We start from the raw sequence: 60,948 nt of genomic DNA, 5'->3' as shown, positions 1-60,948 counted from the left end.
CACGAAGGTTATGGCTGAACTCACACAGAAGTGAGAGCAGCCTTTTCCATTCAAATGAAAATGTGATTCCTTATGGGAAATTGTGTGTTCTTCCCACTTTTCATTTTCATTTTTTGACTCAAAAGAAACATTTATTTCGAGGCAGGCTCTTGCAAGGTTGCCAGTGCTGCCTCCAACTAGTCGTCCTCCTGCTGCTGACTCCCAGAGGTTGGCTACAGGAAGGCCATTCATAACCGTTGTATTCACCTTCAAAAGCTAATTCACAACAGGGACTGAGATTCAAACAAATTCTAGAGCAGGGCCGCCAACTCCAACCTCCCAAGACCTTCTGCCGCCGCTGTCCGTACCTCCCGCCTTCCTTCCAGAGGGTCGGCCCTCCTTCCCGCTTCCCAAAGGACCTAGCGCAGCCCCTCTGCCCATGCCTCCCTCCCAGAGGGCCTCGCGCGGGGAGACTGCGTCGGGAACCCAAGCTTCACGGGCGAGTCACGGAACCAGAGGCGTGATGCTCCTTTCCCCGCACCCAAAGGGTCACGTTTGCTGCGGACTTCCGGGGCGGGCCCTGTTGGGGCGGAAGTGCCGTGTGGCGCAAGCGATCCGGCGGCGGGCGCTGTCTGGGAGTTGTCGGAGGTGTGGGCTTTGCAGTGCGGCGGCGGCTGCGGGCACTCGGCCGGCCGTGCAGCCATGAACCTGGAGCGGCTGCGGAAGCGTGTCCGGCAGTACTTGGACCAGGTGCAGGGCGGCCGGGGCGCGCGAGGCCCGCGGGGCTGCGGGAGGGCGTGGCGCCTGAGGGAGCCGAGGCGCGTTAAGAGGCAGCGGCCTTGGATTAGGCTGGCCGAGGCGTGTTTCCGAGAGGTCTAGCTGTAACTCTTCGCGGCCGAATTCATGCGAATGAAGACAAAAACGAGCTTGTTTGCAGCCAGACTTACAAAGCTCTCACAAACAGCGTCTGATGCCCTGCACTACCCTTGCACAGCAAGTACTCGAGGAAAGGCGTGTCTCTGGAGTCAGCCTCGGAGAGAGGTCGCTTAGTTGTGCTGAAGTGCCTGTTCTCCCAGTAAAATGGAAGCGGGGAAAGCCACGTTGGGTGCAGTGTTGGGGACTGAATGCGAAGTGATGTAGCCAAATTTTTTGCAGCACGCGAGGGGGCAATGTTTTCCAGAAGTCAGTTTAGTAAAATGTTTTGTGATCTTTTTTGGCACTGGGACAATGAGAATAACGGGCCTGGTTTTCAGAATTTGTGTGAGACACTTTCTGAGCAGACTGCTGGTCCATAAGCATTCTTTCTGCTCACCTGTCTGGCAGCCCTGCTTTGGTTTGCATCCAGGGGAACTGAGGCCAAAAGAAATTTTTTTTTTTTTAATTGTAGAAAGACCCATGTGTGAGAACCAGGGACTAAAGGTAACTTTGGCAAATTTGTGAGTGGCTTTCCGTCCTCAGCTTCTTTTTTGTTATGGTTGACTAGAGAAGGTGACCTTCCCTGTGGTCATTGATAGTTCATATATGTAAATGTGTTTTAGAATGCTGTGAAAATTACAAATGAGGTATTTGAGTAGTGTTTTATGTACTACATTCCACTTTGGGACTCATTAACCACTTATTGTAAGTGTCATATCAGCACAGGAAATGCTGATGACTAGATATTGGAAAATACTGCAGAATAATCATGTCAATTGTTTTAGATACTTGCAAATACTCTTTTTTGCTGTGTATGAATTTTTAAAAACCAAATTACTTTCCTGAATTGTACATACAAAGATTTGAGAATAGTAGCATTGAACTAAAACTCAAGCTTGTTGAGCTATAAGATGAAGATATGATTGGTAGACCTTTGCTATGTGTAAAAACTTGTATTGCTGCATTGACTTAATATATGGCATGCTAATAATAGTAGACATCTGTTCAGAGCTGTGGGAATGACAGGCAGTCACCCTTGTTTGTTTTTGTTTGCAGCAACAGTATCAAAGTGCCCTGTTTTGGGCAGACAAAGTCGCTTCGCTCTCTCATGGTAAGTGACAAATGCTAATTTATTTTCTAACTAGTCTTTAAAAATCTTTCTATTTCACCTTGCACCGCTGACCATTTATTTAATTTCCTCTCCAGAGGAGCCCCAGGATGTTTATTGGTTGGCTCAGTGTCTTTATCTGACAGCCCAGTATCATAGAGCAGCCCATGCACTTCGGTCACGAAAACTGGACAAAGTAAGTACATTAATAATGTAAACTTAAGAGCTTTTGAAGCTGTACAATAATTATTAGATAGGTATTTTAGGTGTATGTTTTGTCTCATATATTTAAATAAATTGTTTTTCTTGAACAAAGAGAAAACTTCTTCCTAATTAGTCACTTTGTTCCTGCCTTCCTCATCCCATCTAGTCACTTAAGTTCTGAAAATTCTGTTTTTGTTCTTGTTTGCTTGTTTTGAGATGGATTCTCTTTATGTTGCCCAAGCTAGTTTCAAACTCCTGGGTTCAAGCAGTCTTCCTGCCTCAGACATGTGAGTGTTTGGGATCACAGGCATATACCATCACACATGGCTTGAAAATTCTATTTTAGACGTAGCTCTGAAACTGTGCATTTATTTAGGTTTCTTTACCACTCACATAAGTTAGGCCTTTAATCGTCAGTTTGGGTCCTTCTTCTTGTGTTTTCTGCAGTAACATTTTCTTCCTTTCCGCCTTCTCTGTGTCCAGTCCTTCTTACAAACTATCACAAGGGAGAATTTCCTAAAATACTGTTCGGATTATGTCACCCAAAAAATCATTCAGTGATTTCCTTCTGGCTACAGGATGAACTCAACCACATTAATAGACAGCAGAGGTCCACCACTGCTATTTCAATGCATATAGCACATGCTCCAGTCAGGTTGGGCTTCTTTCAGTTCCTTGAACATGCAGCGGGTATTTATGCTACACTCCGCTGCCCAGCCAGCTCCTGGCTTCCTCTGCAGGTATTTTCGTCTTCAACTGTACAGTGCTATCATAGTATTCTGTGTTGTGTTCATTCCTCCCCAACTGTGATCTTTTCACTTCTTTTTGAATTCTTGGTGCCTAATGAATAGTGGGTTTGTGGTGAGTTTGGGCTAAGGAGACCAGAAATTTTTGCTGCAGGAGTGAAAGGAGAAATTATAAGACTAGCTATGTTGTGCTTACAGTTTTCTTTTAAAGTGAAGATACATATTTTGACAGTTTTTAAAATAATTTCTTTCCTAGTTGTATGAAGCATGTCGTTACCTTGCAGCTAGATGCCATGTAAGTATGTTCATTTTCCTTTTTATTTGATATAAGTCTGATTATATATATGTTGTGTTGTCTTTACGTGTATGTGAGAATTTGGGTGATGGAGTTTGGCAGGTTGTTGTAGTATTTTGTGAGGAAATGTTCCTTCCTTTAGTATTATTTGCTATAAAATACCAATCTATTTACTAAAAGCTGATGTGTTTGAAAAAAATTGTAGTTTAGACAACTGAAAAGTGGGTATAATATTTATTATCTAAAATCTAGAAGTCATGGTTGATGAATGGTGTTTCTGTTTCCTCCATAGTATGCTGCAAAAGAGCACCAGCAAGCTCTTGATATTCTTGATATGGAGGAACCAATCAACAAAAGATTATTTGAAAAATATCTGAAGGATGAAAGTGGCTTGAAAGACCCCTCCAGTGACTGGGAAATGTCACAGTCCTCGGTGAGTAATATTGTTAGCATGCCTCAGAAATAACAGTAGGAAATGCCCACATTACATGGCAAACTCTTTTACTTGAGTATTATGTATTAAAGTAATTATGGTTTCCAGCTTATTTGTCTGCCAAAAACCAAAGATTTTTGAGACATTTCTGAGCAAGCCATCAGTTGGAAACTAATGATATCCTCTGAGGCTGCATCTGAGAGGCTGACCTTAGATTAGTTTCTCAGATGAGATGGCATGAACTGCACCCTCAGGTGAAATAATCTTGCTTTCTTTCTGTGTTCTAACAGTGTTTTGGACCTACCTACTCAAAGAACCTTAATTAGCTTAACTTGTTTCCAGGAAATGTTATGTTATTTGATATGTGCTTCTTACCACTATGAAATTCCAAGAGGTTTATCTTGTACTTAGGTAATGACTCTCAGTCAGGCCACTAACCTGGATTGTTATTCCTTTATTTTTAATAGTTTGAAATTTACATACCATATAGTTCACTCATTTAAAGTGTATAGTTTGATGACTTTTAGTATGTTCACATCTGTGCAAACCTCAGTTTTAAAACATTAGTGGTCACCCTCAGATCCACCTGTCTCCATAATTGTAAGATTTATGAGGGAACTTGGTTGCTCTGCTTTTCACCTTAAAAAGTTAGGGATATTATACATTCTCGGTGCTCACTTAATTTTTTTTTAACCACTCTTGTGTTTATGTGCTTAAGCACATTAATTTATCTCCTATGAAATGTATGATTTATTTGGAATTTATTGTTTGTTTTACGAAATTGCTTTTTTTGCTGGGTGCAGTGGCACACACCTGTAATCTCAGCAGTTTGGGAGGCTGACACAGGAAGGAGGGTCGCAAGTTCAAAGCCAGCCTCCACAACTTAACAAGGCCCTAAACAGCTTGGTGAGACTGTCTCAAAATAAAAAAGCTTGGGGATGTAGCCCAGTAATAAAGTACCCCCCGGGTTAAGTCCCTAGTATCATAGGACACTGCCTAGGTCTAGGGACATTATGGGAGAACATTAGTTTTTTAAATTTTGGTTTATGACTTTCCTCTGTCTCCTTAATCGTTTTTGCTACTCATCTCTGGAGCATCTTTGAACTTGGTTATGTGTTTCTTGAGGCTCAGATCTGGAATGCTAGTCAGATTCTGCATCCTGTTGGTGGTCACAAGATGGCCAGTACCATGCAGAGAGTCATAAATCCCATCCTCACAGAGTTCTGTAAGTAAGATGGCATTTTCCCCTTTTTACAAGTGAGGCCAAGCCTAGTTACTCTTTGTCCAGGATCACACACAGTTTCAGGGCTGAAAATTGAACTAAGGTCTTTGGGCTCCAGCAATCTATGCCCCTGACTTCTGTGACCATGGTCTGCCTTGCTGCCAATTACTAAGACTCAACGAGATCCTCTCATTAGGATATGTCTCAAACTATCTGTTTTACAATTGGATTTTATACACATACAGCCTGCTGTCTCTAAATCATTGCAGTATTTGGTATAAAACAAATAATATACCTAGTAGCCTTGACATACACATTAGTTATAAAGATTTGTTGAATAAAGTGATCAGAGCCCAGGGAAGATAGACTTCATGTGTCTGTTAGTTTATACTATGCTTTGAGGTTGGGATTAGTTGACTCCTTTATTTAAAAGTTTTGACTTAGTATGTGATACATCATATTTTTCCACCAGATAAAGAGTTCTATTTGTCTTCTACGGGGGAAAATCTACGATGCTCTAGATAACCGAACTCTAGCTACCTACAGTTACAAAGAAGCTTTGAAGCTTGATGTGTACTGTTTTGAAGCATTTGATCTTTTAACATCACACCACATGCTGACAGCACAAGAAGGTTTGGAATCTCAGGTGTTTTTTTATGTTTAGCACAATTAATACTGTTTGGATTGTCTTTTTCTCTTAAGTCTGTGCACTCAAGAGTAGGCTGTTTACAGGTTTTAATAGACTTACTGACTTTCTTAAGGTCTTCAAATATGATGCACGTTGCAAAATACAATAGTGCGTAGTGCCTTTTGCTGTCAGATTCTTGAGGGTCTGGTCATCACAAGGTCATATTTTTAAGAAACAATTTGAGATAGTATAAACCAGGATTTCAATATCTTGATTCAGTGATTCTCAGCCTGGCTGCACTTTAAATCCTCAAGAAAACATGAGTTTAAAAACATGAGTGCCTGGGTCCCGGCTGTAGTCCAGTTTGGTTAGAATCTCTGGAGGTAGGGCTCTGATATCATCAGATGGTTTAAAGCTTTTAGTTGATCCTAATGTACCACAGGGATCAAGAACCTCAACCAAGTGTATTGGTGGTGAGAAGATGGACAGTCAAGGAAACAGAGGAAATGGAGTTGTTGCTGTGGTTCTCGACCACTGGGTTTGTTTGCAGTGTCTGAAGACTTTGGTTGTCATAATTTGGGGCATGTAGTATGGAGGAAGGATTCTGTTGGCGTCTTATAGGTAGAGGCTGGAGACACTGCTGAACTGCAGTGACTAAGATACCTCCCAACAGAGTGGTCCACATGGCGTCAGTAGTATTAAAGCCGAGGGCTCAGCCTTGCTTCTGACGGCAACCCTCCAGAGGCCTCCGGCCCTCGCCCTCAGGTCTTCTGTGTCTCCCAGGCCTGGAAGCCACTGTCTCAGCTTTCTCTGGTACATTTTGAGATTTTTCTTTTCTCGTGAGTCAATTTATTTAGACCAAGAACTGTGGAGGGTATTTGTAGTTACTAACCTTTTTTCTCATAAACTTTATGAAGCCGTCTTTTTTTGTTTCTCATCATTTTTAAGAAAAAGAACTTCTTGAGTCACTACCTCTTAGCAAGCTCTGTACTGAAGAACAGGAATTGCTACGTTTTCTGTTTGAGAACAAATTAAAAAAGGTAAGGAAAAATGCAGCATTTGCTTTGTGTAAATATAATTTCATTAAATTTGGCCTTTATTCCTTTAAATTGCTAAAAATTTTTATTAAGTTAGCATATTCACAAGAGGAGTTAGATTGTTGTAAGTATTTGATAGGATTCCTAAGTAAGCTTTCAAAATATGTCTTTCTCCCAAGGACTCCTTATACTAGAAATTTGAATTATCAAATTAGTACTTGAAAAACCAGATTTTTTTTTCTTATCCTTTCTGAATCTCTATGTGAAATACTGCCTACTGTGGAACTCTCTGTATAAAATTGAGAAGAGAATTAAACTTATTGAGAGAAGTACTGATAAAACTTGGAAGTTTTTAGGGCCTCACATATATTGTATGTAAATGTTTCAGTCACTTGGGCCAAACACAATGATTTGTGTTTACTCATTGAGGTTATCTTTGCATTTCTCTGTTTCAGTATAATAAGCCCAGTGAAACTGTCATCCCTGAGTCTGTTGATGGCTTACAAGAGAATCTAGATGTGGTAGTGTCTTTAGCTGAGAGACATTATTATAACTGTGATTTTAAGATGTGCTACAAACTTACTTCTGCGTAAGTATACCCACCATTTTTGTGTAAGAACATCAACATCTACATAATTCAAAGACATGTTCCCTGAGTAATCTCAAACTAGTTGATGATGGTTTAACTTACCTTTACCATTTGCAGAATTCTGAACAGGCTGCTGTCTTAAAAGAGCAATTTATGGACACAAATCTTTTCATATTCGTAGGTTTATTACAGTAAGCTTGGAGAAATATACGTTTTTGTCTTCCCAATCTTGATAATTTTGATAGTTTAGAAGTATAATTTTGGCACATAATTTCATAAAATACTTTATCAGAGACTAGAGCTGGGGATAAGCTTAATGGTAGAGTGTGTGCTTAGCATGCACGAGGTCCTGGATTTGGTCTACAGCACTGTTTTTAAAAAAAAAAAAAAAAGTCTAATACAGTCCTGGGTGTTCTCCATCTGGCATATTCAATAAGCCATCTCCCCCACATATCAGTTTCCAGTGTGCCAAATCAGACTTGTCTGTTAGCTAGATTATATTCTCTTTTATTTTGAGGGTATTTTGGGTCAATTAAAGTTCTTGGAATCACAAAAATTTTAATTAGCAAATATTCGTGATCTATTTAATTGTTTAAATTTTTAAGCCTTTTAAATTGTTGGATTACTTGTTTTGTGTATTGTAATGCTGTTGATTTAAAGTAAATTAATGTGATGTTTGTTTTTATTCCTACCAAATACACCAGAATTTTCCCTTTCTTTATAACCTAATCATCCCTATAACTGAAAGTTAAAAGTATTATAGCCTACAGTGTCGTGTGATGCTTAACGATTAAACATAGCTAGTTATAATGAGTACTGTCATGTACTGGAGTAGTGATGCATTGCTTTAACTTTCAGAGTAATGGAAAAAGATCCTTTCCATGCAAACTGTTTACCTGTACATATAGGAACTCTTGTGGAGCTGAATAAAGCAAATGGTATGAATTTTCTTTTTAATGAGATAGTTCTTGCTGGGTGTGTTGGCCAATGCCTGTAATCCTAGTGATTTGGGGAGGCTGAAGCAGGAGGATCGCTAGTTCTAGGCCAATCTCAGCAACCTATTGAGACTCTGTTTCAAAATTTTAGAAAGGTCTGGGAGATGTAACTCAGGCAGAATACTCCCGGGTTCAATTCGTAGTATCACGGGGGGGAGAAAAAAAAATCTGTGTAATTCTTGAATTTTGTCTCATAAAAATCCTGGATGGTTGAAATAGCAGTACAGTGTAATGGAGCTCTGCAGTAGAACTAACAAGTAGAGGAAGAAAGATTTGTTAGAGTGGCCAGCATTCTGCAGTGGTAGTATGTCAGTTTTAGGATGTTGACTCAATTTTGACTTTTTTCTTTCTTTTTTTCTTTTCTTTTCTTTCTTTCTTTCTTTTTTTTTTTTTTTTTTTTTTTTTTTTGTAAATTCCTTAAGAAAAATAATTTAGAAGGGAGCATAGTTTTTACTTGGGTTTTTCACATTTTAATTTCAGGAACATTTAGTTGTGTTTAGGAAATAATTGCCCTTACATCTTTAAAACTCAGTAGTAAGTTTTATCAGGGAGCAAGAAAACCTAAAAACACCCCAGTGCTAAACCATGCTTCTCTCTGGTCTACAGACCAGTGACACACATCCCCTAGAAGCTTGTAAACTACTGAATCCAAAATCTTTATATAGGACATGCCAGCATGAGATGTGAGGCACATTTGTCAAAAGGGAGTACTCTCTTGATGCAGTGAGCTTGAAGGTCTGACTGATGGTTTGGTTGTAGTCTGGGACATGAGAGGTTCTAGGATGGGCAAGGTTCTTTGCAGGAACTTCCACCACCTCTGGAGTACTCTACTCAGGGCTTCTGCTCCTGTGTGGCCCACCATATGCCCTCCAGCCAGTTTTCCAGGCACTGAGCAGGTGCTTAGTATCCTGTGAATTTTGTACTTGGAAGGTATGAGATCCTTGCTGTGAGAAGAGGTTTTATTTGATTGTGAAGGGTAGTGACTAGGGTAAAAGTCAGATCTCGAACTGTTTTGTATAAATAATTGAAAAATTTTTTTCCATTTCCCTAATATAGAACTTTTCTACCTTTCTCACAAACTGGTGGATTTATATCCTAGTAATCCTGTAAGTAATACAAGTCTTTTTTCTTACCTGAACTTTAAGAAAATACTTAAATAGTATTTAGTAGGTTAAGTTCAAACAAATAATATTTAATTTTAAATCATTGAGGCCAGATCGCCTAGGGCCTAAGATATTAGCAGCATTAATTTCTTTATTCCATGAAGGGTTTTTTAAATTAGAGCAGTAACTTTAAAAAAACACAACAAAAAAAAAAAAAACCCACCTTTTTTTCTGATTATAGAAATTATACATCTGTTATTTTAAAATATATAGAAAAATATAAAGTATGGATCATGCCAGTCACATACCCACCTTTCCTAAGAAATGTAATTGATCGGTAGCTTTCTCAGGTTGCTTGTAAAGACAGTGTACTGAGATGTGCATTGATTGAATCAGTGTGTCTTCCAAACTGCAGTGAATCAGAATGGAGTACTAGGAATAGAAAGTAGAATTGGGAACTATGTCTTTAAAAGCAGAAGCCAGGAATCATGCTCATGGTCTATGTCTCAGACGAGACAAGAAGTCCCTACCTCAGTAGAATAGAGTTCTCAGTGCAGGAGAACCAGCTAACCAAGAGTCAGAACCCTGCAGTGAGGAGAGCCAGGGACAAGCCAGGACTCAACAGGCTGGTGTCCTCAGGCACCTTGTCTTCTGTGGCAGCTGCCTGAGAAAGCACCCATGGAGTTAACCCCTTCTCGGGTAGGACCTCAGTAGACAGGTTGTATCAGACAAACTTGTAATTTGAACTGAAATATATGACTTGGGAACATCTGATCTACCTCCTGTCTAAACTAGCTTGTTAGGGTTGCAGTTTAAGGTTAAGTATCTTTGGTCATGGTAAATATTGAACTTTTTAGGTATCTTGGTTTGCAGTGGGATGTTATTATCTCATGGTTGGTCATAAAAATGAACATGCCAGAAGATATCTCAGGTATGCATTTTTTTCTTCCTTCTGTAGCCAACCCTAGGAAGAGCTTTCTTTCACGTATCATATGCTCTAATGCTGTTAGTAGTAAGTACTGAAAAGCAATGTGAACGAAAAAATATTTTCAACATATTCAGTTCAGCTGTATCATCAGTGTCCCTTGCTCTTTATGAGGGGATGTAAAAGATACCAGTAATTCAGACCTCATTCTGAAGGAGAATATTTTTTTTTTTTTTTTAAATTTATAAGCAAGAATTAATAGGAGGGGGTTGGGGATATAGCTCAGTTGATAGAGTGCTTGCCTCGCAACACAAGGCCCTGGGTTCAAATCCTCAACCCCACCAAAAAAAAAAAAAAAAAAAAAAAAAGAATTAATAAGAAACAGTACAGAAACATAGTTTGAAAAGTTCTGTTTTTCATTTATAGAGATACTATTAACCTTTCATGTTTAGGATTTTTGCTAATGGTGGTGAAATTACACAAAACTTTAGGGTCACCAAATGTGACTCTAAAAGAGAATTCTTGGCAGAGTGAACAGGTTCCTGTAAGGATCTGCTGTGGGTTTGGCTTAAAGAAAACGCTGCCACCCAGTCAGGCCACTTAACCAGGATTGTGTAAATGTAGAGTAATGCCTAGGGTGTGAAGAATGGTACTTTAGACTTCATTCCTGGATTCCCTCTGCAAACAAAATAGAAAATGGCATCCAAGGAAAAGAGGATATTTATAGTCAGACTAGAATTCTAATCCAATGTCTATGATTTACCAGCTGTAATTCCTAGGGAAAGTCAGTTTCTCTGAATCTTCTCTAAATGTGGGGTTGATGTAGTACATGCCAGATTGACATGAAAAGGGCCTTGCACTCAGAATGAAACAGGAAGCCTTTTCTGGCCCAAGCATAGGGAGGCAGTTAGTGTTGTGAAAGTTCTTTTGAACTGTGCTTCTTTGATTTAGTGTGTGATTCAGTGAATGTACTCTACTGGAAATGGAACATTTAGGTGAAAGAAGACATAAAAAATAAAACGCTAGGGAGAGGGAAGATCAGTTTTATATTTTCCATGTTTTGTAATATGTTCTCTCTGTCCCATGTGGGTTAACCATTACTGTATCCACTGATTGAAGACTAATTGCTTATAGTCCAGTCCACCCTAGTACCTAGGGTGAATCTCTTCCCCCCATAGAGTGGGCTCCTGGGTAAGGTAGTGCTTTTAGTCATATGCAGAATACTAACAGGTTTAACCACAGTGCCTAAAAAGGATAGACCTCTCCTAAAATTTCTTAAAATTTTGGTTGTACTGTTAAACACTGTTTTGGTTCAGATGCATTAACACAAATGTTACATTAGTATTTAATATGTTGATAGTTCATTTATTCAATTAATGCTATTAATAAATATCTTTGAGACTGTCCATATGTAATTTAAAGTTTAAGTACATTACTTGAATGCATGCCTTTATTTTAGCAAAGCCACAACGCTGGAGAAGACCTATGGGCCTGCATGGATAGCATATGGGCATTCATTTGCAGTGGAAAGTGAGCACGACCAGGCGATGGCTGCTTACTTTACAGCAGCACAGCTGATGAAAGGGTAAGGCAGAGCAAGCTACCTCCACTAGTCGTTTTGCTAACAGTGAAATGAAGTTTATTACTACATTTAACTTTTTATTTCCTCCTTATAGGCCCTTTCTGAAAATATGGTTACAGTGGAGGTTAGGGCAGGAGGACACAAACATTCAGTCCTTAGTACCCTGCATCCTTCAGTAACAGTTGTTCAGTCCACTACTGATCACCTAACTGATCCTTACACTCAGTCCAGGTCTCTCTGTCCCGTTTGCCAGGGACTATGAACCTTTCTCCAGTCCTGTGCTGAAACTCTGCTGGAGTCTGCATATTTCCCTTCTCTATCAGCCTGATAAATTTGCAGCAAAAAAGTTTTAGTAACTTACTATGAGTTGTTCTTGGGCGCAAGTGCTAGGGCTTAGTAAGTTTTGATATTCCGAGTACTCACAGACTCAGAATAGTTATTAATTACTAGTTAGTTCCTAGATAGGAGTAACAGTGATGATTAGGTAGGGACACAATTAGCAACATGTTTCCCAGTCTAACAGGCTTTGTCATTCAGTTCTCACTTCAAGGCAAGCATCATTTCTCTGTAGATAACATTTACCCAGCAGAACAGCTTTACCTGTTTTACTTGCTTATTTTTGGCTGTTTGAAGTTAAGTAAATACTTTTAAGTTTTCTTTGTGGTTATTTAAGAGTTTAGTTTCCACATGTTGTGAATTTCCCAAATTTCCTTTTGTTACTGATTTCTCTCTCCTTTCCACTGTGTCTGAAGAACGTTCTTGTGAGATCTCAGTCTTTTTCCTGTGAACTAGGGTATGGTGTATCCCAGAGATGGTTCCAGGTATTCCTGAGAATTCTGCTTTTGTGGGGTGGAGTATTTGTGGGCAAGGTCTAATCTTTTTAGTGTTTTTGGAGCCTTCATTTTCTTGTTGCCCCTTCACCTAGTTAGTTCTGTCCTTGACTGCAAATGGGTATTGAAATCTCAGCTCTTGTTGCTAAATTATGTTTACTACTGTAATTCTGGCAGCCGTTCTGAGTCCCTCTTGGTAGGTGGTATATAACTACATTTTCTGACTGGATTGAGCCTTTGATTATTGTAGTATATATTTCCCTGTGTCTGTAACAGTTTCATCTTAGTCTCTCATCTAATGTTGGTATAGTCACACCAGCTCTCTTTTGTGTTATCTTGTCTTTTTCCATTTTTAATTTCAACTTGTGTATGTCTTTGAATCTAAAATAAATCTCATATAGTAAGGTTGTGTTTTTTAACCCAATCTCTACCTTTTGATTGGAGTGTATGTTCCATTTGCATTTAATACAGTTACTGATAAGGCAGGACTTACGTTTGCTATTTGTTCTGTTTCTTATATGTCGTGTGCTTTTTGTTCCTTTTTCTCGTTACTGCCACCTTTTGTGCTGGTATAACGTTTTAATTTTGGTTTTTCTTCTTTATTTCTAAGTTATTTTTCTTAGTGATTATTTCAGAGATGATTATTAACATCTTAAAACAATTTCCTTTGGATTATTACCAACTTAATTTCAGTAGGATACCAAAACTTTACTCTCTTCCCACCTGTCTCCTATGTGCTATTACTGCCATACAGATTACGTCTTATACCTTATAAACCTGACACAGATGTATAATTATTGTTTTGCTCAGTTATCTTTTAATCAGAGGAGTTACAAACAAAAATACATTTACATTGCTCTGTATTTACCAATGTAGTCACTTTTGCTGGACTCCTATCTGTTTTGTGTGGGTTTGAATTGCTATCTAGTGTTCTTTCATGCTAACCTGAATAGTATTTCTTGTAGGACAGTTCTGCTAGTAATGGAGTCTCTTAGTTACACATTGTTACCATGATTATTTATTGGTTCTTTCTTTTGCCTATTTAGATCTGCTTTTAAATCCTTTCAGTGAATTTTTAATTTCATCTATTGCACTTTTTTACTTCAGACTTGTTACTTGTTTCTTTTTTATAATTCATCTTTATTTTTGTTCTCTGGTAAGACATTGCTCTTATATGTTGTAGAAGTGACCTTCTCAAGTTCTTTGAATGTTTGAAATAGCTTATCTAAAGGGAATGTAGCTCAGTGGTGAAGGACCAGCCTAGTATGCATGAGGACATGGTTTAACCAGCACTGGAACAAAACTGCAAACTTAGAACAGGCGATTTAAGGTAATTATCTTTTAGGGCCACTTCTAGGACTTTTTCTGTTGTCCTTTTTTTTTTTCATGTATACAGATCATTTTTTCCTGTTTCTTTTCATATCTCCTTATTTTTGTTAACAGTTGTATAATGTGGCAGTTCTGAAAGTCAGATTCCCCATCTCACCCTAGGACCTCTTAGTGACTCTAGAACTAATTCTAGTCTGTGTCCTCTGTGACTTGATGACTTTGCTACCTGTGGAGCACCAGTGTCTGCACTCTTTGCTGAAGGGCTTTGCCTGTGTTGGTTCACACCGTCAGCTCTGGCAGTTGACTGCTCTGCCTTAGCCTTCATTTCCTTTGCACACAGAGCCTTGAGGTCAGGCAGAGGTGTGAGACTCAGGCCTCTCAGACCTCTCCTGTGTGTGTGTGTGTGGATAGCACACGTGTGTGGCCCAAATCCCCAGGACTTTGTGTCTTCAGTTCACCAGTTGACACCTACCCCCAGTTTCCTTTCAGCTTTTTGGCTCTCCACTTGTTTGCCCAACTGTGGTAGCTGCTTCAGGCAGCTGCGGTGGTGTCTAATTGCTGCTGATTTTGGGTAAGCACCCCAGAGATAATGCTTTTTCAGTGAACTCTGGGGTCACATAAAATGGGTTATGAGTGGGCCTTTTCTAGGGATTGCTAGACAATAATAGTCCAACAAGGTCCAACAATGACAGTCCTCTGAATTGTTGCAGCATCTTCTCACTCCTGCCCTCTCCAGTGGCTACTGCTGCTGCTGCTCCAGTGTTGGGAAGCTGGGGGAGGAGATTGGAACAGGACAGATCAAGACACTGTTCATTTGTTGTTCTTACCAGAAGCTAGCCATGTTCTTAGGTATATGCTCCTTAGGTTGTTATAAGCCCTGGCTCATCTTCCACAGTTCTGAAAAATGTTGATTTTCATAATATTTGAAAATGTTCATGTTATTTTTATGGAAGAGTAGACTTTGGAGGTTCTTTCTTTACCATTCTGAAAGTGCCTTCTTCCAGGTGAATACTTAAAAGGGCACTTCATGATCCTTCTACAGATGAAAGGTTAGTCAGCACTAGATAGTACCGATGCACATGACAGGCAGCCAGTCATGATGTAGTAATGAAGATCATCTTTGAAGAAAGATCATTATATTACAGTCACTGATCAGATAGTTGGATAGATGCCAATTAGTTGAGACAATTTAGTACTGACAGTTGAATTCACCCAGATGTGATTCAGAACGCTCCTGCTAGAACCAATAAGAACCGATTGTGCTGGCAGTGCCCTGAAGGGAGAACCACCTAGGCTGGGAGAGCCAGGTAGCTTCAGAAAGCAAGGGACTTGATCGCCTTAGAAGGCACATGGTACTGACTGGAACAGGGAGAAGTAGAAGGACTGTCGGGGTGTGAGCGGACTTCACACAGGTCAGGGGCCCCTGCCCTTCTCTTCTGAAGTTTTTCTTTTTTTTTTTCTTTTTTTACTGTGGAGTAATGAAAAATAAAGATGAATAGGTTAGTGATAGATTCTAGAAGTGGCAGCTAACTTGTCTAAAAGCCCATTATAGGCATTTGTTAATATTAGTAAGTTAAAAGTTAAACAAAAGAACTTTTTCTGACCTATTGTGCAGATAGTATATGAAATTGACAGAGTTCTGCTGAATTGCAGTTTGGGGTGTTGATTGAACTTGTGGCATTCTCCCACGTTTTTAGGTGTCATTTGCCAATGCTGTATATTGGACTAGAATATGGACTGACCAACAACTCCAAACTGGCTGAAAGGTTCTTTGGCCAAGCTCTCAGCATTGCACCAGAAGACCCTTTTGTCATCCATGAGGTTGGGGTGGTTGCATTTCAGAACGGAGAGTAAGTACTGGGAGACCCGGCCAGTGCTGTCTGAGTCCAGCTGACAGGGCATCTCTTCAGTGGGTCTTGAGCTTTGTGTGTACTGTTTTAGGAGGTGGAAGTAGATAGCTGAGACAGAAGTCAGCAACTCCTTCTTAATCTTGGTTTTCTTTTGAACACGAATCTACGGGTTGAACCTCCTCCTTTGATTGGGCCATCGTGGATTCTGATGCCACAGTGTGGCCCAGAGGTTTGGCAGGGGTCTACTGATCTCTGTCAGTTAGGAGTTGGATTCGTACGTTTGGGGAAGTTTTTCTGCAGTTGTCAAACAAGAATCCTGTTTAGTTACTAATCAGAAAATAAATCAGAATGACCCAGTTTGTGGTTTCTTGGTCAATTGAACCTTTTGTATAGCTTTGAATGTTTGTAGATTTGGTGATTTCTTTGCATTAGTTTATAAGTTTACAGACAATAAATTAGAACATCAGTTTTGTTTATGGCATGGGTATGTCCTAAAATCTAAAAATTGGGGTGGAGTTAGAAGAAAGTTTGAGGATTTAAAAATACATAGTAGGGGCTAGGGAGATAGCTCAGTCGGTAGAGTGCTTGCCTTGCAAGCACAAGGCTCTGGGTTCGATCCCCAGCACCCAAAAAATAAATAAATAAATAAATAAATAAAAATAAAAATACATAGTAATAATATAATGTAGTCTGTTCTTAGTATTTGCAAGTTCAGTTCCTATAAATTGGCTTACTAAGATTCGCTTGTCACCCCAAAACCAATTCAAAGTGTTTTCAATCTTCTTGTACACACAGGGTGGAGAGACTGGAGTTCCCTGAGTGCAGTTGCCAGTTAACCTTGCACAGGGCTGCAGTCAGTCACACTGTAAACCAGTGGCCTTGTGATCTGTTCAGTGCCATTTTCTCACATTTTTGTGCTTTTATTTTTTTATGGTGATTTCACTGTTGAAAATGATCCCCAAGCTTGGCACTGTGTTTGAAGTTCAATTAACTGATGAGCCTCAGGGGAGATATGCTGCTAAGTGAGCTCCATTCAGGCCTGTGTGATGGTAGTGTGGACTGTGAGTTCAGTGTCAATGGATCGAGAATACATGTTAAACAAGATGTATGTAATGGAAAAACACATGGAACAGGTGATGAAATATCGTGACCAGAAGTTCGCAGGAACCTAAATACCATGAAGCCAGACAACCAGTTCTGTTTCCCAAACCCCAGTCTCATGTGGTATGCTTGCTGTTAAGATTAGCCATTTAGCTTATTTAAACTCTGAGGTAAACTAGTTGATTCTAGTAGTTTGCACTTCTTCATTTCAGTACTACTAGAAAGAGGTACTCAAATTTTTTTAAAAATGTTCAGACTTGTTAGTTTTGAATAACCTGCAGTTTCCCCCCCCTCCTCTATTTTAGATGGAAAACAGCAGAAAAATGGTTTCTGGATGCTTTGGAAAAAATTAAAGCAATTGGGAATGAGGTATTCTACATAATATCTGTAAATGCACATGTACACACCCCTGAGCGTGGCTGCTGTTGAAGGAAGATAAAAGGGACACTGGAAGAAAGTAACCTGATACCTGTCATGACAAATAACTCAGTAACGTGCAAGTTGTCAAACAGGCAACCATTTTACCACATTGTACAAAATGAGTGTGTTTCTGATTCAGGAGCAGAGGTGGCCCTGGCTCTGACATATAGAGCCATCAGAATATATGAAAAGAATATTCAGAACTGGGAATTTTAGGTAGTTAGTGGCCACTGTAGCATCTAACACAGTCCTCCTCTAGAGCTTCAGAGAGCCTGGTCATTGACTTGAGTGGGTTGGCGACAGACCCACTTCTACAGGGCCAGCTGTCATTCAAATGCAGACCACTTTTCACTGTCCCTCATTGTTGCCAACTATATACATAGACTGTTCCATAGTTCTAGTGTGTGAAAGATCCCCTTTGAGAATTGGTGCTAATGAACAAACCCTCTAAATAGCAAGACTGTGCAGTGGCAGTATTTAAAATATTAACACTTCTAGACTTGAACTTGTGCATGTTGCTGCTCTTCCAATTCCCAGTCTTTTTCATTTTTATCTTGTTTTATTCTGTTCTGATTTTCATGTCCCAATTTAATTCTGTGCTTATGCACATGCGCCCATAGACTTTACATTCCCTCTTGACAGCTCTGCAGACTTCCTGTGGCAGCAATCTCTACCCACTAGACTCAGCTTTTCTTTTTTCCTTCTTATTTACCATCTACACTTGTCAATTTCCTTGTGCTCGTGCATGGGTATTTATAAGGCAGATTCTTCCTCAGCTGAGTCTTGGGTGTCTCTGGGTTATTCTGATGTTTTTGTTAATGTAGGGTGCTGTTCACTACATTGCAGTTTTCAAACAGTTCAGTGCCTTACTATTCATACTGGCCCAGCAGCACCAGCATCATCTGGAAGCTCACTAGAAGTGCTGAATCTCAGATCTGCTGAATCAAAATTGCCATTAGGCAGGATTTACCGGTGATTCTCATACATTGAATGGTTTGAGAAGCACACTCCTGAGCCACACTTAAAGTTCAAACTATGTCCTTTTATTCCAAGGCACTTTATAGCCTTCACAGGAGTTTAAAATAATGGTTTTTAGTATGAAAGCACAACACTTAATAATGTCAAAATGCCCATTAGAAGTTATATGAAGAGAAAATACTATTGGACTTTAATTTTAAACTGCAGCAAATGTCAAAAGGACCAAAGAGAAGCAGTCTTACCCAAGAACCGCCTAATGGTTTGTGTTCACAGGTGCACGCTCCTAGAGCCAGTCTCAGCAGTTAGGAAAGGTGTCTGTTGCTTAGCTGACAGGTGTGTGGCAAGTGCTGGCCACATCCTGGGTGCTGAGCTGGGCTCTGTTGCAGAAACTAGTTCAGTATTTCCTGCCCTTGGGTCTTTTGGGGGATGCAAATAAGTAAGTTGGCAGTAATAACACAGCATGGCTGAGGAAATAAAGGTGCTCATGTAGTAGGGAGCTCAGTGTGAACTGAAGGTGGTCAGGAAGGCCTTTGGGCCTTTGAGTATATCACACGTCTCAGTCTTGGAAATTACCAGATCTCAGCCAGGCAGAAAGGAGGGGGAAGGTATTTCAGGGATAGAGAATGGCATGTACAAAGATGGGAACCGATTCGAGTGTAGCTTGGATATTGAGTTCACAGAGAATATCAAGAAATGGGGCAGAAGGCTAAGTCTGGGTCATTAACAGCCTTGAAAACAAATAAGTTCCACTTTATCCTAGAGTTAGAACACCAGGGGTCAGGCTTGTAGGATGGAGCCCCAGGCCAGATTTTTGCTAAAGGGAAGCTGAAGGTTACAGGATTGGAGCTATATCCCAAAGGGAGAATGAACAAGCCCTGGAATGTCCTGTGGTTCCCAGTGACTGACTGGAGGGGTACTTGGCTAAGGTGAGGGAGCTGGAATGGCTGAAGAGAAATGAATCAATGTGGCACGTTGAATTTAAAGTTCTTGTAACATTTCCAAGTAGAAATGCTTAGCAGGTAGATGAACATAAAGACCAGTGTTTCAGAGAGAGCCCTAGGTTGCAGGTGTACTGTTCAAGCTCCTTCAGCATGGATTTACAATAAGTACTATAGAGTCCTTAGGAAGTCTCCTTTAATGGGGGAGAAAGGTAGACAGACCAGCACATACCCTTGCTTAGTGTGGCAGTAGAAGCACACCAGAAAGCCCTGCTCACAGAAACAGGAAATGATTCATTGCAAACAAATCAGGCTAAACAACGACTTGTGTAACTCAAGGGCTTAATGTTGCTGTTTTAGGTGACAGTTGACAAATGGGAACCTTTGTTGAACAACTTGGGGCATGTCTGCAGAAAACTTAAGTAAGTGAAGCAGCGTGTTTTCAGAATGTACTTTGTACTACAAATTTGCTTGATTTTGAATAGCATTTTCCACATTTTATTTCATCAGATCCTTCAGCTTTCTTATGCTTGACTGCTCAGATACAACAAGCATTAAATTTACTGTTACTTTTTCTCTCCATTTGTATAATTTTATTTTAGAAACATTTGAGAATTACAGTTACATTTTTAGAGTAAAATTTGCATTTAAAATTAATTCAGAAGAATTGGGACAATAGGATCTAATTAAAAACATATCCATATTCTCACTTTGTTCTCCCAGAGGTTTTATGATGGAATAAACAGATGACGATTAAAAAATGAATTCTTCGTTTAAAATAAGTCTTGGAAATTCTGTTCTCAAGATTTAACAAGTCTATTGCAGGATTTTCTCGAGTCTTTACTTTGTGTTGTGAACGTAGCATTTCCCAAACCTTAATTAAGCATAAAATCTTCCCCCCACCCCTAAAGACTTTATAGAGCCAGTATCCCAGGGAATACTTTGAGGAACACTGTTTTGAGTGGCTTTTAAGCAAAACTTAAAGCAAAACTCCTTATCTGCTTCTGATCTCCTTGTATGGGAGGTTTGCTGTCACCAGGGGCCCTTTGTGATAATTCATAGGTCAGGATCCAGAATGAGGTTTTGGCCCGGTGTCCCTCATCCAGTGAAACGAATGTATACAACAGGTCATGAAAGGGTGCCCATGGCTGGCCAAGGGGGATGCCAGGAGAATGTTCCAAGGTGTTGAATCCATAAAAGGACGTGTGGGGCAGTTGCCAGTCTATACTGCTGTCTAGTAGAGGAGAGTCGCTGTGTATCTCCACAGATTGAAGTGCATCTTGGACTTAAAAAGGTAGTACATTTACTGTGCCAATAATTGTTTTCTTTTGTTCCCCCCTCTCCCTCCCTATCTTCTCTCAACAGAAAATATGCAGAGGCTTTGGATTACCACCGGCAGGCGTTGGTGCTAATTCCCCAGAATGCATCTACCTACTCTGCCATAGGCTATATCCATAGTCTGATGGGCAACTTTGAAAATGCTGTGGACTATTTCCACACAGTATGTCTTTTGTCTGTACTCACCTTTAGAGCTGGTGAACGTTTACTACTACTTTTTTTGAAAAGATCTTTTCTAGGCAAAGTTTTATTCTTTTATGATTTTAGACTTTTTTTAGTCAGTCTCACGTTTTATTCTTTTCCTGGCAGAGGGAAGTATGTTCAGTGTTCCTCAAATCAGAGGCAGATGTGAGACTGCATCTAAATGTGCAGGGAGCATACTGTTGCCAGGGGTCTATCACATGGGTCAGTCTGGGCATCTCGTGCAGACAGAACAGCGCAGAAGTACCTGCTCGAGTGAGAGCCTGTGGGGATGCCCCATCTCTGCTTGGACCCTGTCAGTTGGTTTCTGTAGAGCATATCAGTGGATGAACAGAAACAACCTGTGCAGCTATCACAATGAGTCCACATATCTTACTCCATAAGAGCTGAGACACCACAAACAAGCAGGACCACACAGAGACAAGTGCTGCCGATTAAATATTTATGTTTTTTTAGTCAGAGAAAGTACTCTTTTGAACATATTTACTTAAATTTGTATCAGGGATTATCATAATACAAAGAATATGTAAGTGAAATAAGTGGTTAGTGTTCAACTGGGTGGTCATCATTCCCATTTTCCCAGAATAGTGTCTTGATGTCAGCACACCCTGGTCTCTGACTCTGGGTTTCTTCTCAGACACATGCTTGCAAATCCCCCAACCCTTTCAGCTTCCACTGGGTCAGCAGAAGATTTTCAGAGGACCACTGTAGTTCTGTTCCTTGAACATCTCAGCTGTGGCAGGTGACAGTTGTCAGTAGAAACCAGCAGTTGTACGATATCCCAGGTTCAAAACATATAGAAGTTAAGAAAATATGAGCCTTAGAATCAGTGCACTAATGATATTTGGAGAAAGAGATCAAATGAGGAAATGCAATATCTCAAAGATAAATTTATCAGTGTAAGTTCATAGCTGTGTTTTTGTTGTTGTTTTCTTTTTACTGGAGATTGAACCCAAGGACTCTACCACTAAGCTACATTCCCCGCCCTTTTTCTTTTTGATTTTGAGACAAGATTTTGTTAAATTGATCAGGGACTGACCTTGAACTTGCCATCCTCCTGCCTCAGCATCCTGAGTTCCTGGGATTATAGGTGTGCACCACCTGCATGGCGTAACCGCTCAAGGGTTATTAAGAGACTCTCAGGCTATGTGAACTCATGAAGGTGCCCCTGTTGTAACCAGAATACTAAGCTAGTAAGAAGTTTGGACTAAGCAAGTTTTCTGGTCTTATATGATCCTTCAAGTAAGTCTATTTGAGTATAATTTATTTCTCTGTGACCTGATTAATGCCAAAGCCTCACTGTGGAGATCTCTTGGGTGGTTTCAAGCAAAAGAACCCAGTAGTGGTACACCTCCACTGTCCTCCCATGCCCTCAGCAGTCATTAGTTTCTCAGTCCTGGATCTGTGTCTGCACCAACACTCCTGCCATCCCCAGCCATGGAGTCCCGGGAATATGTTCAAGTGATTCCAACATGGGAATATTTTTAAACAAAAGAGAGAAGATTACATCTTAACCATGATGAATCTTTTTTGGCAGGCCCTTGGTCTTAGGCGAGATGACACATTTTCTGTTACGATGCTTGGTCATTGCATCGAAATGTACATTGGTGATTCTGAAGCTTACATCGGTAAGATTATAGTTGCTCTTGTTGGCATTGTGTTCCGTGTTTTAGGTTGTTGTGTTTCTCTGCTTTGGTGTTTTGACTTCTCATCCAAGGTTTTAAGTGTCTTTCTGCCCTTCTACCTACATTAATATCAGGAAGCTCCATTTAATTTCATAGACTTTGCAGTGGGAATTGGTGCCTTATCAGCTGTCCATTCAGTTTCTAGTTGAGTACTTGCTGCTTTCAGAATACTGTGTACTTGTGTGAAGCATTGTGTTACAGGAGAGTGGGCTTTGGCCTTTTAATTTTATAATACAGGATATAACAAAATATTAGTCTTTATATTTCAGTGGAACCTTAGGGTGGTTTGTATTCACTAAATGTGGCATATAGTTCTTTAAATTGTTCTTTGATGATCCATAATAGGATAAGTCTGGTGGAATTACTACCCTGGGCACTCCTTTAGGTACGGACACTGCAAGATAAGGTACACTGAGGTTAATGAGAACTGGACCTGTGGGTAGGCAGAGATTAATGGAATGTAAAGCCCTGGGGGGAGAAATACAATAAATTGAGTGATAACATTAAGAACTTCTGATAATTACAAACACAGTTAAGAGAGTAGAAGTCATGCCATAGACTGGAAGAAATTACTTACAGTACCTGTCAAAGAACTTGCAGCTAGAGTGCAAGAAATCTGTAAGCTGATGAGCAAAGTTTAAACAAAAGTGGGCAAGCTCTTAAAGAGGACCTTCACAAAAGCTGGTGCCAGGAAGTTATGGAGCATGCACAGGGAGATGGAGTGGACATCCTGAGAGGCTACTGCACCCCCCACAGATGGCTGAAGTTACGCAGTGTTGCTCCCTGGGGAGATGGAGTGGGCACCCCGAGAGAGTGTTGCACGCCCTACAGATGGCTGAAGTTAACAGTACTGATGTGGAGCAGCTGAACCTCTGTATGCTATCAGTTAGTGGTTGAGTTATAAATGATAAATCTTCTGGAAAACTTTGTGGCTATTAAAATTATGAGTTATCTCGTGGTACATAACAAGCCACTGTAAAACTTAGTGGTTGGGTGGGCTTGTCTTTTGGTGGAAGACCTTTTATTGGGCCTTCATCCCAGGCTTCTCAATAGTATGGTGGTCTCTGGACTGTAGAGGATAAGAACTACTCAATGTGGATCATGGACCTAGGAATTAGACCACAGACCCTGCATCAAAAGAAGAAAAAGTAGGCCCAAATCTCCCCATCATGTTGGCTTAGGACCTGACTTCCTTAACAAGACTCCTAAAGCGTAAGAAATAAAATCAAGAATCAACAAATGGGATGGATTCAAACTAAAAAAACTTCTCAGCAAAGGAAACAAACAATGTGAAGAGAGAACCTACAGAATAGGAGAAGATTTTTAACACACACATATCAGATAGAGCGCTAATCTCCAGGATATGTAAAAAACTCAAAAAAATTAACACCAAAAAAACAAATAAACCCAATCAAATAAATGGGCTAAGGAACTGAGCAGACACTTCACAGAAGAAGATATACAGTCGATCAACAAATATATGAAAAAAATGTTCAACATCTCTAACATAATTAGAGAAATGCAAATCAACACTAAGATACCATCTTACTGCAGTCAGAATGGCAGTGATCAAGAATACAAGCAACAATAAGTACTGGTGAGGATGTGGGGAAAAAGGTATATTTATTATGGGACTACAAATTAGTGCAACCACTCTGGAAAACAGTATGGAGATTCCTCAGAAAACCTGGAATGGAACCACCATTTGACCCAGTTATCCCACTCCTCAGCAAAAACCCAAAGGACTTAAAATCAGAATATTACAGTGAAAAGGCCACATCAGTGTTTATAGCAGCTCAGTTCACAATACCTAAGCTATGGAACCAATGTAGACGCCCTTCAATAGAAACACAATGGAATATTCCTCAGCCTTAAAGGAGAATAAAATTATGGTATTTGCAGGTAAATGGATAGAGTTGGAGAATATCATGCTAAGCAACATAAGCAAATATGAAAAATCCAAAAACCAGATGCTTTCTCTGATATGTGGATGCTGACCCATATTGGGGTGGGGGATGAATGGAGGAACTTTGGATTGGGCAGAGGGGAGTGAAGGGAGGGAAGGGGGCAGGGGAGTGGGAAAGATGATGGAATAAGATTGACAGCATTGCCTAGGTACTTGTATGATCACACAAATGGTATGGACTACATCATGTATAAGCAGAGAAATGAGTAGTTGTGCTGCATTTATGTTCAGTGAGTCGAAATGCATTCTGCTGTCATGTATAACTAGTCAAGACAAATTTAAAAACAGGAAAAATTTCATTTTGAAATAAAATACATAAAAAAATTAAAAGGACAAGAACTGAAGCTTCAAGACCTCTTGAAAAATTGGGAGTTGTGCAACATCACTTCTGTCACCTCCATTCATTAAAACAAGTCACATAATTAAATTCAGAGGCACCATGGAAGGGGATGTCTAAGAGTGAGGATGCTGGGGGTTGTGATTCATCAAAAAGCATTAGGATAGCAAGCAACCATATTACAGTTTGTGCTGCTGGGATGGGCCCAACTGAAACTCTGTTGGCCAGAGGTCATGGGGAAGATTGTTCATCCAGTCTTTGCTCATGATTGCACCTAACTGTCCAGCAGTGGGAGAATGGAGGAACAAATTGTGCTGTGTTCATAAAGCAAAATACTACATAGTTGAAAAGACAAATGAATCTTGTAGCCACATGAATTTCACAGACTGACAAAGGACACATACACTGACTACATGTGAGTAAAACCAAGTTGTGGTGATGGAAAAATCAGCATGGTGAACTGTAGGCTTGGGAAGCCAGGAGTGAAGGCACAGGGGTGGCTCAATGAGTAGGCAGTGCTCTGCGTTTCTGCCTGGTGGTTGTGTGGGATGCATCTGTAAGAATTTGTGCAGCTGTGCACCTAAGAAGTATACCACTGTTCATCTTACAACTCAGTTCTTGAAAACACTCTGCACCCTGAAGATGCTGAGTCAGAACAGTATCGCTGCTGCTCAGCAGCCCCAGTGGCAAATCCTGGGGCTCACATGGAAGCTAAGCAAGGACTAAAGGTGCCATGGGTGACACATGCTTCCCTGCTCTCTAGCAAGGGGTCTCAGTGAGACTTCCGAATGGTCACTCACTAGTAGTTTTATTTTTAGGTTTACATGCCATTAACTGCCAAATACCCAATACTGAAAGCTATTAGTTGGAACTGTGTAAAATTGTCAGTTATGTCAGAAGTTATTGAACCTCAGATCTGTCCAAGTACATATTATTGAGGTTTTGATATGTGGAAATGCATTTCCCTTGTGGTTTCTGTGAGTGTGAGATTGATGACTGCCTGGCAGGCATACAATCCATTCCTCTCTGTGGCAGTGGAGCAGAGTCGTGCCTGTGGCTTCATCAGTATCTAAGGGACTTTGTGAATGCTGGCAGGGATCCATAATGGCATGTGCTTTCAGAGGTCCTCCCAGCATTTCCCTTGAAAATGGAAAATGACAGAGAAGGAAAAGATGGACTTTTTTCCTACTGTTCTCTTCTGATTTTGGAAGTCAGCTTGACTTATGTGGTAGACGCAGTATGTATACTGATGGAAATGGCAAATCAGTGATGAAATTTCTTTATTCTAATTATGATATTTCTTTTTAGGAGCAGACATTAAAGACAAATTAAAATGTTATGACTTTGATGTGCATACAATGAAGACACTAAAAAACATTATTTCACCTCCGTGGGATTTCAGGGAATTTGAAGTAGAAAAACAGACTGCAGAAGAATCGGGGCTTGCACCTCTGGAAAACTCCAGGAAAACTCCAGATTCCAGGCCTTCCTTGGAAGAAACATTTGAAATTGAAATGAATGAGAGTGACATGATGTTAGAGACATCCATGTCAGACCATAGCACGTGATCCCAGTCTCATGCTGGTGTAGGTCAGTATTCCCTTGCACCCTTGCCACGTCTTAAGAACTTCCCACTTACTAATGTGAACCCAAACTGCATCTCTTTATTTAGGATCAGAGGCCTGCCTTAAGAGACTGGATAGCACACCTTTGCAACAGATCTTTTCTGATTCTCTAAACTACAAAATAGTTACACATAGTGGAATAAAGAAGGTAAACATCCATTATGTCTCTTACTATTCAATAAACTTACATTTGGGACTAATTTTAGCTTTTTGGAAAAGTTGGCAACATGGTAGAGAGCTTCTATTGGGCCCTTTCCCTTGTCCCCTGATGTTAACATGTTAACGGTCCCGTGGGGACATCTGTTATGGCTCAGGTACCAATGGTGCTGTCCTGTTAACAGCTGCCCAGATACACGCTGCTTTCACTTATGTGCCCCCTTTTGTGTTTTCTGGTCTGGGCTGTTTCTCAGACTGTTTTTTGACTAACAGTTTGGAGGAGTGCTCCTCAGGTGGTTTGTGGGACCTCCCTTGATGAGTTGGTTGGATGTGCTTCTCGTGATTGGATGAGGATTTTGAATTGGGTAAAATCCAACACAGATAAAGTCCCTCCCTCCTCACAAGTGACACAAACCTTGGTCACTTGGTCACAGTGGGGTCTGCCAGGTTCTGACCTGTTAATTTCCTCTTTTCCTTTATGTGCTTTGTGGGGCAGAAGGACTGAGCTTCACTTCTTGTAGGGGCAATATCCATACATATTTCTTCTTGAAGATCTGTCTCTTCTTTCCCATTTATTTACTAATTCAACCATTTATCTATATTAACTCATAGGCACATTTCATATTTTGAAATATAAACCTACACAGTGTCACATTTTGTGGCTTAAATTGTTTCAGCTTTAGCTGTTGGGTGTTCTTTCAACTTGGTTTCTATGACATGTCCCATCCATTTGTTTTCTTTATTGTAGTAATAGATAAAACATAGACTATGGGCTATACTTAATGTGTCAATATTGGTTTATAATTGTAACATTACCAGTACGTTAACAATTGTGAATGCTGTAAGCAGAGGGAGAAAGAAGCAGTGTATGGTGCTGTTTAGTTTTTCTGTATACCTGAAACAGTTCTAATAAAGTCTCCTATTGGAAACATACCTATCAATCTCTCTATATTTTTAAATGCCATTTCCAGAGTACAGCTTGGTGGCATTACTTAGTTTACACTGTTGTGTAGTCATCACCACTGTTTCCCAAATGTTCTCATCATCCTAGGCAGAAAGTCTCCTCATTAGGCAATAACTCCCTACTCCTCCCTCAGCTCCTGGTAACATGTAATCTACTTGTCTCTATAAATTGGTCTATTCTGGATATTTCATGTAAGAGAAGTCACAGAATATGTGTCCTTTTCAGATGACTTGCTTAATTACAATAACATTTCCTAGATTCATTAAACACGAAGGTGTTGTGTCTTTAAATTTCATGACATCATGTGGTGCTAGGGAAACCATAGCAACCTAAAGGTGTAGCAACAAAAGGTAGGTATGTACACTAGTCCCTCAGGGAGCCACCATTGTGACCAGGGTTCTAGAGTTGTGCTTCCTAGTGTGTAGATGATAAAGAACGTGAGTTTTCCCTGCCTTTTCACATACTTGTAACATTTTAGCAAATGTTATAGGCTGTCTCCACCTTTTTATCATTTTAGAATCTTTTGCACTTTTCTCACATAAGACTGAAGATGGAAATAAGCAAGTAATAGTTGGTCATAATCATTTTTAATGTGTCTTAGCTAAATTACTGAAATCAGCCATGGCAGAATTGTTTGAAATGCCCCATTAGGTGTTTTAGTCAGCTTTTTTTTGCTGCTGTGACCAAAAGACCTGAGGAAAAGTTTATTTGGGGTTCACAGTTTCAGAGGTCTCAGTCCATGACGACTGACTTCATTCCTCAGGGCTGGAAGTGAAGCGAAGGAATGGTGGAAGCGTGTGATAGAGGGTGTGGCTCAGGATGCCAGGAAGCAGAGAGAGCAGTCTTCAAAGTGTAAACCCCAAAGGCACCGCCAGTGACCACCTCCCCCAGCCACTCTACCTGCCTGCAGTGCCACCCAGCTAGTCCCTGTCAGGGCCGATGCACTGGTGATGTCATGACTCTCATAACCCACGCGTTCCACTTCCGCCTTGCAATATCTCACACACAAGCTTTTGGGGGTCATCTCGCATCTAAACCATGATATTGGGGTTGAGAGAAAAGTTCTTGGACAGTTCTATACATTTTGCTAGTGATTTATTTTTTTAAAGATGTTAAAAATTTTTAAATACATTTGATGTGAGATAACTTTAAACATTTTTTTTCACCTCTTAAATTAGCAGAGGAGACTTGCTGTGATTCCCAGGTGGGAGCTGCATTAGCAGCACAGTCTTTTTTCTCAACTGTTTTAGTCCTCACATTGTCCTACTTTTTCGTAGAAAAAATGCGGTTGTTGTGTTTATTCACAATGTCACTAATGAGGTATTATAAAGAGATGAACTTTCCTAGCAACTGAAATGCATCCTTAAATAACCAAACCTTTTTTCTAAACCTATCTAAAATGTATTTTTTTTCTACCTTCGTAAGCAGAATGATAGTAACTTTTGTGGCTTGAGGACCCCATGTGCTACCTCTGTAAGGCCTAACCATCACACAGATGAGGAGGATCCTGAGCAGTTACGTGGTATGACCTTGGTCCACCATGCAGCTCATCTTGGTGAATGTCAGCTTCTGCACCTGCTTTATGCAATAACACTTAGAGATCACGAGTTGCCCAGTGCTGTTTAGACTCAGTGCCCACTGAAGTGAGGCCTAGTGTGTTTCTGAATCTTCATTTTTTTTGTTTCAGGCTTCTCTCTCTCCTCTTAGGTGTTGTGTATGTTTATTTTCATGTCTTCTCTCTCTTTAGCTAGGGCCAGAATTTAAAATTATTTTTAAAATAACAAAAATGAAAGTATCTACTAATAAATTGCTGAATTTTGTTTCCCATTTATTTTGCCAGACCAAAATATTTTTCCGTTTAGTTTCTTCCTTGATCACCTATTTAAAATAGGTTTCTGGGGGAGTGCCTAATAGCGAGACATTACTAAATTGATAGTACTTTTAAGACCTAAAAGTAAAGTTGACACCCGACCAACTGTAATTCAGACTAGCAGCGGTGTTGACACCAAGGTACAGGCTTCTGAGCATAGAGAAAGTATGTTTTCCAAGGTCAGAATGATGCAGTTTCCTACAGAGGTTCCCTTTTAGCCAACTATGAAGTGGTTGTGCGATCAGCCTTAAGGAAAAACTGGGAGTGTTGTGGTCACCAGCTTCAAGTCACAGTCATCCACCAGTTAGGTGGAGATTACCACGTAGTACACAGATAGCCCCAGGGCCACACCTGTTCAGTTAGGCAACAGTGAAATTCACAGTACTTACCAGGATATTTGGACATTCTTGCCACTTTGTTTAGGCTATATGATTCTTTGCGTATATTAAAGCAAACACTTGAATAGGCTAGGTAATAATGTAGGAAGCTAGAGTTTCTTTGCATTAAATAGTTTTTTATGTAAAATCATAAGCTGTTTTATAATTATATTTCATTATTACATCCTAGAAATTGGTATTTTAAGATTTCATTTAAAAAAGTAATCAGATGTAGTTAAATCCTAAAGTTCTGTCATTTTTGTGGAATAATTTTTCATAACTTTGCAATAACAGGAAGTAAAGAATTACAGGGTTTTAAAAATTTGGGTTGTAGGCTATTATTTCAGGGGAAAACATCTGCACGTTTTTCTGGTTCATTTTACAAGGACACATCCAACTTATGAGCACCCATCACGTGCCAGATTCCTAGCTCTGCTAGATGAAGTCTGACTGGCTTGCAGGGGAGCCTACAGTGTACAGAGAAGTGGCAGGTGCCCAAGTTCTGAAGGAGTGAGGGGGGTTCCCACCTTGGCCCAGAGACCAAGCTGGCTTAAAGAGGTGGGCAGAAGGTGCCAGGCAGAAAACACATCATAGTGGTGGGGGCAGAAGGGAACACAGGAAGCACTGCACGTGGAACACGGGCCCCATAGGGAGGGGGACAGAAGTTCGTGCTTCCATTTCATAACCTGTGTACTCTGGCAGAGTCACTAAAGGAATCCCCTTGGTGCAAGAGAGGTTCAAATCCTTACTGAAGCTAAAATTAAAGTTAGATTGTTTAATCTGAGTAATGTTTGCAAATTGGAGAGAAGACATGCAAATTAAAAGCATTTTTTAAAAATGTTCTGGTTCTGTGTTTCTTAAATGTTAAATTTTCACGGAGTTTCTTCAACGTTAAATTTTTGAACGAATTGTTTACACATGTTCATCAGCTCCTGCCCCAGCTCCCATCATCAACCATGTATTAAGATTTTATCTGGCAACATTTTCCTACTCTTTAGTTCAAATAACAGGCCAGCAGAGCTTGTGGCCAACATAAATGGTCTTTCCGAACCAAGGTGGTTCGAAACAGTGGGCTGGCCTGTGCAACCAATCATAGGTGCTTCTTCTTGCCCCCGGCCCCCTTTGGGAGGTTTTAGATATGCACTGCTTGGGAACTGCGTCAGGCATACTTGCAGCCGGGACTGACTGCTGGTCACCTTGGGTCTCGCAGCCTTTTAAAGCTCCGTTACTTCATACTCTCTAGTTTCTTCGTTTATCTTTGCTTGAGGTACTTGGGAGAAAGATGTTATGGCCAAGAGTGAACAAAGGGAAACATGAACCATCCATCAGGAAGGGTGAACAGCGAACCGGGCTTCCATGCTGTCAGTAACTGAGGCTCCAAGTGGAGCCCGCCCCAGGGACGCGGTACCCACGGGCGCAGTTCCACAGCCGCTTATCTTCTTAGGATGAAACCGAGTTCATGGGTCAAAATGGCTGCTGGCAGCTACGCAGCACAGCGCGGGCCAGGCTGAGTACCTGTCCCCGTCCGGCCAGAGCACAAGCCCGGACTCCCGGGCTCAGGAGGGTGGAGGACACCGCCCAGGGGCGGGGGTGTCTTACGTAAGCGCTGGGGGCGGGGCAGTGGCTGTCGATGTCTCGCGAGGTTTCATCCTCGCGCAGGCGGCAGCGGCTGGCGGGGAGTACGGGATGCGCTCGGAGAAGGAGCGGGCGGGAGGCCCGGGTGCAGCCGTTGCTGCCCGGGGCCCTGGCGGGAGGGAGAAGCTGTCTGCTGCGGAAGTTCAGTTCCTACGGGAGTCGCCGCGGCGAGAACCCGAGACGTCAGCTTCGTCCTCCGGCTGCGGGGGCGGAGCCGGTAAGCCTCGCGATGAGAAGAGGACGGCTCTAAGCAAGGTCAGCTGGGTCAGGGGCGGGGCGAGCTGCAGAGCCTCGGGAGAAGAGGACGGCCCTGAGCAAGCGTGGGCGGGACCGGGACCGGGGGCGGGGCGGGCCGCCCAGCCTCGGGAGAAGAGGACGGCCCTGAGCAAGCGTGGGCGGGGCCGGGAGGGGGGCGGGGCGGGCCGCCCAGCCTTGGGAGAAGTGGGCGGCCCTGAGCAAGCGTGGGCGGGGCCGGGGCGGGGCGGGCCTCCCAGCCTTGGGAGAAGTGGGCGGCCTAAGCAGGTGTGGGCGGGGCCGGGGGCGGGGCGGGCCGCCCAGCCTTGGGAGAAGTGGGCGGCCTAAGCAGGTGTGGGCGGGGCCGGGGGCGGGGCGGGCCTCCCAGCCTCGGGAGAAGTGGGCGGCCTAAGCAGGCGTGGGCGGGACCGGGGCGGGACGGGCCGCCCAGCCTCGGGAGAAGTGGGCGGCCTAAGCAGGCGTGGGCGGGACCGGGGCGGGACGGGCCGCCCAGCCTCGGGAGAAGTGGGCGGCCTAAGCAGGCGTGGGCGGGGCCGGGGCGGGGCGGGCCGCCCAGCCTCGGGAGAAGTGGGCGGCCTAAGCAGGCGTGGGCGGGACCGGGGCGGGGCGGGGGACTGCGCTGTGATGCTGGCCCTTTTGGCTTGAGGGGTGGAAGTGCCCTCGGTTGGTGAGCAGGGTTGTCGGGAGCGTGTCTGGGTGGGGAGCTGGTCGTGCCAAGGCCAGCGGGTCCCTTGGTAGCAGGATGCGGTGCGCGCGGAGGCCGGTGGGATCTTGGGTGGCTGGGCAGGTGCACACGGAGACAGGCGGGACCTTTGGTGGCAGCATGGGGTTCGTATGGAGGCTGACCGGTCCTCAGGCCGGTGGTCAGGCGGGGGAGGCCCCAGGAATGACAAGCCGGCATTGCCCCGCAGGTGGTCCTCAGACGGCTGCCACCTGGCCTCACGAAGGAGCAGCTGGAAGAGCAGCTACACCCACTTCCCGCGCACGACTACTTTGAGGTGGTGGCCGCTGACCTCAGGTAGGTTCTTGCGCCTAGGTCGTGGTGTGGGCGAGAAGCTGAGGGTAACAGCACCTTTTCCATCTCCCCACAGGACCCAGAAGTCCTCGCAGACTGCAGGGGACTCTTGGGTTGGCTGGGCAGTGATAGAACTTAGCAGGGGCCTCAGTGATGTCCTCACAGTCTGTATTTGGTGACACCAAGCCTTACTCCATGTAGCTTTAAACCAAATAAAGAGAGAACAGTGGGTCAATCTTGCATGTATGCCCTGGTAGGTGTTGCTAGTGAAGAGGACCAGTCCCCAGGAGACCCTGGGCTTCAGTCATTGCTGCCAACCCTGCCAGCTGGATCCTTCTCAGCATCTGGACATCCTGCCTCTTTCTGAGTCCCTAGTTAATAGAGGGAGCCCGCCTCAGCTTGGACTGCAGGTGACAGTTGGGTTAAACTCTAGTGATTTTCACAGCATTTATTTTTATTATCTCCATTTGTGCTTTTTCATTTATGGTAGTTGTACAGACTTTGGGATAACTACTTTGGTAAAAAAATGTTAGTCTATTCAAAAACAAAGTCACTGATTGTTAAGCATAGATATAGTTTTAAAATATAGGTGGGTTTCAAATGAGTGAAGTTTAGAAAATGGAGAGTTGAAAGAGGACAGACCTTGGACTCAGGTTGAATTCTAGTCCCCATGATTAACCGAGTGTGCTGTCAGGAAGGCCCCCAGTGAGTACCCTCTCCAGGCCTGGGTGTTCTCATCTGGAGGTGGGGTTTGTAACTGTGAGAAGGGGAGGAAGGCTTAGTTCTGCTGTAGACCCCATACTGTGTGCCACTGTAAGTACTAAAGTGCCTGGAAGTGCCTCTCTCAGTACAAACTGTATGCCCGGCATTCTCTTCTGAGAGGGCGTACTGGCCAACCTGTCCTGATGCCACAGGTGACCTTTGTTTCCTGGTTCTGCACATTGATGAAACTGGCCCAAAGCATTCTCCCCAGTAATTAAAAAGACCTCAGGTGTTTTCAGTTTTTTGCAGAAAAATATCCAAATTGTTATAATTGAGAGATGAACCTTTGATATAAAGGCTTTATTTGAAGTAGTTTGTCATATCAAGAAAAGAAGAAAAAGGGCAAAGTTCAAGGAGTCTTTCCATCTTTGCTAACTGCTAACGCTGTCCTGTGTTTCAGTCTGCACCCTCATCTGTACTCCAGAGCGTACATTAATTTTAGGGACCCTGATGACATCCTTCTGTTCAGAGATCGTTTTGATGGATATATCTTTATTGGCAATAAAGGTGAGGTTCCTGGCTTTTAAATTCTTCTAATGAAGTTTCGATGGAATGTTTGTGAGTTTTAATTAAGAAATTCTCAGTCACATAAAGTAATACCATAAATTTTGATTGCTACTGTACCATGTGATACATTAAAAACATTAAAATGATAAACCAAGGAATTCCAGAAATTCTGTGTAATGATGACAAGGCTTATATTATTGTTGGAAAATGAAGTTTTTCGAGTAAGTTCTCTGGATAAGTGAACTCTATGTCAGAACTAAGTTATTTTTTCCTATAATTGAAAGAAATTTTCTAAAATATATCATACACTTACATCTTGTTTTCCTAAATGGAGTATTCTGCAGTGTGTTCATGATTGACAGTTCTTGATAATTTTGTGGGGAGGAGGTTGAAACCATGACCAAGGGTGCTGAGTGCTATTGCTTGGGAGGCTCCCTACCCTTTCTGAGCCTGCTTTTGGTGTTTTTCTTTCTTCTCTCCTGTCACACTGTCCTGTGCTGTTGAGTCTACAGACCTTTGATGGCAAACTGTTTTCAACCCACCACCGCCCCTGTACTGATGACTAACCCTCCTCCATTGAGGGTGTCAGACTAGAAAAGGTCGTTAGAGCGGCAGAACTAGGGACCAAGACATAGTCAAGAAAAGGGAAGTTTAGTATTTGAACTGTCTGACATTTGCATTAAGTGTGCTGTTCTTTGTTTTTTTCTTTTAACTTTTAAAACTATTGGCAAAATATATGTAACAAAATTACTGTTTTTTCCCTTTTTTAAGTGTACAGTTCAGTAGTGTTAAGAGTATTCACCTTGTTCGACCAATTACCAGGACTCCCTGCATCTCACAAAAGTGAAAGTGTACCAGTTAAACACTAACTCTACATCCCTCATCCCAGCTCCTGGCAACCCCAGGTTCACTTTCTGTGTCTGGGATATGAATTTTACTACTGTGCATACCTCATGTTAGTGGGACCACACAGCATTTGTGTTTCTATGACTGGCTTACTTTTGTGACTTAGCATAATATCTTTGAGGCCCATCCATGTTGTAGCATGTTGCAAAATTCCCTTCCTTTAGAGGGCTGAATAATAGTCCAGGTTTTAGCCATGTGAACCTGGGTGTACAGATGGGTCTTTGAAATCTTTCTTTGAGTTCACTTGGACATAAACCCAGAGGTGCGGGATTGGTGGGTTAGGGTTGCTCTAGTTTTAGTTCTTCTGAGGAGCTGCCAAGCTGTTCCCCAGCAGTGCACAAGGGCTTCAGTTGTTCTGCTTCCTCACCAGCATGTATTTTCTGTTTGGCTTTCATATTGCATTGTGATGTAGATTTGCATCTCTCATGGCCATCGAGGCAGTCTCAGTATGCATACTGGCCACTTGTCCATCATCCTTGGAGAAATACATATGCAAGTCCTTTGTCCATTTCTCTTTTTTCTGTGTATGGTGCTGGGGTGTGAACTCATCTTCACACATGCCTAACTAAGCACCCTACCACTGATATGTCCTGGCCTGCTTTGTCTGTTTTCGTAGTTAGGGCCCTTCCATTGAGTGACAGGTCTGTGTGAATGCTGGGTGTTGGCCTTTTCAGATACACGATTTGCAAACATTTTCTCCCATTCCATATATTGTTTTTTCACTCTGCTGATTGTATTCTTTCATGCATGGAAGTTTAAAATCTTGGTACTGGCTTATTTATTTTTCTGTGGTTGCTTGTGCTTTTGGAGTCGAATCTGAGAACTCGTTGCCAAATCCAGTGTTGTAGGACTTTTCTGCTAGCTTTTTCCACAATTTTAACCTTTCATTTAGGTTTGCTCCCTCTTAATTTTTGTGACTAATGTTGGGTAAGAGTCCATTTTCATTCCTTTGCACCGGGTCGGGTTTCCCAGCACCATTGTTGGAGAGTCCATCCTTTCCCCATCTGGTCAAAAGTCACTTAAACATATATCCAAGGGGTTTCTTGGGCCCTGTGTTGTGTTCCACTGGTGTGCATGTCTGTCTTTATGCCAGTACTACGCTGTACCTTTGGTGGTAACTGTGGAAATCAGGAAGTGCATCTCCTGCCTTTAGTCTAACTGCCGTATCGCAGGCGCTGGTGCAGGAGGGTCGGATGTTGCCTGCTGGAGCGCCGTTTTTCTCTTTGTTCTTGACTTCCATCTGTGTGGTTAGCACAAAAATGTCTTGCAGGTAAATGGGAGTTAAAAATCAGTCGCCTGATCATTACTGACAAGACTGAAAATAATTATTCATTGGATTTGGGTCCAAGGTACTGTACGAGTGCTTTATGTGTTGATCAAGCATGTGACAGATTTTTTTTCAGTGAGCATCTGTTTTTCTCCCCCGCCCCCATCACATAGTAACATCTGTTTCTACTGCTTCCATTCTCTACCTTTTTATTTATTTGAAACAAATTTTATGTAGAACATGATACATACCCTTGAAGCAACCCCTTCTCTTTAGCCCTGTGTCTCTTGTAAGCAAAGTAATTTACTTGAACTTGTATAACAGATTGGTAACTGAATTAACTTTTGAAAATAGAAAATTTAAGTGTAACTAAGAAACCTGGCTAAAGGTAGTCCAGTGACAGAGTGTTTGAAAGTGGGTGGGGAGGTCGGAATTGTAACATCCACCCTTTCAGGTTAGCAGTGTGAAGATCTGAATGTGTTCAGCCATGAAGCCCCACGACGGGGCTTGTCATTAGTGAAGATTGTCCTGCCACCAGCTTGTTCTTTATTTGAGTCTGGAGTTTGCTTGATCTTAGGTGAGTGAGCAAGGCACAGTTCAGAGTTCAGACTGTGTCTTGGTCACAGGCTTGGAGTACCCTGCAGTGGTGGAGTTTGCCCCATTCCAGAAGATAGCCAAAAAGAAGCTGAAGAAAAAAGATACCAAGACTGGAAGCATCGAAGATGGTGAGACTATTGAAATACTGGATCAAGAGCTGCAGGGTTAGACACCTGGCCCAGCATCATCCTCTCCTATGTTTGGGGAGGAATATGTTCATTTCTTTTTTCAACTTACAGATCCAGAATACAAGCAGTTTTTAGAAACGTACAATGTGGAAGAAGAGAAAACCAGTGCCAATCCTGAAATCCTTCTGGGAGAGGTAGAGGCAAAGACAAGAGAACTCATTGGTCTGTTTTGCTCATATCTCTTTTCTTTATGAAGTTATTTATTTATAGAGTATTTACTCCTTCTTTTTCATGATCATGGTAAAGTTTCAGTTTGTTGTACTCTTGGCAGAAATGCAGTGTTTTTCCTCACTCCACATAAACTCCCTCTCCTTTCATTTTTCTACTTCCTGGAGGGGCCCATATTTCCATCTTTGTATTCCCAGAGCATAGTAGCTTAGGAGTTGAGTACAGTCAAATAAAGAAACAGGTGGAGGCTGCACCTTTGAGGAGTATTATGCAGTTTTGACAGAAGGGCCGGATGTTTCTGAGCTCTACTGATGGCGAGCACCTGTGTTTGTAGACACTGACTTTGTTTAAAGCGACAGCTTCCAAAGGAGCAGTGCTGAAGACACGGGAGTGCTCTGGCCACCTAGGGTGCAGCTTGGCAGCAAGCAGCCTCAGGAGCCAGTAGTGATGAGATTCTGCCGTCAAAACAGTGTCAAGCACGGGGAAGCCAGTCAAGCAGGTGGACACCCAGTCAGAGCACAGGATCTGGTTTGGACCCACCTTGACCCTGTGCCCCAGAAACACATCCGCCATAGTCCCCAGACACTCCCTTGTAGAGGCAAAGCATTCATCGTCACCAGGCAGACATGCACCTGCAGTGCCTTCCCTGAGGGTCCGCCTTGTGCTGGGCCTCTCCACAGGCTAGAGGCTGGACCTTTGCAGGAGCAGAATGCATACTTGTGTGTTGAGAGACTCAGGCAGCCTGGTGTCTGCTGGGGGCACCGTTGAGGGGCCTGGAGTCACTCTAGGGAGCGACAGGCGCTGAGTCATCTGCTCCTGTCCTAGATGCTTCTAGGAAATGGAGAAGCGTTAAAGTGAGTATGTGAATTTACAATTTAATGATAGCTACCAGAGTGCAAAGAGATATTTGTGATGTTTGGTAAGTCTAACATTGTTCTCATTTTACTTTTATGCCCTCTCTGTGAGTAGTATTTTATGACTTTCTTAAGAATCAAGAACTGCAGGTCTACTGTGACATCTCCAAATGGCTTGGGTTTGTAGGAATAGGAACTCCCCTGGCTGCAGTGCATGCTCATGTAAATTCTTAAAATAACTTATGCCCCTCATTAAAGATCAAATTGAAAACAAGTATTTAAAATAAGGAAATTTCATTTTAGAACTGTGTGCATTACAATTTTTTTGTTGTTGCTGTTTTAGCTAGAAGAACCACACCTCTTTTGGAATATATTAAAAATAGAAAATTAGAAAAGCAGGTAGGTCTAGCATTTACCTGGTGAATATCCTTTCTGTATCTGCTGTTTCCATTCAGAAAATTTATACAGTTTTTGTCTATATCTTCAGAGAATTCGAGAAGAGAAGCGAGAAGAACGGAGGAGGAGAGAGCTGGAAAAGAAACGCTTGCGGGAAGAAGAAAAAAGAAAGAGAAAAGAAGAAGAAAAATGCAAAAGAAAGGAGGCAGATAAACAAAAGAAGACTGCTGAGAAGGAAGTGAGGATCCAGGTAGTTGTGAGGAACATTTCTTTTTTTTTTTTTTTTTTTCCCCCAAAACTGTTCTGCTATGTAAATTATGCCTTTTAGGTCTTCAGTTAACCTAGACTTTATTGTTAGAACTCCCTTTCCATTCCATAGCGATGTTCTCAGCTCATGCCCAGCCCCAGGGGCATCGGGGTGCCTGTAGGGACCACAGGACCTGGAGGGTAGAGGAGCCCACTTATCGGGTGTCTGCTAACATCTTCCTTTAAAAAAAGTTTTCCTGGCTGAAATGCACCCACCTGGAACCCCTGTCTTTGTACATGCTCAGACCTGGGCTCTGCATGCTCTTGTGGTGGCAGCCCCAGGTCTGGCTCTTCCTCACCGGGTTTCTCCACAAGGAATGCATTCATTCAAATGCATTGAGGGGACTTTTCTTTGTGTAACATCTGTTGGCCAGAATTGGGGTCAGCCTTTTTCTTCTTGGGACCCTATGAAACCCAGATTTCAGCCCAATGTGATTGTACCTAACTCCACACAGGATTTAAGGTACCTTATAGGGGCTCAATAGAATTGAAAAACATAAAGAAAAAGAAAAAACATCAGGACTCAAGGAGAGTGGGATAGAGGCAGCTGTAGCCCAGATGACTGTCTGATGTTCTCCAAGCCAGAAACTGAAAGCTTGGTCAGAATTGTGCTTCTCAGAGAAAACAGCAGCTCTTCTAGGAGGCAGCGGTGTCTCTGGGACTTTGATCTAAGAGAATGTCTCTCCCAGAGGTGTTTCACTAGCCAAGGAGAGGACAGGTTCTCAGCAGCATCCCACAGAAGCACATGATCATCGCACATGGTCATCGGTCAGGACCGCTAGAGTATGCTGCAGTAGCAATCCCAGAGTCTCATGGTCGGCCCACCAGGGCATCCCTGCAGTGCATCTCTGTGCACTGCAGAGGGTGCTGTGCCTGAGCCAACGCAGGGTCTGTCTTGGTATTTGCCTTTACCATCTTGAGGATGGGAACAGAATGCAGATGTGGCAGACGGCACACAGATTCTTAAAACTGCATGTGGAAGTCACGCATATGACCTCCCACACGTCAGTGGCCAGAACAAGTCACATGGCACCTTAGTTCAGAGGGAAAGCCTGAGACCTCTGATGAGCAGCACTGAAGACTGGCTTAGCTGCTGGAGGGCTGTGTCTCCAGCTGTCGCCGAAAGCTTAAGGACATTTGTGCAAAGTAGATTTATGGATGGTGTGGGACAGGAGGCAGGCAATGCCACTCAAACCTGCTTGCTTCAAGAGTAGAAGCAGGGGCTGGGGAGATAGCTCAGTCGGTAGAGTGCTTGCCTTGTAAGCACAAGGCCCTGGGTTCGATCCCCAGCACCCAAAAAAAAAAAAAAAAAAAAGTAGAAGCAGGTCTCCAGGGAGGCAGGTCACCATTTGTCCTGATCCAAGGAAGAGAAAAGGTAGCGTTTTGAAAACCATAGACTGTTCTAAAGAACAGAACCTGTCGGGGACAGGAAGCGGGACGCTTGGAGTTCTGCCACCGAAAATGGCGGTCAGTGAGTGTCAGAGCCTGCAGAGCAGTTGGTGCATCACAACACTTGCTGGCCAGGAGTGGCTTGCCTGCAGATAGGGCGGTCTGTGCCCAGCGCACCAGGCTGCAGTTGCCTGATGCTTCTTGGCATCCCCCGTTATTTAGCCGCTGTGGCTGTGTGTGTGGACATAAGATCAGGTCATGGTGGCAGTTTTGTTGTGTTCTTTTTATTGCTAAGATGAGCATCTTTTCATTAACTACATCATTTTTCAAAACTAAAATATTTCATTGACAGTTCCATTGTGTGTTGAACCAAAAACCTGTTTTTTGGACCTCTGGTTTAACTCTTTAGCTGTTGAAACATTTGGGCTTAATTTTGGTGTGCATTTTAATTATTCAACAGTTTCTTTTCTAATACACTCTTAAGTGATGATTTATTAATGTTACAATTTCTCAGCTTCTTAAGAAACCAGAAAAGGGAGAGGAACCAACCACGGAGAAACCAAAGGAAAGAGGCGAGGAAGCTGGTGTTGGAGATGGCAGACGGGAAGCTCATGCCCCCTGCACAGTGGTGAAAATCAGGCCCTCAGAGAGCCCGCCGGAGGCGCTTGGGGAGAAGTGAGTGTGCCTCTCCTGCCACCCCTGTGCGCACTCGTGGCATCAGCGTGTGTGTCAGGTGTTCTTGGAGTCGAGTCTGACGTGGGGCCTGCGTCAGGGCTGCTGCGGTCAGCAGGGCGCCTCTTCAGCCGCACTCGGGCCTGCCCGCGCTGCCTTCAGAGGGCTGTCCTCCTTTCTGAGGTCTCGCCTGTTTGCAGCTCCCACCCTCTGGCAGTGTTTCCTGCTGGCCAGGCCTTTGTGGTAGAGAAGTGGAGCATCAGTGCCGTGGCCTCCTGCTCCTGCCTCCCTCGCCCTTGCCTCCTTCCTCACCCCTCATCAGGGCTCTGTGGATGGAGCTGAGGTGCTGATGCAGCATCTGTCTGTGTTGACCCACAGGTCACAGGACGACAGTGACGGAGAGCAAAGGGACCTGGAGAGAAGACCTCGGGAGAGAGAAGCTGAAACTCTGAGGTGCCACCTGGACAGCAGCAGAAAGCATGGCACTCACTCTGAGTTTGACAAGTTTTCCAGGAGGAATGAAGATGAGCCCAGATGGACCAGAGGGAAGAAGGGGCGCCAGGACGGGGGTGTCCCTGTGGAGACGGCAGAGACGCTGGCCAGGGAGAAGGAGGACGATGGCCCGGTGCCCAGGAAGGAGCGTCTGGGAGGCAAGGCACTCTGAGCCACTGGGCTGGCCCTGCCTGCTCTGCGCCATGGCACCCCTGTGCTTCTCGGCCTCCTGACTGTGTTTTCCAAATTGTCTCATTAAACCAAGCAAGGGGCATCGGCCTGGGGTGTGGAGTTGCAGGACGGTCTCCCTCGGTGAGAGGCCCCTGTGGCCTCACGGGTCAGGGTCTTCTGGAGCTCTCTCTCGTGCACCATGCCTGCAGTGAGGCCAGGGCAGAGCCCACCAGCTGCTCAGAACCAAGTTGCTTTTCACCAAGAAAACTCTTCCGTTTAGTCCACCCAGTGACTTCAGACCTTAGCATTTACCCTTCAGGCACCCTGCCCCAAGCACCCAGTGAACACTACGTGGGGTTCCCACTCAGCCCAGTGACAGCTTGTCTTTCAGAAATTTGAAGTTCACTTTTTTTTGGTGCTGGGGATTGAACCCAGGTGCTCTACCACTTAGCTACATTCTTAGTCCTTTTTATTTTTTATTTTGCAACAGTGCGAGTTGCTGAGGCTGGTCTCCAGCTCATGGTCCTCCTGCCTCAGCCTCAAGTTGCTGGGATTACAGGCATGACTACTGTACCCAGCTGAATTTCCTTTCTGTTTGATTACATTTTCCCAGAGGAGCATTGTGGGTGGTACCATCTTGGTACCCGGGCCAGGTCCCACATCCATGTTTGCCCAGGTCTGGCAGCCACTGACTGTCCTCTGTCTCTGACATTTTAAGAATATGAATGGGTTCATAAGCACAAGGCCCTGGGTTCAATCCCCAGCACCGCCAAAAAAAAAAGAATATGAATGGGAGTGTGACATGTGACCTTGGAGACAGGCTCTTTCCACTTGATCCACTTGATTCACTTCTAGTCCACTGGAGCTGAACATTGGCAATGTTCATTTGTAGTGTTTCCAGGAAAGGCCAGCCTGAGACCCAGAGGAGTCTCAGGTGCATTGACAGTCTTGTAGTGCTCTGACACTTTGGTAGACCCTTTAACCTCAGGGGACAGCCATGGCCTTCTGGAGTGGGCACCTCCACACAGCTACTTCTTTCCCACCTGCCTATGTGGGTGGTGGTGGTGGTCTGCTAGCCTTTGGTGGCTCACACGGTCTGCCCTGCTGTGGTGTGGAGTGGTGCTTTGGGGTGATGGCTGCTGCTTAGGAGGCCAAGGCCCTCAAATGCAGACCGGTGCCTGCTGAGCCTGTTCTGGCTCTTCTCACTGGCCAGACTCACATTAGGGAAAGGAAATGATGCTAAACATTCAGGGGTAACCAGTGGGAGGCCCCACACCCAGACAGCAGCAGGTCAAGGTGAGGAGGGCTATCTGCGGGGTCCTCCAGGTCACACGTGGAGCCCCATGGCAGCCAGGAGGATACTGGGCAGGAAGTCTGCTCCTGGGGCTTTGGGCTGAGGGGAACAGGATTGGCCTCCTCCCTGTTGCTCCAGTGTAGTGGGAAAGCTGACTGGCCTGTCCCAGAGAGGAGCTGTCCTCAGCCTTGGTGTCCCGGGTGAAGTCATGTGCTGTGGCTGTGCACCCTTGCACCTGACATGGCTGCTTTTTGTGTCCTCAAGTCCTGCCTGCTGGTGGAATTAGATCAGAACACACAGCAAAATTCATTCGCAGAAGTCAAGAAGACCACAGGAATCACTCCCAAAGCTATGACTTCCAAAGGTCAGGCAAGCTTGCAGGTGCCTGAGCAGGAGGCTGCGTCATGCTCTGGGAGATCCTGCTTCCTCCCTTGGGTTGAAAACAAGACTGTAGCTCTTCCCTGGGAGGACACTTGGTGTCAAGATGAAGTGAAGTTGGTCTGTCAGCGTGTGCTCCTTAGGGTAGCCAGTGGAACATTGTTTTTTAAAAACATCTTGGACTTGGGGTGCTGACTATGAGGGGCTGTTCTGCTTTCCCAGGCTGCTGCTCTGCCAACAGAAGCAGAGGGGCATTGACCCACCTGCGCTGCTTCCCTTGGAAGAGTGATCTGCACTGTAGCCTGCAGGATGGTGGGCTGGCAGCTATAGCTGCCAAGAGCTTCCCCCCAAGTAGGAATTGGTGCAGAAGACTTGAGGGCTATGGTGGGAGCAACAGCAAGGAGAACCCAGGGCCGTCCTGAGAAGAGGGAGGAGGCGAGTGAGCTCTCAGACCCCTGTGCGGACATGCCAAAACAGACACCACGGAGAGAGGCATCCCTGGAACTGGCCTGAGAGGTGGATTTGCTCCTTGGTGGAGACCAAAGTTTTCATTGGCTGCCATCCTGGGGTGAGAAGCAGTCTTCCTGGAAATGGAATGAAGTTTTCATAGTTTACCCTTCCTAGTAGTTATTTGGTCAGATTAAAAAGCAGAAAAACTTGAATGAGATGGGAGGACATTGGTATTACCTCTGAATTCTGAAGCTCTTTGATATGCTGTCAGAGTAACACCCACTTTGGCCAGGCACAATGGCCACACCTGTAACCAGCAACCAGGGAGGCGAGGCAGGAGGATTCCAAGTTCAAGGCCAGACTCAACAACTTAGTGCAGCCCTAAGCAACTTAGTGAGATCCTGTCTCAAAATAAAACTAACCAAAGGCCAAATGTTTTTTTCTGATAAGTGGATGACGATATATAACGAGGGGGTGGGGTGGGGGGGAGAAGAATGAAGGAACTTTGGATGGTGTAGAGGAAAATGGAGCGGGAGGGATGGGGGAAGGAAAGAGTAGAACGAGACAGTATTACCCTATGTACATGTATGAATACCAAGAATGGTGTGTATCTACATGGTGCACAACTATAGAAATGTAAAGTTGTACCCCATTTGTGTACAATGAGTCAAAATGCAGTCGGTAAAAATAAAGATTTTAATTAAAAAAAAGGGGGCTGAGCATGTAGCTCAGAAATCCCTAGTACCAAAATAATCACAGCAACGACACCCACTTTGGGTTTGCGCATCCACAGGCCTATTAGGCCATTGGGTTCTGCCTCCCTGGTTTTCCCCGGTCTTCTGGGCTGACCCCCCCACCAAGCCCTTCAGAAGCCCCCACAGTCCTTCCCACAGGGACCTTCCTGCTGTGTGAACCCTCAGGCAGTCTGCTCACTGCCTGGTCCGTGGCTGTGCTTGTGGCTTGTAAGGATTTGCCAGATGACACTGGGGACAGGAAGGACAGCGTCTGGAGCCCGGCTTGGGTCTGAGGCATCTCACTCTGCACAATGTACCTCAGAAACTGCTTTCTCAGTGCTTCTTCCTTTTAGTGAGATTTTTAAATGTTATGTATGTTTGGCAGTGTGCTTTGAACAATTTATTAAAATTGTTTTGTTGCTATGGATTTTAAGTCCTAAAGTTATGGTCCTTTTTCTACAGAGAATTTTATATAATAAAAGACTGCATTTTACAATGTGACTTCAGTTACCTGAATATTCTACTTCCTTATTTTGAAAGTCCATGGAACTGGGTTTGTAGCTCACTGGTAGAGTGCTTGCTTAGCGTGTGAAGCCCTGGGTTCAATCCTCAGCACCATGAGAAATTAATAAATGAAGATTAAAAAAAAAGAAAAAGTTTGTATTTCTCAAAAAGTCAAGAAGCTTACATTTTTCACTAAAAAACATGGGGCTGCTGGATGCGAGTCTGTTTTCGGGTGCTTGACTCCTGGCTCTGGGAGTTGGGGGGAGCTGGGGATGAGGGTAGAGAGCGAATGGGTGGACCATCTCTGTGAATGAATGTTGGCTCTAATTTCCAAGAGCAGGTGCAGGCCGCCGGCCTAGCTGCTGACCCTCGCCAGAGCCCAGAGCTTGAGTCAGAGCCTGTTGATAGCCAGGAGTGAGGCTGGCAGCTCCCACCCACGGTGGAGATGGCTGGAAAACAGCCTGTAGCCTCTTGAGGCAGATGTCCCTCAGAGTCGGGTCTGGGTGACATTACCAGGGTCATGGACAGTGCAAAAGGCCAGGGAACTCGGCACTGTCGGGTGAGAGATTTCTCACAGCACTGAACATAAAGGGTAAAAATGCAAACAAATCTCTAAATGGAATTCAGGCAGGAATGGAATTCTAAATGGATTTCAGGCAGGCGCTGAAATCACTTGGAGGCCTGAAATAGCCACAGCATGTCTGTGTGGAAGTCAACCAGCGTTCAGAGGGACCAGAGCCCTGACAGGAGTGGAGGCTGGAGGGACACTCCAGCCCCACGGGCCCTTCCTTGCCCCCCCAATACAGGCTCTGCCCTTGCTGCTCTCCGGTGCTCCCCACCCACCCATGTCAGGCTAAAGCAGAGACGGGTTTTGAGAGAAAATGGAGCCACAGCACAGCTGGTGCTGGGAACAGTCAGATTCCACATCAAGAACCCTGGCACCTCACTAATTCATGTCGGTAAAACTGAGGGCACAGAGGTAGAGATGCATTTCAAGGGGAGGAGTTCACAGAAGAAGAATGATCACTAGGATCAGGAGGTTGGCCCAGAATATGGACAGCGTGTCTTTTAAATATCCAAGGGGTTCTAGTTGCTTCCTAACTGGCTAAAAAACAGCCTGAACTCAGTGGGTGGCCCTTGTAAGTAAGGCACAGATGCCAAGTGTCCACCAGACTTCAAGGCTTCTGGGTGTGGTGGGATGAAGGATATACTGCTTTCTTTCCTCTAATTCTGGCCAAGAACCAAACTGTACTCTTCACCACAACTGAGAGAGCATCTTCAGCAGGGAACCAACCTCTTTAGCACAATGGAAACAGGTTGTTCTCGTCTGGAAAAGGCCCCTGAAAGGTATGCTGCTCTCTCCACAGGGTGCATCACCTCCCTGGGAAACGACTCCAGACAGGCCTTTGCTGGCCTGCAGCAGGCCCTTGGTGCTGCTGTGGCCCTGCTGTCACTCCCCACAGCCCTTCCGCTCACCAGAGAGACTGCATCACCCACTTCGTATCCCGGAGCCTGAAGCCACTTCTACCACATCAGGTCCTTAAAAGTGCCTACCGAGTGAACAGACTGAGGCACCCCTCACTTGTTCCACTCCAGGTAACACCACCTGCCCACTGCCCACTGGCTGTGGTTATACCATGGCTCTCCACTGTGGCCATCTGCAGGAGCACCGGAGGGCTTCTACGAACTACACAGGCTTGTATGTACTCTGCTTTCAGAGATTTCACTGACTGGGCCGTGTGGAGCCAGGGACCAGATGTTTTTAAACAATGTACAGCCACGGGTCAGAACTACCCATGCGACTGGGTGTGGCGGTGCACACTTGTCATCCCAACAACTGGGAAGTCTGAGGCGAGAGGTTCACAAGTTCAAGGCCAGCCTGGGCAACTTGGCAAAACCCTGTCTCAAAATAATAAGAAGGATTGAGGATGTAGTTCAGTGGCAAAGCTTCCCTGGGTTCAATTGCTAGTACCTAAAAAAAAAAGGAAAACAAAAACAAAAACACTACCTATCGAGTGCCTCTGTTTCCATGAGGAAATGCTGGGTGTCACCTTTTAGAAAGTTGTACATTCCAGAAATGACATGCTGCTCTGTGTATTCAGCTGGTGTTTACTGAGTTCTTGCAGTGTCCATGACACAAGATAGTTGCTCAAAGCCAAAAGAAGGAATTAAGATCACAGTGAAGGCAAATACATAGGCAATTACAGAAGCAGGTACTATTGTAGCAATAGTTTTGTGAGATTAGTGCATTTCAAAGAGGTTAGTTTATGCTTTGGGGCACATAACGTATAAAGAGGTGACTTCACCACACAATGGCTGAAAGGAAGGAAGGAAGACTGAAAATGAAAAGAAAGTCTGGTATAAATCCAAGTGTGAGCCTCCCAGCTCTCGGGTGTTCAATGCAATTCCCATGACAATCACAAAAAATGTGCTACAGGGTATACACAAAAGAACATGAGAAGAGAAAGAAATTTAAATGTTTCATTACAAAAAAATCAACTAAACATCAAAGATAGTGCTGCAGGAAATGAGGGACAAGAAAACTACAGAAAACAAAAAGCAAAATGACAGGAGTCCCTCTTGTTGGTGATTACTTTACATGTAGGTTGATTAAATATTATAATGAAAATATGGAAATCGGCAGCCTGGATTTTTAAAAAGATCCAGTTATATGTTAGATTCACCCTCAATCCAAAGACACAAATAGATTGGAAGTGATGGAAAAAGATATTCCACTCAAATAGGAAACACAGATGAGCAGATAATACCAGATAAAACAGACTTCAAATAAAAGACCACAGGAGACCAAGAAGGACTTCATATAATGTGTTTCGATACAGTAAGTGTAAGAACAATGCGGCTCCGTTTGGGTCCCAAGGCAGCTCAGACCCTTGACTCCAGGGGAGCAGGCACTCCAGGGTGCCCGCTCTGAGTCGCGGTCCAGTGACAGCACCCAGAAAGCCACTCCGGACTCGGGAACTTACACCAGAGATTTTATTAGGCAGACAAGCAGAGTGTCCGCTCTCGGGGCTGGGAGAGAGACAGAGAGTGGTGCAGGAGCGTCTCCTAAGTAGTGGAATTTCGCGGGCTAACAACAATCAGACCAATTGCTGAGAAGGGGCTCGCAGGCTGACTAGTGGACCAATAACTGGCTAGGATGTTCACAGACTGACGATCTAGGTTGTAGGATGGGAGAGGGAGAAATAGCTGCAGCGTAAAGGGCGGGGGAGTTTTATATTATAGTAAGGACATTTGGCAAGCGTCGGCACTGACACATCTAGTGACAGACCTTCAGCATATGAAGAAAGATGACGGCTCTGTGAGCTCAGGTAGAGAGCCAACCCCTATAGCACAATGGGTAGATATAGCAGACAGAAGTGAGGACACCGAGGACGTGAACAATACAGCAGATGAACTTAACGAGGCTCAACTGAATGTCCAATGCCAGACACCAGTAACTGAGGCTTGACAACAGAAGAAATCTCGAGCCACAAATACGCAGGCAGAGCATGATTTGTGTCTCTGCTTGGGAAGGGAGAAGCAACTCTAAGAGTGTCAGGAGGCTGACTGGAAGGAGCAAAAGAAAGGAGCTGGGTTTATGGTGTGCAGGGGTGCTGGGCTTAGGACACTGCTGGCTTCAGGTGTGCTCTGGCCTGCATGGGCACTTCAACCAAACACCCTTGCCCTGTGGTGCTGTCTGCTGAGTTAATGACCCTGGCTCCGATAATGCACCTGGTGCTCCTTGAGGGTGGAGAGATGAGGCCCATCTGGTGTCTGACAGACTAAGCCAGGATGGGACTGTGAATGGCTGTCAGGCCATGAGCCAAGACCCAGAGGTGCATCTGCCCCCTGCCCATGGTTGTCCCTGCGCATCTTGACAGCAACAATGCACATGTCCTTCCCAAGTACCTGTGGGACTTTCTCTAGGACATGTTATGTGTCAGGCCACAATTAAGTGTCAGTAAACATGAAAAGCAAATATCATACAACATATCGTCTCAGACAAGATGGGATGGAGTGAGAAAACCATAACTGAAGTAAAACTAGAAAATTCACAAATTTATGGGAATTAACACGCTCTTAAAATACCAATGGATCAAAAACAAGTCACAAGGCAAATTAGAAAGTACTGAGAGATGAATGAAAATTAAAGCACAGCCAGCAAAATTTATGCAATGCTGTAAAAGCGGAACTAATGGGGAAATCAATTTATAACTATGAACATTAAAAAGCAAGAAAATCTTAAATCTACAACCTAAATTTACAACCTAAGTGTAATACAAAGTTGCTCCCCTGCCCTTTCCTTTGCATCACAACCTAACTTGTCAGTATGAAAGCTGCTCCCCGCCCTTTCCAGTGCAGCCATTTTCCTCGTCTCCCAACCACTTGTCAGTCTGTGAACATCCTAGCTAGCTGTTGGTTCATCAGTCAGCTTGCAAGTATCCTTCTCTGTTATTGGTTCCCTGTTAGCCCGGCAGAATTCAACTGCTTAAGGATAGCTACCCCACCATCTTTTCTCATGCTTTCTCTCCCCCTGACTCACTTTCTTTCTCCTCCTCGCTTTCCACTCTCTCTAGCGCGCCCTTTCTCTTTACTTTCTCTTTTCCTCTCATTTTCTCTCTTACCCTGCAGGGAGACACTCTGTTTGCTTAATAAACTCCCTTATGCGATTTCCCGTGTCCGTTGTGGTTTTCGTGGGATTTCTTACAGTAAGGAACTTGAAAAGGGACAAAGTAAACCAAAAGGTAATGATACCGCCGTTGACCGGTGACAAGTTCTGCTCCCTCTAATGTTGAAGTTTGAACACTAGAGAAGCACACCAAGGTTTTATTTAAAGGTAATAATACAGACTTCTCCCAGGAGGGAGAAGGGGGCCATGGCTGATGTTCTAAAGTCCCAAGAAGTGAGTGCACCGTACATCTTTTATAGGTTAAGGTCTCTTTTGTTCTCCAGTTCTCTCCCCCTTATCTCTCCTAGGCCTGGTTTTGCATAAAGTGAGAAGAGATGGGCAGGGGGAGGGCCAAGTTGATTCAGGCAGGTAAGGGCCCAGGGGGCATTAATTAGCATCTCCTTGCTTGCAGTCCTCAATAAAGGCAGGTAAATTTGGTAATCAATGGGCTCAGGAGGTCCTTAACATTCCATTCTCTCTGGGGCAGTCTCCAACTTCCAGAGGCAGATGGCTTTCATGGCCTTCATTTCCTCGATTTGACCCGATTCCCTATTTCTACAGTAAATACCTGTCCCCAATTCTGGCTTCAGTAACAGAAGGTAAGAGATAATAGATTAAAACTGAGAAAAATGAAAAAGAAAAGCAATAGAAAAAAATCATGAAACAAAAAATTGATTCTTTGAAAATATCAATAAAATTGAAAAATCTTTAGTTAGGAGTAGTAAGAAAAAATTAGAATAGACTAAAATTCCTAAATCACTGCTGATTCTATCAAACATTGAGGAAAACCTGAAGAGGAAGATCAAGTTCTTCTCAAAACAAACCGAAGAAGAAGAGCACATCCTACTTCATTCTGTGAGGCCAGCATTATTCTGATCCCAAAGCCAGATGATCACAACACAAGAAAATTATAGATCAATATCCAACATTATCAGGGATGAACACTGATACAGAAATTCTCAACAAAATACTAGCAAATCCAATTCAGCAACACATGAAAAGGATTATGCACCATGACCAACAGGACTTATTTCTTGAATGCAAGGAATGGTTCATGTAAAAATCCACCAATGTAATACACATTTGCAGAACAAATGAAAGAAAACTGTTGATTATCTCAACTAATGCAGAAAATCTCAAAACAAAATAAAACACCCTTTTATGATGAACACATTCAACAATCAATAAAAGGAAACTACTTCAACACAATAAAAAACATGTATGAAAAACCACAGTGAGTATCATACACATGGAGAAAGATTGAAAACTTTTCTGTAAGATGAGGAACTATGCAAGGATTCCCAGTTTCACCACTCTACTAATGCAGTAGTGGAAACTCTAGCCTGAGCAATTAGGCAAGAAAACTAAAATTATCTTTGCTTATATAGATTTATATGATTTTTTTTTTTTTTTAGAATGGGGTCTTGCTATATTGCCTAGACTGGTCTCAAACTCATGATTCTTCTGCTTCAACAGTAACTGGGGTTACATAAGTGCTCAGCTCCAGGTTACATGATTTTATAGGTAGATAACCCCCCAAATTCCACAAAAACCCTGTTAGGACCAATAAATCAATTTAGTAAAGTAGGAGTGAAGCCAGAATTGAGGACAGACTGTTAGTTTAGAATAGAGATTCTGGTCAAATTGAGAATGGAGGCCATCAGAGTTTGGGAAGTTGGACACTGCCCCTGGAAGATTGGAATGTCAGTGTCTCCAGAGCCCTTTTGATCACCAAGGTTACCTGCCTAACTGCCCCTTCCAAAAATCTGCAGGCAGGGAGTTGCTAATTAATGTCCCCTGGCCCCTACCTGCCAGAATTTTCCCTGTGGCTCTTCCCCTTATCATATGCTTCTCACCTTTGCTATGTTACCAGCATCTCCAGGGCCTAGTCACATAGGTAGGAAGGAGAGAGATAAGAGGGAGGAGAATAGGAGAACAAAAGAGACCCTAACCTATAAAAGATGTAATACGAGTTCACTTCTTGGGAATTCTAGAACATCAGCCATGGCCCCCTTCTCCCTCCTGGGAGATTATTAACTTTAAATAAAACCTGCTTAATATGCTTTCCTTGGTGTGCTTCTCTGATGTTTACTTCAACACCTGAGGAAGCAGAACTCATTACCAGTAAATGGTGGTATCACATCGACTCTCTTGATTGCTTCATATATGATTGACAGCTTAACAGTATCATCTTCCAGCCCAATGGGTGGTACACACCTGTAATCCCAACTACATGGGAGGCTGAGGCAGGAGGATTTTAACTTTGAGCCAGGCTTGGCAATTTAGTGAGATACCGTCTCAAAATAAAAAGGGCTGGAGGTGTAGTTTAGTGGCAAAGTACCCCTTGGATCAATCCTTAGTATTGAAAAAAAATTTTTTTCTTCCAATTTACGTACATGGATGTGTTTCTCTTTATGTCTGTAAGTGCAAAAGGATGGGAAGCAGATCTCCACAGATTCAGAGAAACCCTTCCTTGGTGGACTTGAATACCACTGGGGTTCATTTTCTGAATGGGAAATGGCCCTCAGTTACAGAGGGGATTCTGGTTGTTTAGGGTACAATGAGGATGATGTACTCATTGGAAACCCTGCACGGGCAGTTTTGATGTCAGGGGCTAGTTGTACAGGTTAAAACCAGACCCTCAGGGTGAGAACTCACATTGTCATTCAGGACTAATTTGACATGGGGAAGGTCAAGATTTAGGGCCTGGCATTCCATATCCATCTGTCCCTTTCCTTTAGGGCCCATTGTTATCAGGAATGCACTGGTAGAGGCTTAATGTTTGGCCAATTTCCCCTCCCACCTCCTGGGAGGGAGAAGGGGGCCATGGCTGATGTTCTAGAATCCCAAGAAGTGAGTGCACCCTATTTATTTTATTTTATTTACTTATTCATTCTATTTTTGTATTATATCTTTTATAGGTTAGGGTCTACTTTGTTCTGTTCTCTCCCCCCTTATATCTCTCCTTCCTTCCTAGTGACAGTGACATAGCAAAAAAGGTGAGAAGGATGGCAGAGGATGCCAAAGTGATTCAGGCAGATTGGGGTCCAGGGGGCATTAATTAGCAGTTCCCTGCCTGCAGTCCTTGACAAGGACAGGTAAATTTGGTAATCAATGGGCTCTGGAGATCCTTGACATTCCATTCTCCCAGGGACAGTCTCCAACTTCCAGATAAAGATGACTTTTAGGGACTCCATTTCCTTGATTTGACCCGATCCTCTATTTGTACACTAACTGCCTGTCCTCATTTCTGTCTTCAAATGCAATTCCCCAAGAAGAAAAATTTGTCCTAAAAATCACAGCATCTCATCTTGGGATCCAAGAAAGTGGACTAGAGGGAGGATGCATTCCTTGTTGCTACATAATTCAGATTTCAAGCAGAATATCTGTTTCTTGGTGAGGCAGTTTTTGCTACTTATGGATCCCTGCTATTTACCCCATTTGTCTACTGTGATCACCTGCAATCTGCCAGCATATCAACTACTTTTTGAGTGCAGATTGCTCACTGATAGGCACTTATCACCCGCTATTTCCTGCCTCTTGCCTGTTCATTGCCTGCCTTTCACCTACCCATCACCCATTGTGTGAGGTTCACCTGCTGATAATCTGCCTGTAACTAGCAGACCAACCACACACCACCAGTGAATTGCCAGTTGCCTGCTGTTGCCTGAAAATCCACTGTCACAGTACCTGCAGGTGTGGTTACATGTGGCTGCTGCCATTTTGAGACAACAGCCAGGACCTGTAGGATCCACAGACAAACTGAGCCACATCTCCAGGACCCCTCGGCCCAAGTCACCAAACCCTGCCTCAAGGACCACAGACAGACTGACTGCAACCCACCTCCAGGACCCCTGGCCAACCACACCTATACCCCAACTACAACTCCTCATTTACCAACACATTTGGAAGTCAGAGCAGTCATCTTGGGAGCCACAGCTCCCATCTATAGGTGAGGCAAATGCCATCCTGAGACGCCTGCTGGAGACTGGAAGCTCATTGTCAGTAAAGGTTTTGGAAACCTACAGGATCACTATAAGCCTATATGGCAGAAACTGCAATATCCTAGATCTGCACTGCTAGAGGAGAAGATACATAACAACATGAAAAAACAAGGGAAGAAAATGATCCAAATAAACCTAGATTCTATATTAATACAATCCAGTAACAGCATGGTAGAAAAAATGTCAGAAAAGGAGTTCAGAATATACATAATTAAAATGATTCATGAAGCAAAGGATGAGATAAGAGAGCAAATGCAGGCAATGAATGATAATACCAATAAGCAGTTGACAGAGCAAAAGCAGGAGGCAAAAGATCATTTCAACAAAGAGATAGAGATTCTGAGAAAAAAACCAAACAGAAATCCTTGAAATGAAGGAAACAATAAACCAAATAAAAAACTCAATGGAAAGCATCACCAAAAGACTAGACCACTTGGAAGACAGAACCTCAGACAATGAAGACAAAACATTTAATCTTGAAAATAAAGTTGACCAAACAGAGAAGATGGTAAAAAATTATGACCAGAATCTCCAACAACTATGGGACATCATGAAAAGACCAAATTTGAGAATTTTATCGAATTTGAGGAAGACACAGCGATACAAACCAAAGGAATGAACAACCTATTCAATGAAATAATATCAGAAAATTTCCCAAACCTGAAGAATGAAATGGAAAATCAACTACGAGAGGCTTACAGAACACCAAATGCACAAAATCACAACAGATCCACACCAAGGCACATTATAATAAAGATGCCTAACATTCAAAATAAAGATAGGATTTTGAAGGCCGTGAGAGAAAAGCATCAGATTACATATAGGGGGAGACCAATACGGATAGCAGCCGACTTCTCAACCCAGACCCTAAAAGCTAGAAGGGCCTGGAACAATATATTTCAAACTCTGAAAGAACATGGTTGCCAACCAAGGCTCCTATACCTAGCAAAACTAACCTTCAGATTTGAAGATGAAATAAAATCCTTCCATGATCAACAAAAGTTAAAAGAATTTACAAATAGAAAGTCTGTGCTACAGAATATTCTCAGCAAAATATTCCATGAGGAGGAAATGAAAAACAACAATGTAGATCAGCAAAGGGAGGAACTACCTTAGAGAAAAACCACTCAAAGGAGAAACCAAGTCATGTTAAAAACCAAAAATAAGCCCAAATGACTGGGAATACGAGTCATATCTCAATAATAACCTTGAACTTTAATGGCCTAAACTCATCAATCAAAAGACATAGACTGGCAGATTTGATTAAAAAGCAAGACCCAATGATATGCTGCCTTCAAGAGACTCATCTCAGATAAGGACATTCACAGACTAAAGGTGAAAGGATGGGGAAAAACCTACCATGCACACAGACTCAGTAAAAAAGCAGGGGTTTCCATCCTTATTTCAGATAAAGTGGACTTCAAACCAAAGTTAGTCAGAGGGGATAAAGAAGGACATTTCAAACTGCTTCAGAGAACCATAAATCAGGAAGACATAATGATCATAAATATTTAAGCCCCAAACAATGGTGCATCCCTGTACATCAAACAAATCCTTCTCAATTCCAGGAATCTAAAAGATCACAACACGGTAATTCTGGGTAACTTTAACACACTGCTCTCACCATGGATAGATCTTCAAGACAAAAACTATACAAAGAAAACACACAACTCAATAACACAATCAATAACTTAGACTTAACAGGCATATATTGAATATTCCATCCATCAATGAGTGAATACACTTTCTTCTCAGCAGCACATGGAACCTTCTTGAAAACAGACCATATGTTATGCCACAAAGCAGCGCCTAGTAAATGCAAAAACAGACAAACAAACAAAAAACTACCTTGTGTTCTATCAGCTCATAGTGGAATGAAATTAGAAATCGATGACAAAATAAAAAACAGAAATTACTCCAACACCTGGAGACTAAATAATATGCTATTGAATGAAGCATGGATAACAGAAAACATCAGGGAGGAGATAAACAAATTCTTAGAGGTAAATGAGAATGATGATTCAACATATGAAAATCTCTGGGACACTATGAAAGCAGTACTAATAGGAAAATTCATTGCATGGAGTGCATTCAAGAAAAGAATAAAAAGTCAACAACTAAATGACCTAACATTACATCCCAAAGCCCTAGAAAAAGAAGAACAGAACATCACCAAAAGTAGTAGAAGACACAAAATAATTAAAATCAGAGTTGAAATTAATGAAATTGAAACAAAAGAAACAATTCAAAAAATTGACAAAACAAAAAGTTGGTTCTTTGAAAAAGTAAACAAAATAGAGAAACCCTTAGCCACACTAACAAAGAGAAGGAGAGAGAAAACTCAGATTACTAAAATTCATGATGAAAAAGGAAATATCACAACAGAAACCACTGAAATACATAACATAATGAGAAGCTACTTTGAATATCTACACTCCAACAAAATAGAAAATATTGAAGATATCGACAAATTTCTAGAGACATATGATCCTCCCAAACTGAACCAGGAGAATGTACACAATTTTAACAGATCAATATCAAGCAATGAAATAGAAGAAGCCATCAAAAGCCTACCAACCAAGAAAAGCCTAGGACCAGATGGATTCTCAGCCAAGTTCCACAAGATCTTCAAAGAAGAACTCATTCCAAACTTCTCAAAGTATTCCAGGAAATAGAAAAGGAGGCAACCCTTCCAAACTCATTCTATGAACCTAGTATCACTCTCATACCCAAACCAGATGAAGATACATCAAGGAAAGAAAATTTTAGACCAATATCACTGATGAATATAGATGCAAAAATCCTTAACAAAATCCGGGCACATCGCATACAAAGACATATTAAGAAGATAGTGCACCACAATCAAGTGGGGTTCATCCTGGGAATGCAAGGTTGGTTCAATATCTGGAAATCAATAAATGTAATCCATCACATCAATAGCCTTAAGGTTAAGAATCATATGATTATTTCAATTGACACAGAGAAAGTGTTTGACAAAATACAACACCCCTTCATGCTGAAAACACTAGAAAAAATAGGGAGAGTAGGAACATACCTCAACATTGTAAAGGCTATTTATGCTAAGCCCACAGCCAACATCATTCTGAATGGAGAAAAACTGAAAGCATTCCCTTTAAAAATGGGAACAAGACAGGGATGCCCTTTTTCACCACTTCTATTCAACATCATCCTGGAAATGCTATCCAGAGCAATTAGACAGACTAAAGAAATTAAAGGGATACAAATATGAAAAGAGAAACTCAAGCTGTCACTATTTGCTGATGACATGATTCTCTATTTAGAGGATCCAAAAAACTCCTCCAGAAAATTTCTAGACCTCATAAATGAATTCAGCAAAATAGCAGGATATAAAATCAACACACATAAATCTAAAGCATTTTTATACAAAAGTGATGAAAATCACAGAAAGGGAAATGAGGAAAACAACTCCATTCACAATAGTCTCAAAAAACAAAACAAAACAAAACAAAACAAAACAAAACAAAACAGAACAAAAACCTGGGAATCAATCTAACCAGAGGTAAAAGATCTCTACAATGAAAACTACCAGAACATTAAAGAAAGAAATTGAAGAAGACCTTAGAAGATGGAAAGATCTCCCATGTTCTTGGATAGGCAGAATTAATGTTATCAAAATGGCCATAATTCCAAAGGCACTATACAGATTTAACACAATTCCAATTAAAATCCCAATGACATTTCTCATCGAAACAGAAAAAGCAATCATGAAATTCATCTGGAGAACAAAAGACCCAGAATAGCCAAAGCAATCCTGGGCAGGAAGAGTGATGCAGGAGGTATCACAATACCAGACCTTAAACTCTATTATAGAGCAATAGTAACAAAAACGGCATGGTATTGGCACCAAAATAGACAGGTATACCAATGGTACAGGATAGAAGACATAGAGACAAACCCACATAGGTACAGTCACCTCATACTAGACAAAGGTGCCAAAAACATACAATGGAGAAAAGAGCCTCTTCAACAGATGGTGCTGGCAAAACTGGAAATCCATATGCAGCAGAATGAATTAAACCACTCTCTCGCCCTGTACAAAACTCAACTCAAAATGGATAGAGGATCTAGGAATTAGACCTGAGACCCTTCACCAGATAGAAGAAAAAGTAGACCTGAATCTCTATCATGTTGGCTTAGGACCAGACTTCCTTATAAGAACCCCACAGCACAAGAAATGAAAGCAAGAATCAATAAATGGGATAGATTCAAACTAAAAAGCTTTCTCTCAACACAGGAAACTATCAGCAATGTGAAGAGAGAGCTTACAGAGTGGGAGAAAATCTTTTCTACACACTTTTCAGATAGAGCACTAATCTCCAAAGTTTATAAAGAACTTAAAAAACTTTACACCCAAAATACAAAGAACCCAATCAATAAATGGGCTAAGGAAATGGGCAGACACTTTGCAGAAGAAGATATACAGGTGATCAACAAATATATGAAAAAGTGTTCATCATCCCTAGTGATTAGAGAAATGCAAATTAAAACCACCCTAAGATTTCATCTATCTCCAATTAGAATGGCGATTATGAAGAACACAAGCAATAGTAAGTGTTGTCGTGAAAGTGGGGGGAAAGGCACACTCATACATAGCTGGTTGAGTTGCAAATTGGTGCAGCCACTCTGGAAGGCAGTATGGAGATTCTTCCGAAAACTTGGAATGGACCCACCATTTGACCCACCTAGCCTACTCCTTGGTTTATAACCAAGGGATTTAAAATCAGCATACTAAATTGATGCAGCCACATCAAAGGTTATAGCAGCTCAATTCACAATAGCTAGATTGTGGAAGCAACCTAGATGCTCTTCAATTGATGAATGGATAAATAAACTGTGGTATGTACACACAATGGAATATTACTCAGCCATAAAGAAAAATAAAATTATGGCATTAGCTGGTAAATGGTTGAAGCTGGAAAATATCATCCTAAGTGAAATAGCCAAGCCCAAAAAGCCAAAGGCTGAATGTTTTCTCTGATAAGTGCATGACGATATATAACAAGAGGGTGGGTGGTGGCGGGGGTGGTGGGGAGAGAAAAATTAAGGAACTTGGATGGTGTGGTAGAAAATGGGGTGGGAAGGGGTGGGGAAGGAAGGATAGTAGAATGAGACAGACAGTATTTCCCTATGTACATGTATGATTACATGAATGGTGTGAATCTACATTGTGTACAACCATAGAAATGAAAAGTTGTATCCCATTTGTGTATAATGAACCAAAATGCAGTCTGTAAAAATAAAAAAGGTCTTAATTAAAAAAAAAATCACAGCATCTCAACGGAACTCAAACATCAAATCAGTCTGAAAAAGATCAGAGCTTGAGGAGATACTTATTCTAATTTCAAAACATCACCATAAAACCCCAGTAATAAACAATACGGTACTGGCATATAGATAGACACGAACCTCAGCGGAACAGATAGCTCCCACCCCCAGAAAACCCTTGCACATAAGCTCAAACAGGTTTACACAAGGGTACCAAGTCCTTTTTATGGGGGAAAGGGTAGTCTTTTCAACAAATGGTACTGGGAAAACTGGATATCCACAGGCAAAATAGACTGAAGTTGAACCCTGATCTAATGCCACATACAAACGCTAATTCAGTGTATGAAAACCTAAATGTAATACCTGAAAGTATGAGAAGAAAAGAGCCTACAGTTTAGGACATTGGATTTGACAATGAGTTTCTGGCTATGACACCAAAGGTACAAGGCACATAAAAGAAAAACAGACCAATAGAACTTCACAAAAACTAACTTTGTATAGAGGATGGTATTTTTTAGGTTTTACTGTGTAAATTTGTATCTGAAAACACTGTTTACTTTATATGCGTTTCTGTGTTTACATTATTTTACATATTCAAAAATTCACAGTATATATTGTGTAGTATTTAAAACTCTTTGGAGGCATTTGTAAAAATATTTAAAAATACTTATGTTTGAAAAGACATCCTTATCACAGTAAAAGGGCGACCCACAGACTGGGGGATACCTGGGGTTACAAATCTGCTGAAGAGCTGATGTGCAGAACAGAGAGGTCCTATAACTCAAGCTCAAAACCCCGACAATTTGATTAAGAAAGGACGGCGGGTGTGCACGACCGCCTCTTGCCTCTTACGGAGGCGGGTGTGCACGACCGCCTCTTGCCCCTTAAGGACGGCGGGTGTGCACGACCGCCTCTTGCCTCTTAAGGACGGCGGGTGTGCACGACCGCCTCTTGCCTCTTACGGAGGCGGGTGTGCACGACCGCCTCTTGCCTCTTAAGGACGGCGGGTGTGCACGACCGCCTCTTGCCTCTTAAGGACGGCGGGTGTGCACGACCGCCTCTTGCCTCTTAAGGACGGCGGGTGTGCACGACCGCCTCTTGCCTCTTAAGGACGGCGGGTGTGCACGACCGCCTCTTGCCTCTTACGGAGGCGGGTGTGCACGACCGCCTCTTGCCTCTTACGGAGGCGGGTGTGCACGACCGCCTCTTGCCCCTTAAGGACGGCGGGTGTGCACGACCGCCTCTTGCCCCTTAAGGACGGCGGGTGTGCACGACCGCCTCTTGCCCCTTAAGGACGGCGGGTGTGCACGACCGCCTCTTGCCTCTTACGGAGGCGGGTGTGCACGACCGCCTCTTGCCTCTTAAGGACGGCGGGTGTGCACGACCGCCTCTTGCCTCTTACGGAGGCGGGTGTGCACGACCGCCTCTTGCCTCTTACGGAGGCGGGTGTGCACGACCGCCTCTTACGGACGGCGGATCTGCATAACTGTTTCCTAAGCGTGGGTATGGGAATGGCCGCAGGCACGCACCTGCCCCAGAGACGCACTCCCACGGCAAGGCGGCCTCACCCGCCCGCAGAGGGCCGCAGAGGCGCGCGGCACCCGCGGGTCAGCGCTCCGCGGCCCCGCAGGGCGGCCCGGGCAGCGCCGCACAACCCCGGAGCGCCACGCTTCGCGAGCGCGCAGGCGCAGAGGCCAGCCTGCCGGGCAGCCGCGGCGCAGCACGCGCGCTTGGACGGTGGCGGCAACACCATGGGGCCTGGTCCAGAGTCACCAGGCGCCAGGGTGCTGCACGGCCCAGTCCTGCCCCTTTAAAAATAAGCCCGATCGAAGGGCAGCAACAGGAGACCAAGGGAACTCGAGCGACGCCTGGGTTCGTCGATGCAGCGGAACCTTCCGGCGCTCACCGTGGCGCGCGGAGGACGGAGGCAGGAGGGCGGGCGGCACTTCCGGGGCGGTGCGCGGCACTTCCGGTCCTCCCCGCGTTCCGCCGCCATTAGGGATCCCGCGCCATAGGCCTGTCCGCGCCACCGCGCCGAGGGTGAGAGCGGGCGGCAAGGAACGGGCGGGTCGAGGCGCCGTGCGGGCCGCGCGCTCTTTCAGCTGATGTGCGGTTAGCGGCGGCCGCGCGGGGTCGGAGGAGACCGCGCCCGGGGACGCGCCGAGCGGGGGCGAGCTGGGTGGGGAGGTGGATCCGGAGGAAAACGCAGGTCCGGCTGCGAGCTTGCGGTGCTGCCCCGCCGCGGGCGCGGGCACCCGAGGGCGGTGACGTTTGCCGAGGGACGCTGGCGGATGCCCGCGTG

At 43.4% G+C, this 60,948-nt stretch overlaps 3 protein-coding genes across 6 annotated transcripts in view; all 3 read left to right on the top strand.

Annotated features, from left to right (window-relative positions):
* The first annotated feature begins 573 nt into the window (after nt 1–573).
* Cdc16 (cell division cycle 16) lies at nt 574–27,448 on the top strand. Of its 2 annotated transcripts, XM_047552983.1 has the most exons (19): nt 574–729; nt 1,951–2,005; nt 2,101–2,198; nt 3,209–3,247; nt 3,540–3,680; nt 5,375–5,534; nt 6,479–6,570; nt 7,023–7,156; nt 8,015–8,094; nt 9,208–9,257; nt 10,112–10,185; nt 11,639–11,764; nt 15,618–15,770; nt 17,177–17,240; nt 19,568–19,629; nt 20,573–20,708; nt 22,284–22,374; nt 26,043–26,324; nt 26,407–27,448. In XM_047552983.1, the coding sequence occupies exons 1-18, from the start codon at nt 682–684 to the stop codon at nt 26,300–26,302; spliced, it is 1,863 nt and encodes a 620-aa protein (XP_047408939.1). In that variant the 5' UTR covers nt 574–681; the 3' UTR covers nt 26,303–26,324; nt 26,407–27,448. The 2 variants fall into 2 exon arrangements, with proteins under 2 accessions (XP_047408939.1, XP_047408938.1); XM_047552982.1 differs by having other exon boundaries at nt 26,043–27,448.
* A 3,929-nt stretch (nt 27,449–31,377) lies between these two features.
* Nucleotides 31,378–43,880, top strand: Upf3a (UPF3A regulator of nonsense mediated mRNA decay). The gene is made up of 9 exons (XM_047553720.1): nt 31,378–31,616; nt 32,528–32,634; nt 33,794–33,900; nt 36,700–36,798; nt 36,910–37,020; nt 38,224–38,279; nt 38,368–38,526; nt 40,486–40,646; nt 41,022–43,880. The coding sequence occupies exons 1-9, from the start codon at nt 31,413–31,415 to the stop codon at nt 41,305–41,307; spliced, it is 1,290 nt and encodes a 429-aa protein (XP_047409676.1). The 5' UTR covers nt 31,378–31,412; the 3' UTR covers nt 41,308–43,880.
* A 16,476-nt stretch (nt 43,881–60,356) lies between these two features.
* Champ1 (chromosome alignment maintaining phosphoprotein 1) overlaps nt 60,357–60,948 on the top strand; it is a 9,115-nt gene continuing 8,523 nt past the window's right edge. Inside the window, exon 1 of one of the 3 annotated variants that reach the window (XM_047554180.1) lies at nt 60,357–60,686. The gene's annotated coding sequence lies outside the window, so the exon portion shown is untranslated. Of the gene's footprint in view, nt 60,687–60,762 lie in introns of those variants that run through there. The other 2 variants (XM_047554178.1, XM_047554179.1) reach the window with 2 other exon arrangements.

The sequence above is a fragment of the Sciurus carolinensis genome, chromosome 5 (genome assembly GCF_902686445.1).
Source record: "Sciurus carolinensis chromosome 5, mSciCar1.2, whole genome shotgun sequence".
Lineage (NCBI taxonomy): Eukaryota > Metazoa > Chordata > Mammalia > Rodentia > Sciuridae > Sciurus > Sciurus carolinensis.
The sequence above is the reverse complement of the archived record's forward strand: the minus strand, read 5'-3'. Positions and strand labels throughout refer to the sequence as shown.

Excerpts from the sequence above, each read along its gene's own strand:
- Upf3a (XM_047553720.1), top strand. The coding sequence starts at position 31,413 with ATGCGCTCGGAGAAGGAGCGGGCGGGAGGCCCGGGTGCAGCCGTTGCT. Across the intron at positions 38,527-40,485 it reads AGAAGGAAGTGAGGATCCAG|CTTCTTAAGAAACCAGAAAA; the intron begins GTAGTTGTGAGG and ends ACAATTTCTCAG. Across the intron at positions 40,647-41,021 it reads CCGGAGGCGCTTGGGGAGAA|GTCACAGGACGACAGTGACG; the intron begins GTGAGTGTGCCT and ends GTTGACCCACAG.
- Cdc16 (XM_047552983.1), top strand. The coding sequence starts at position 682 with ATGAACCTGGAGCGGCTGCGGAAGCGTGTCCGGCAGTACTTGGACCAG. Across the intron at positions 2,199-3,208 it reads GGTCACGAAAACTGGACAAA|TTGTATGAAGCATGTCGTTA; the intron begins GTAAGTACATTA and ends TTTCTTTCCTAG. Across the intron at positions 19,630-20,572 it reads CATGTCTGCAGAAAACTTAA|AAAATATGCAGAGGCTTTGG; the intron begins GTAAGTGAAGCA and ends TTCTCTCAACAG.